Source organism: Populus nigra, chromosome 3, assembly GCF_951802175.1.
Source record: "Populus nigra chromosome 3, ddPopNigr1.1, whole genome shotgun sequence".
NCBI lineage: Eukaryota > Viridiplantae > Streptophyta > Magnoliopsida > Malpighiales > Salicaceae > Populus > Populus nigra.
Window position 1 is genome coordinate 16547100 of NC_084854.1, and position 71598 is coordinate 16618697.

The 71598-nt window shown below is 32.9% G+C and overlaps 6 protein-coding genes, 1 long non-coding RNA gene and 1 pseudogene across 10 annotated transcripts; 6 read left to right on the forward strand and 2 right to left on the reverse strand.

Annotated features, from left to right (window-relative positions):
* Positions 1 to 5367: 5367 nt before the first annotated feature.
* Positions 5368 to 7013, forward strand: LOC133687985 (monolignol oxidoreductase AtBBE-like 13). Its single transcript, XM_062107348.1, has one exon. The coding sequence runs from the start codon at positions 5368 to 5370 to the stop codon at positions 6985 to 6987; it is 1620 nt and encodes a 539-aa protein (XP_061963332.1). The 3' UTR covers positions 6988 to 7013.
* An 877-nt stretch (positions 7014 to 7890) lies between these two features.
* On the forward strand, positions 7891 to 10648 carry LOC133689380 (uncharacterized). The gene is made up of 2 exons (XR_009841307.1): positions 7891 to 8315; positions 10240 to 10648. It is a non-coding gene; the product is annotated as an uncharacterized LOC133689380 (long non-coding RNA).
* On the forward strand, positions 8313 to 10071 carry LOC133689378 (uncharacterized). The gene has a single exon (XM_062109220.1). The coding sequence runs from the start codon at positions 8486 to 8488 to the stop codon at positions 9863 to 9865; it is 1380 nt and encodes a 459-aa protein (XP_061965204.1). The 5' UTR covers positions 8313 to 8485; the 3' UTR covers positions 9866 to 10071.
* A 3530-nt stretch (positions 10649 to 14178) lies between the features above and the next one.
* LOC133689783 (probable E3 ubiquitin-protein ligase LOG2) lies at positions 14179 to 18249 on the reverse strand. The gene is made up of 3 exons (XM_062109820.1): positions 17381 to 18249; positions 15085 to 15580; positions 14179 to 14530 (listed from the first exon to the last, which is right to left on the reverse strand). The coding sequence occupies exons 1-3, from the start codon at positions 17839 to 17841 to the stop codon at positions 14414 to 14416; spliced, it is 1074 nt and encodes a 357-aa protein (XP_061965804.1). The 5' UTR covers positions 17842 to 18249; the 3' UTR covers positions 14179 to 14413.
* A 9589-nt stretch (positions 18250 to 27838) lies between these two features.
* On the forward strand, positions 27839 to 32548 carry LOC133690065 (T-complex protein 1 subunit beta-like). 4 transcript variants are annotated; one of them, XM_062110219.1, is made up of 12 exons: positions 27839 to 28100; positions 28232 to 28286; positions 28365 to 28421; positions 28671 to 28736; positions 28833 to 28944; positions 29198 to 29326; positions 29594 to 29665; positions 29794 to 29909; positions 30306 to 30382; positions 30752 to 31237; positions 31614 to 31929; positions 32088 to 32548. In XM_062110219.1, exons 2-12 carry the CDS (start codon positions 28281 to 28283, stop codon positions 32232 to 32234), a joined length of 1584 nt encoding a protein of 527 aa, XP_061966203.1. In that variant the 5' UTR covers positions 27839 to 28100; positions 28232 to 28280; the 3' UTR covers positions 32235 to 32548. The 4 variants fall into 4 exon arrangements, with proteins under 4 accessions (XP_061966203.1, XP_061966201.1, XP_061966204.1 ...); XM_062110217.1 differs by having other exon boundaries at positions 27839 to 28086; XM_062110220.1 differs by having other exon boundaries at positions 27839 to 28082.
* Positions 32549 to 35598: 3050 nt separating this feature from the next.
* Positions 35599 to 37687, forward strand: LOC133689017 (putative serine/threonine-protein kinase). Its single transcript, XM_062108718.1, has 6 exons — positions 35599 to 35854; positions 36028 to 36143; positions 36232 to 36448; positions 36558 to 36795; positions 36897 to 37047; positions 37143 to 37687. The coding sequence occupies exons 1-6, from the start codon at positions 35773 to 35775 to the stop codon at positions 37467 to 37469; spliced, it is 1131 nt and encodes a 376-aa protein (XP_061964702.1). The 5' UTR covers positions 35599 to 35772; the 3' UTR covers positions 37470 to 37687.
* A 3320-nt stretch (positions 37688 to 41007) lies between these two features.
* LOC133689427 (serine/threonine-protein kinase-like protein CCR1) lies at positions 41008 to 42966 on the reverse strand (annotated as a pseudogene).
* A 23843-nt stretch (positions 42967 to 66809) lies between these two features.
* Positions 66810 to 68368, forward strand: LOC133689910 (aquaporin PIP2-1-like). Its single transcript, XM_062110013.1, has 4 exons — positions 66810 to 67192; positions 67323 to 67618; positions 67736 to 67876; positions 67987 to 68368. The coding sequence occupies exons 1-4, from the start codon at positions 66892 to 66894 to the stop codon at positions 68104 to 68106; spliced, it is 858 nt and encodes a 285-aa protein (XP_061965997.1). The 5' UTR covers positions 66810 to 66891; the 3' UTR covers positions 68107 to 68368.
* Positions 68369 to 71598: the final 3230 nt, after the last annotated feature.

Consider the following 71598-nt stretch of genomic DNA (forward strand, 5'->3'; position numbering starts at 1 on the left):
GTGTTTATGGAGGATTTCTAGTTAGGTAGCAGTGAAGGTTTTTTTTTCTCTCTCTTTTCTCTTTCATTTCCTAGAAAACACGTGTTTGAACTTCCATATAAACATTGCGTTCTCTAATTTATAATCTTATTGATTTTGGTCCTTCTTTTAATTACTGTTTATTTGGCTTTTGATTCCTTTTAAGTTTGGATTTTTTTTTCAATTTTGTTCTTGGGCTTTTTATTCGATTTGATTTTATATCTGATTTGATCCCTCTACTTTTAATTGCTCTATTTCTATGCTTTATACCTTTATTTATTTTATTTTTTCAATTTCATCTCTTTTAATTTTATCACATTTGTTTTTTCAATTCAATTTTTATCTTCATTTTTTTTATTGCTATATTATTATTCTTTTCTTGATTTATCTTTTTTTCAAATTTATCTCTCAACATTTGATTTCATTTGATTTCTTTATCTAGTTTTAATTCTCATTCTTTCAATAACTTTTTTTTTTATTCTTTTCTTAGTTTTTTGTTTTTCAATTTAGCCCATAATTATTTTATTTCATTTTCTTATACCATGTTTGGTTTTTATCCAATATTGTCTAGTCCATTCAAGTTGTAGTTCTTGCACATAAAATTAATGTGATTCTATGCATCCACAACTATTATAGTTGTTGGATCAAATTCCTTATTTGATAGCTTTGATGTTTTTTCAGTCAAGAATTTTACCAAGTCTAAGGTAATCAGATAAAATAACATCTTTTTTTACTATCTCTTGAATTTCAATCAATTGAAGTTTTTAAGTTTCTCACTATGCACCATAAAAAGTGATGGTGAACCATAAAAAGTGATGGTGAAATTTTATATACCGAAGTAGTATTTGCCAAAGAAATAATAGTCATGGTAATCATTTCTTAAGTTGAAGTCGTGATATATTTATAAATAAACAACAACCAAAAGTTTATAATTACAATTTGGCGAATCAAATACAAGTATGAAACAAATATATACAACAACCACAAGATGCTAAACAAACTAACAAACAAGTGTCTTATCAATTAAAGATTATATAAATCACTATTTAACATTTTTAATTCAAAAGACAACCATACATCATATCAATATAATATGTCTATAGATTAATAAAATTGCTTGAACATACCAAACTAAATAAAAAGTTGAAGTTAACTTAAAATTAGAGATGAAAAAAAAACTAGTGGTAGATAACTAGATGTATAACTAAACAATTAATTAAGTAGTGAGTACCAAATTTTTTCTAACATAAAAAAGCATGCTTAAACAATGGTAATGTTCTAAAAGAAGCAAAAAACCCAAGACTAAGGTCATTAACTTGACTAAATCTAATAAATTCAATTAATTTAATAATATGATAAATAAAAAAAATATCAATAATTAACTATAAAAAATAAGCTGTCAATATCATAACTAATAAGAGAAAAAACAAAATATCATCGAAGAAAAAAAAACTAAATTTTACAAAGAATGGCAAATGAAAAAACCAGATATAACCCAAGTCATTTTCAAAATTAGTGAAAATCTTAAAGAAAGTAAATAAAAAATAAAGTCCAATCTCCAATTAAATAAATTATAAAAGATGAAATTGAAAAGGCTTGAGCTTAAAAAAGAAAAATAATCAAGCAAAATCAGATAGATCTCTCAAACTAAGGTTAATTTTCTAAACTCGAAACTGGTGAAATTCTAGACCTAGTTTCAATTAAGAAGCTCAATTCCTAACAAATTTAATATTGAGAGATGAAATTGAAAGAAAAAAAAAGAAGAAAAAAAAACAAAGTCAACTAGGATGAATTTCCTAAACTTAAGTTGATCCTCTAAACTCACAAGTCATGAAATCCTTTATCTGGGTTCAACTAAGAAACTCAATTTCCAACTAATTTAATGTTGAGTGATGAAATCAGAAAAAAAAAAGAGAAAAAAATCAAGCAAACTCAAATGAATCTTCTAAACTCAGGTTAATCTTCCAAACTAACAACCATGAAGTCTTAGACCCGAGTTCAATCAAGAAACTCAATTCTCATTAAACTTAATATTGAGAGATAAAATTAAAACAAAATATCAATTTAAAAAAAGTTATTGAAGTAAAAAACATAGTAATTAAAAGAATGATAATCAAATTTGATAAGAAAAAACTGAAGAGGGATGAAATCATTAAAAAAATTAAAATTTACAAGCTATCTAAAATAAAAAAAATAACAATTAAAAAAATGATGATCAAATCTGATAAATATAAAAAATTAAAGGAGGATAAAATTAAAAAAAAATTATAATTTTTTTTCAAATAAAACAATAACAACCAAATACAAAGGAAAAACAAATTGAGAGGCTACTTTGTAAATCTGGAGGGTTAAGCATGAAAATTGAGGAGGGAAGAGAAAATAAAAAAAATAAAAAAAAGATTATCAACTCCAAACCGAAGGTTAGGAAGTAACACGTGTCACCTAAGGTGGAAAGGGTAGTTGAGAAGATTCCACCTCATGCGCCGCCTAAAAACGATAGAGTGGTTGACGCATTATTGCTTGCAATGCACACAACAATCATTTTTTTATTTATTAAAACATCAAATTATCCTTCAGTCAAATTAATTATAATTAAAAAAATGATGATTAATACATAAAAAAAGCTCTTGAATGCCAATTAAATAATTTATGCTTTTAAGGGTAATTTTGTTATTTTATTATGTAAAAAAAAGCAAAAATACAAAAAAAATCCTAGGGCTCTTGTTAAATAAATTTTGTTTTAAAAGATAATTTAATCATTTTATTGTGCTATAAAAATGTGAAAAAATCAAGTTGTCCTTGATCAATATGATAATAACTAATGAACTTTGCAAAAAGATTGTATTACCCTTTTTACTGCGGTAATATGGTATTAACTACTATACTATAACAATTAGGATATTTCCCACCTCTTTCATTGTTCAAATGAACAATGAAAGTGGTGTATTTTTTTATTGAATTATTTTTTTCAATCATATAATTAAATATTTGCTTGATTTTGATATGATTTTTATAATTTATTTCAATTTACTTTTTATGAAGTTATCGTAATCTCAAACAAACATTTTGATTTTTGATTGATGCTAAATTTTATAAATATCTATTTTTGTTATCATATCATTAAATAAGAAATAGTTATAAAAAAGTTATTGAACCTAGTGAAGTTTAAGATCTGGATCGCAAGTTTAGTAAGTTAATTCGTGAAATTTTGATTGATCTAATTTTTTATCTTGAAATTATTTTTAAAACCAAACTATAATTTTTATTAGCCATTTAAATTGTTATCGAATTCATTAAACCAACTAAGCCATATCTAGGCAACTTCCATTCGTATTAATTTTAAACCTCAACTAGATAATAAATCTAATAAAAAAAATTAAAGGTTGATCTACATTATCTAGTTTAATAACAGTGCTAGTAATTAACTGTACCAGGTTTTCTATGTGCAATAATAATTTGCTTCTTCATGTTTTTTTTTTAATCCAATGGTTCAAATTAATGCTTGTTCAAGTCTGATAAACACTACGTCAAGATTAGAACGCTACACGTCACCGAGGGAGGAAAGTAGATCAAGGGTGGTGTGTTTTTGTGGCTGAATTCGTGTTTTGTAATTATTTTATTTTATTTTATTTAAATTTAATTTTTTATATATTTAAATTGTTTTATATATTAATGTTAAAAATAATTTTTTAAAAAAATTAAAAAAATATTATTTTTATATAATTTTTTTTAAAAACAATTATTTTACTCTCGATACTGCCTAACATTCGAAAGGTGTGATCATTTTTGATTGACAAATTTTAGGCGAGAAGTGGCCTTCGTCTTCTCTTTTAGCTTCTCTGTTACATTGTCTTCTGACACGTAGCCACTACTTCTAGAAACCCTCTCTGGCAATAATGTGATATTCTCAAAATGTAAGGATATTTAGCCAATACTTCTGACACGTAGGCACAAGAGAACTTTTTAGTTTTCGCCTCCCCTCCCCTCATTCCTCGCAGGCTTTGCCTTTTTCCCTTTTCATTATTATTATTATTATTATTATCATCATTATTATAATGAAATTTTTATTTTTTATTTTTTATTTTTATATATTCATTGGATTGACTTATAAGACTTTAAACTAGTGAGAATAAGCTCGAAATCAGGAGTTAAAAATTAAATAAGGTCAGAATAACTCTTTATTTTTGCAGCGATAGTCAATTTATCGACTTTTCTACTTTACTAACAACCTAGCCGTTAACATTATATATATAATATATGGATTTCTTTTACAGTCCACAACCAATAGGCAGACAGATAGAGAGATTTATTAAATATTATCTTATCACGTGGATGATTTTTAAATATACAAGATTTATTATGTTTTTATAATAATTCAAAATAAAATTATAAAGAGACATGAAAGGAAATGAGATAGGAGGCTCCCACGTGTCAAGCAAGATGGTTTTTTTTTTAATCAGATAATAATCATAATATTCTGTGTATCCAAATGAAGGATGTACATGAATAGAAGAAAAGAAAGAAACATTTTTGTTTTTATCATTAACTTTTATTTCGGCTCTTTGATAAAAAAACAAAAAAAACAAAAATCAATCCTTTAACCAAGAAAGTTTTGTTTGATTTTACGATCGGAAAGTGTTATTATTTTAAATTAATATTTTTAAATTATTTTAATATAATGATATTAAAAATAAAAAAATATTATTTTAATATATTTTTAAATAAAAATACTTTAAAAAATAACAATTACAGTAAATTTTGTAATATTATATATATAAAGAAGGACAGAGTCTCTGGGGCAACGATAGTGGATGTAGAGAATTTACAAGATGGCCATTGGCTTGAAAGACCTTGTCGAGAGTTTCAGAATTTGTAAAGATGTGCAAATGTTTGGAGAAAGAGAGAGTTTATTTTTGTGATTAAAAAATGTTTTTAATTTTTTAATTTTAAATTATTTTTTTATTTTTTTAAATATATTAATGTAAAAATTAATTTTTAAAAATAAAAATATTATTTTAATATATTTCTAAAAAATAAATTATAAAAAATAATTGCTACAAGATTCCTCCCTCCTGTTGTAAACGCATGAATGAAAGCAAGCAGAAGCGAAGGGAACTAGCATTTGTTAAGTTTCAATCACAATGAAATCTTGTATCACCAGTAATCATAAGCCAAAACAACTTGAAATTAACACCTTCGAATATTATTGATTCACGTCTCCATTTTATTTTATTTCTTTATATTTTGTAAAAAAACTCAGGATCGGCTCCCGATTTCAGGGTCAACTCCTCTATATAAAAACTCTATATACGTACGAGGCTTCAGTTCTTGAACAAGCAAGCAGACGAAATGGTGCATTCAGTTTCTTCCCTTCTTTCTATTATTGTTGTCCTACTCCTGTCTCCATATGTAATTTCAGTTTCAATCCCAATTCAGGATAGCTTCTTAAAATGTCTCGAGAGGAATTCTGAATCACCCTTTCCTTTTTCAACACTCTTGTATACCCCAAAAAACTCTACATTCACTACTATTTTACAATCTTCTGCTCAAAACCTCAGGTTCACGTTGCCTTCGTCACCGAAACCTGAGTTTATCTTCACTCCTCTGAAAGAATCTCACATCCAGGCTGTAGTTATTTGCTCTAAAGAGCTTGGGATTCACCTTAGAATCCGTAGTGGAGGCCATGACTACGAGGGACTCTCTTATGTTTCCGAAATTGAGAGGCCTTTCAGTGTTGTAGACCTAGCCAAGCTCCGTTCAATTAGAATTGACATCGAGGATAACAGCGCATGGGTTCAGGCTGGTGCCACAAATGGTGAGCTTTACTATAGAATATCGGAGAAAAGCGAAACTCATGGCTTCCCGGCTGGTACTTGCACAAGTTTAGGCATGGGTGGGCACGTTTCAGGAGGTGCATATGGTGCCATGTTGAGAAAATATGGCCTTGCAGCAGACAACGTCATCGATGCACGGATAATTGATGTTCGTGGAAGGCTTCTTGACCGAAAATCCATGGGGGAAGATCTTTTTTGGGCAATTAGAGGAGGTGCAGGGGGCAGCTTTGGAATCCTCACCGCGTGGAGGAAGGTAAAACTGGTTCCTGTACCATCCACCGTGACAGTATTTACAGTTGCTAAGACCTTAGAACAAGGTGCTAATAAGATCCTGTATAAGTGGCAACAAATTGCTGATAAACTAGACGAGGATCTTTTCATCAGAGTCTACGTTCAGACAGCTAACACTAGTAATGAACGTAAAAGAACTATTACCACATCTTATAATGCCTTGTTTCTTGGTGATGCCGACAGGCTTCTCCAGGTAACGGAACACAGCTTCCCTGAATTGGGTTTGGCACGACAGGATTGTATCGAAACAAACTGGATCAATTCTACTGTATATCTCGACGGCTTCCCGAATAACACTCTACCAGAAGTTTTTCTTGAAAGAAGGAACCTGCTCAAGACCTACTTCAAAGGCAAGTCGGACTACGCCAGAGAAGTCATACCCGAAACTGCACTTGAAGGGTTATGGGAAAAGTTGTTTGAAGTAGAGAGTCCTCTAGTAATATTGACACCTTATGGTGGAATGATGAGCAAAATACCAGAATCTCAGACTCCTTTCCCTCACCGGAAAGGTACCAAGTTCAAGATTCTGTACTGGTCAAGGTGGCAAGATGCCGAAGAAAATGTTGCAAACCATATAGATTTGACGAGGAAGGTTTACAAGTTCTTGGCGCCTTATGTCTCAAAGTCTCCAAGGGAAGCATATGTCAATTACAGGGATCTTGATCTGGGAATGAACAAGAACAGGAGCACAAGCGTTGAAGAGGCAAGTGCTTTTGGCACCAAGTTCTTCAAGGATAACTTCTACAGGTTGGTTCATGTGAAGACCGAAGTTGATCCTGACAATTTCTTCAGGCATGAACAAAGCATCCCACCTCTTCCACTTCACATGAGAGGAAGAAACTGAAGAGGAATTCATGGCCAGCGAAAGAATGGTTGGATCGCCTTGTTTATGTGGCTTGATTGGATCCTCAAGTATTGTATTAACTAGTATGTCTAAATAAAAACAGGTGATGTTGTCAGAGGTTGATTCTGTGTGTTAAAAATATCTTTTAAAAAATAGATTTTATTTATTTTTATTTTTAAATTATTTTTTAAATTATTTTAATATGCTAATATCAAAAATAAATTTAAAAAATTAAATAAATTATTATTTTTTATTTTTTATATTATTTTAATGTGTTTTAAAAATATCTTTTAAAAAATAGATTTTTTTATTTAATTTTTTAATTTTTATATTATTTTGATGCACTAATATAAAAATAAATTAAATAAATTATTATTTTAATATAATTCTAAAAAAAACTTATAAAAACCGAAATAATTATCCATGAAAAAGTTAACTAATGTTCACTTTTTTTTTAAATTGCATGTCTATTAAATTATATTATATTTATGCAAAATTAAAAGAACACTTGCAAAATAAAGTACTTTTGTTTTGTTATGTCTAAAATTAAAAAAAAAAAATACACTTGCAAAAGGTTCACTCTCTTTGGAAAGGTTTAGGCTTTTGTTTTTATATGTCTTCTAAAAATATTTTATTTTAAAATAATATTAAATTATTTTATATATTTTTTATACTTTTAATGTGTTAATATAAAAATAAAATATAGTTTAAAATTTTATATTTAAATATATATAAAAAAAACACTATTTTGAAAATTGCTGGCGTAAAAGGCATTTGTGATTGATTGGAAATAAACGGTCTGTGAGGCTGGATTGATACAATAAAGAACCGGGCCCCAAACCCACGCGCTTCTGTCAGTAATAATGCATCTCGTGTCATCACATCTCGACACGTGTACGATATTCTTTAAATCAGAAGCTTCCTCGTCCTCACATGTAACCTGATCATGGCTCATCTCCCACTGCACTTCGCACACTAATGTTAGATCTAACTCCCTTTCTATATCACTCCCTCGAGACTCCACTTTCTTCTTGTCTTCTTCACCTCACTTCTTTCTCAAACAAAAACTTAGCCCTAACCCTAGCTTTCGGTTCTCGTTTTTTTTTTTCTATCTTGTTTTTCATTTTTTGCGCACTGTAATAGAGATAGTCGTGATAGAGCTATGTAAAGAATGTAATATTGTACCATGTAGAGTTCTCAAAAGGAATGGTGTTTTTCAATCAAGCAAATATGGAATTTGAGGCGAAGCCAAGAGTTCATAAAAGGGTCTGGTTAATGTTTCAAAAATCAATGGGTATCCTCGTGGGTGGGAACCATACCTCCTCCAGGTTTTGCACTCGCTAAATCCTTGCTTTCTCTCAGCTTGACTTATCTCTCTTTTGATTGCTATTTTTTTATTAAAGACTCGATCTTTTTGAAAAAAACAAGTCTCTGAAATCTTTGGTTTGATTAAAAACTTGTCTTTGGTACCACTCTTGTGGTTGAAAGTGAAAGAAACATGAATTTGAAGGCCTTGAGATGCCAGATCCTTAGTGGATCCATAGCCAGGCGTGTGCTTCTACGAGCATTTATGCTTGCCACGGCTATTTCCATCATTCCTTTGTTGCAGATCTTGTCTGGGTCTGATCCTGGGTTGTTGCTTGATTCTGTGGGGTACAACGAATGTGATTTCCCCCTTATGTTTATGGGCTCAAATTTGTTAAAGAATCGATTTTTGAAGCCAATCTGGGGCACAATTGACTGCAAGGACGATATGAATGTGACAACTAATGTTGCTAGAGAGCTAATGGGTATGCAAATGATAGATTCTAGTGCGAAAGCTCTCTGTGTTGGTGAAGGATCGGCCCCTGCAGTTTATGCATTGCGAGATTTAGGATTTGTCAATGCTTTTGGGGTTCACAAACACCCCTTTTTCTCTCTTAAACATAAGAGGATGGTTTATGAGCTTGAATATGCAGAAAATTCCTTTGATTTTGTGTTCTCAGGAGACCTAGACAAGGTTTCAGTCCCAGCCATTGTTGTGCTCGAGATCGAGCGTGTTCTGAAGCCTGGTGGAATTGGGGCTATTCTTGTTGGCCTTAATAGTTTGAACGCCAATAGCCTGATTAGGTCTGCCATGCCTGTGTCTTCATTATTGAAGAATTCCAACATTGTACATGTTGGTTATGTCAATGAATATACGCTGGTTGTTTTCAAGAAAAGAATTTATAGTGTTGGCTACTTTCAGCAATACCAGCTGCCAGCTGATTGCCCATCTATCATGAATAATAGACCTCATTTGGAGAATTTAGAACCTCTAACGGAGATCAAGCAAGGGGAACATGAGAAAAGCATAGCTTATTTGCCCAAGTTCATTGATTTGCCAGCTAGGAAGCAGTTAGTGTATGTTGAGATTGGGGGAGGCGAGCATATGAATTCTAGTGTTTCGAGTTGGTTCTTGCCATCTTATCCCGCAGATCACAGCACCTTCAATGTATTTTTTGTCGACCATAACACCTCGGTCCTGCTTTCTTGTGTGAAAAAGCCTGGTGTTACCTTCATTTATTATCCAGGCCTTGCTGGAGACGAGGCTACTCTTGATCCTGATTTGGAAGAGTTCGATCCATCCATGGGAGATGAAGGGTTTGATTTCCTTGCTTGGTTTAGAGAAACAGTGCAGTATGCTGACTTTGTGGTTTTAAAGATGAAAGCAGGGGAGGTCGAACTGAAATTTCTGTCTGGTTTGTTCAAAAGCGGAGCTATATGCTTTATTGATGAGCTGTTTCTCAGTTGCTCAGATCAGGACGGTGAAAAAGGCCGGGTGAAGGGAGACTGCATGGATCTCTTCAAGAGCCTTAGAAACACTGGTGTGTATGTCCATCAGTGGTGGGGAGAGTAACCACCAATTGATGTTTGTTGAACCCTATGTGCGATGTAGTCTTGTTTGAACCGTGTGTGGTGCTTTTCCAACGTTATCGTGGTTGTGTCAAGTTTCTTTTAAGAATGCAGTGGAGGCATTCAAAGTTGCTTAATGGTTGGGCACTTTAGCTAAATAATCAACCATTGTCTTTCATGTTGTTGAATAAATTGTTGTGTGCTTTTTAAGATGCCGTCCGTGGTGATATTTCCTTTTTTATGCTTGAAGTCTTTTGGCTGCTTTCCCAGAATATGATACTCATGGAAGCTATTAATTAATTATTATATCATGTGATTGTGAGCCTCGCCACCTTGCTTTACAGCTCATTTTCCTCACATTAGGGCATCGCTTTGCAGGTCGTTTTCCTCGCATTTGGATTCTTGTAATCAGCATCAAAGACGTAATCTTTGCTAATAGTAATCAAAGACTGAATTATTTATTCAAGGGATTCCTGTTCAGCTACTGATAGATGAGTGAAAGCCGCTCATTCTCTGCTCTCCATGAATGTGCAGGAGAGAGGGATGGTACGCTTTATTTGCCCAGTGGTTGAAACGAGTCCCGTGTTCTTGCTATCTTCATAAATTAACTTTTCACCATTTTTATAGAACGAAACAAAAAACTCTTACCAATCACTCTGTTACCGTTTGATGCAAGTCATTTTATCCTTCCACAAGGAAATGCCTTGTGGTTAGGCAGGAGAATGAAGGGATGACCACAATCCAACACAATCCTTTCCTAAGAATTTATGAAGCCAAATTCATGTTCTGTGTCGTTTTCTTTTTTAGTATCTGTTATTCAAGTCGAGAATTGGGATTTGGGAGCATGCTTTTTGTCTGCCTATGAATTTTGAATTCTTACAGTCTAAAATCACATGCATTTATTAACATATACTAATAGAGCTGTTCTATTTCCTCTTTTTTTTTTTTCTTTTTTTGTCACTTTAGATCAATTATTGTATACTATCTCACATGTCACCTTGGAGCGGTGATTTTTGTTTTTATAATTTTTAATTTGATTCTTAAATTTTTATATTCATGATTTAGCTCTTTTAAGCTTGAAATAGCACTCAAGTGCATATTTGTTTTTGGAGGGAGGGTTAAACATAAAGAAATAACGAATGAAATGAAAAATACGGGTAAATTAGGATAGTAAATTTTAAATCAGTTTGAAAAGTTTATTTTTATCCCCTATCTTTTTTAGTTATTAGGTAACCGGTCTTTTAATTTTTAAAAATTTAATTTTAATACTAAACTTTATTTTTTTTATTTTTCAGTTATTTTTTGGTGAGAGGAGAGAGAGACTTATCTGATTCCAGTGTAAAGAGAGAGTTGTCATTAACGGTGATTCTGACCGTCAAAACTATCGATTTTTTTGTCAAATAGTTCCATATAATGAGGTGAGTTCAAATTAGGTATGTGTGTGTGTGTTTTTTTTTTTTACTTCAAAAATATCTAAAAAACATATCTGAGTTTGGAAAGATTTTTTGTTTTAGTTTGATTTTGGTTTTTGAGACAGTTTTGTTTTTGCGTTTTTATAGGTAATTGATTGGTTTAACAAAGTTTTTAGGGTGTTTTAGATTAAAAAAAAAGGATTGAAAATGAGTTTGTTGATGAAAAAAATTAGAAACCATATTTTTCCGTCCATCATGAGGATTCCAAGATGGCGTGTCATCCTTTTATTTTCAAATAATTAAAGGTATGCGCATGGGCTGTTGCTTGATTAGATCCTGTTTGGTAATGCGGCAGCGGTAGAAAGCAAACATTGAAAATCAGTGTTTGGTTATTGCCAACCACACTTTTTTTCACATGGGTCCCACCTAAAAACTGAGGTAGAAACTCAGTTTATGAGAAGTAAGTTTTATCTGCTTCTCCTGCGTTCTTCTCTTGCTCTTGCCTGCGTTCTTCTCATGTGGAGAATGAATTTAATTCACTCTCCACTGCTCACTTAAGTGAACAATGGAGAGTTTCTCCACTGTTCACGTAAACAGTGGAGACCGGACCTGGTTCAAAGCTATAAAAATACATTAAACCAGGTCTGATCTAGTAAAAAATATATATTTTTAATTGTGTTTTATTCAAAAAACTAGTGTTTCATATTATTCAATAACACTGTATAAATTAGAAGGAGATCGCTTGATGATGTAATATTTGTAGAATTTGATCGCAATCCTAATTTTATTTCTGATAATATTTTACCTGATGTTGTTGCGTACTTACGAAACCAATGCAACTGTAGTCCTTGTCGGATATATTTCATACGTGATAGAATTGTAGATAGTTTAATGGAACAATAAAAAATATTTTATATTAAGTATTATTCATTTCATAATATAATAGCAGTAATCTACAATATTTAAATTAAAAACCATTAATATATATATATATATATATATATATATAATTATTTTATAATCTCAATTTGAAAAACATTATTAACCAAACACATTAAATTACTTTTTGTTTGACCTCAATTTTAACCACAGTTTTAACCAAACATCTATTTTTTCAAACCAACCTCAACTAAAAGTATTTTTTATATAAAAAAAAAATTTCAAACCACAACCACAACAGCTACCGTAATACCAAACACACTCTTAAACGGGTGTTTAACCTGGTTTACCAGGCCAACAACACTTGGCCTCATTCTTCTTTCATGTTTGATCAAGTTACATCTTGGTTGCATCTTGGTTGGTTAATTCAATCAGATCATATAAAATTATATTCAATTTATTTTATTTAAAACCAGGACATAACCCAACAAGTCTTTGATTTTAATTGAAATAGATTAAATAATATCTATTTGAGATATTATTTTGTTGAATAGAAAAGTACATTAGAGATTTAAGATGAAGGGCTTTTAATCAAAGAGATACTTTTTTTTTTTTCGGATATCTAGAATTTTTTGGGTATTGTTTTTTTTAATTATTAAATAAAGTAAATAGAAAACAAATATATTTTTTCATGGAAAATAAAATTAACAAGAGAAGTAGAGGCTATACTAGCATATCATTTTGTTACAATAGGATATAAATTATTGGTTTTGAAGAGAAGTTATTGAAAAATAATTAAATGAGAAAAAATTAACGGTTTTTTGTAGTATGAGATTATATATCTTAATTTACAATTATATATTTCTTAATGTCTTACTTAACAAGGGTTCCTTAAAGTCAATATAACAACAACACGTCAACCTGAATTATGGTAATCATCTCTTAACAAAACTACACTTTCCTATCCCAAATTCTTTAAATAATAATAATTTTTTAAAGTATTTTTTATTTAAAATATATTAAAATAATATTTTTTTTTAAAAAATAATTTTTAAATCAACATTTCAAAATATCTAAAAATAAAAAAATTAATTTAAAAATTAAAAACACTTTTAGAAAGTAAAAATAAATATACCCTCATCTCACAGGAAGAACAAGTATGGCCGCAGATAAAATCGAGCAAGGAGCTTGGTAGGACAGCCTTTTATCATCAATTTAGTTTGTGGCAAGAAATATTTTAATTATAGACTCAATTCATAACTGCAGGAAGCAAGGGAAGATTCTTTAAAAAAGCGCTGACACCACAGTTTTTATATTTTTTTTAAATGACTGCTAATTTTTTAAAATTATTATAATCTCATAAAAATTAAATTAAATTTAATATTATATTAATTTTTATTTTTCAAATTATTTTTCACTAAAAAAAATATTAAATCCATATTTTTTTATATTTTTTTAAGATTTTAATATACCACGTAAATAATAAAAAATAAAAAAAAAATAATTTAATATATTTTTAATTACAAAATATTTTTTAAAAATAACCTAAACCACAATACTAAACACATTAAAAACCTAATTCTTTAAAAACACAATGTTCTTTAAAAACACAATGTTGAAAAGTAAGATTAAATTTTTTTTAAAAAAAATTAAATTACTATAGAAATCAATAATAATTTATCTCTCATCTAGAGTCCCAATAAGTTTTAATTTAAAAGATGTTCGGAATTATAATATAAAATACTTTTCAAAATAATTTTTTAAATTTATTTTTAATATAACAGATCAAAATTATAAAAAAAACATTAATTTAATAATTTTTTAAATCAAATCTTGCCGTGATTAACATCTCTAATTTTTTTTATGCTCCATCGTCGGATGACCATAATGACCTCATCTCAGCAACCCACTTGGTAGATACCATCTGTGAAAATCACCAAGCACGTCCTCCATCAACAATCATCTTTTTTTTTTTTTACCCCTTTCAAAAGTAGAGAATCATGAAGACATTCCAAACCCAGTAGTGTTGAGAAACAAAACATATTCTATATTTTGAATTCTTCATAGTTCAAAGAAATTGCCACCAAGGACTTGCAAATGCTGGCTGATGGCGTTGGCTTGCATATTTGGCACAATGCCAGTATTTTACCCTTGCCACTTGCATATTTTCCCGTTTGATTATTACAGAAGCAGGGGATTTGAAAGGAAAACAAGACCAGCAAACTACTATCCACATACAAGTGGCAGCAGCACCTGTTTAGTCATTCATCAGGCCCATTGTTGACCTTTATCAATAGAAGCCTGTCAACTGGTTGCCTGCAGATGGGGCATCTGTTCGTTTGGAACCCCAAAACCTTTGCACATCCACTGCACATACACTGCAACGTGGGAGAAGAGAGGGGTGAAAAAAAAACAAAGAAAGAAAGCAGAAGCAAAAAGACACTAGGCTAATGTGTCACCAACAAGATATCGACTGGATTTCTGAAATCAGATTACTTAAATAACTCATGTCGAAGCATTTTAGTCTATTAATTCACCATGGTTACATTGTTAATGCACTGGCAGTAGCACACAACATTCCAGACAGTTCAGCCTTGAGCCTTCACATGGAATTCACAACTCTTTTAATGCAGCATTTTTGCAATTGCACTGGATATAGACACAAAACAGCAGGAAAAGTGTCATGCTCATGCCCGTTGCTATATAATGTTCAAGGAAACCGTTTTCTGTAGCCTTCACAACCTAACAGAATGATTTTTCACCATGATAAATAGTCCTTGGTTGAAAAACAACTCCCTAAAATATGAACAGTGGGTAAAGAGCATCACTTCCTTGTTTCTTCCCCTTCATGATCTAAACTACCCCAGCCCAGTGAAAAAGTAAAAATGAGAGAGAAAGAGAGGCAAAAGAAAAATATAGAAAATAGGCTTACCATGTGTCGGCAAGGAAGAACGGTAGTGTCCCGTGGTTCTGACAGGCAAATGACACATTCTTTACCTGGGTCATTTGCATCAACATCACCATCAACAGAATTTCCAATCCCGTATATCTCCTGAAGCTCATATCTCGTCCCATTCACCCAGATGATCTGCTTCATCACCCTTACTTGGTACTCACCTTTCTCCTTCTCAAACACTGCATGTGTTATCTGAGAGTTCGTAGCTCCAGACATTTGGTTTCCTTCTGTTCCCTTTTGATTAGCAGGGGATGCCTCTGCTTTTACTGCTAGAGGATAGGCATCCATCTCACCCTCTTTTACCAACTCTTTCTCCTCAAACAAGGTGAAATCAATCCCTGTCCCAGAAGGCTGTCTGAACTTCTGGCCCAGACCTTGTTGGAAATTAACTGTTACTGGTGGAAGGAGGTCAGCCTTCATTGGTGTCAGGATACAATCCTCACCTTCTTTTGCAAAGAAAATAATAGTGATGCTGTTTGCAGATCAAAGAAATTCAATAACAAGAAATGCAAAAATAACAAGAAATGCAAAAGAGGAAAAAATAATTCAGACATTCAGCTGAAATGCATATAAACCGAGATTAAAACCGATTTCTATGACTGAACACAAAGCTTATATGAATTCAATAAACTCAGAGTGGATCAGAATTTATGCATGTCTTGCAAAAGAAAAGTACCAAGAAAGCATCCACAATACATCAAAAAGATCAATGATGATACCAACAGTAGCAATTAGGAAATGCCACTGAGCAAAGTCAAATGCATGGAAGTAAAAAAAAAAATCAGTTCATCATTCTGCAATCATTTACCATTCCCTTTGTTTACAAGTTACTAAGCTAGATGCTGAACAATGATTATGAGATTGTTAGCCAGACTTTTTCACAGAGTATTATTTTGTGATAGAAACTGACATGATTAGGACAAATGATCTACATTTACTATATCATTTCCTTTTATAGAGCACCATAGTTTCCAGCTAAGAAAGTGACATGTACTGAAAATGATAGTGTCTTTCACTTGATTCAAGCTATTGAAACTCTTATGAATGACATCCAATTGATAAAAATTGCATTTTTGGGCTCCAAGCTTGATTTTCCATAATGATTATGAGCACTTAAAGGGCGACAAATTTCTTTTTTATTTTTATTTTTTTATGAGGACACAACTCAAAGATAAAAGGTCCACTATCCAATTACAGCATACCACTGAAGAGGGCAAAATGAGGGAGTTTACAAGCTTCCCAGCCCTTGAACCTTATTGCATGAGATAGGAGTGGTGCTCTCAAGATTCAAACCCCAAACTTCACAGATGCGTATCTATTTTAACATTCCACCAAGAATGACCCCTGTGTAATTGGATTGGAAGAACAAAAAACCATTCCATTTATCAGTCATGATAAAATCCCATTAAGACCAGAATGCCATACAGTCTTTAAAACATAGCACAAGCTGAGAAACCTAACTAAACACCTGTTCCAATGGTCTCTTCACTGAAGAGTCATTCAGAAATAAGCCCAGATTCATCATCTCGTCAATTTTGTGAACAATCCCAATTTCTAAGACAAGATTAGATGTCTTAAGCAGGCCTAAGGATCTCTGATTAGGAAAATCCTCTGAAATACCCATGAATCCATAACTTGCCCAAAAATAAATATATTCTACCAAATCAATCTTCACTACACAAAAGGATAGGTTTCAACTTCGGGCAGTTAAACCATTTCCTTCAAGTTGTCAAATCACCATACAAAACTCCAGGTATGCTAAACACAAAATTCTCACTTGCAAGTAATGTAATCCCTTATAAGAACGTCAAGTTAGCTCTTGCTTTCAACCTTTCTATCCAAGGAGTAACTTTGACACTCGAACATCTATAAAAGTGGATTCACTCCGAGAACAATCCTCAACAATGATAGCTAAAAAATACAATTTTCGAATATTGGCAACATATCAAGATGATTATCACCAAGTAGTGATCAAACCATGTAAAATGAAATTATTTGTAAATCATCCACTGACCTTCTAGCAAGAAGTTAACCCAAGGAGTCAACAATCAAGAATTTATAAAAACTCTCATTCAAAATTCTCTCAAGTCAAAAACTTTCAATCAAATTACTTTACAAAGAACAAGCTCCTTCAACAATCAAAATCCAGTACTGCTATCGAACAATGACGGAAAAAACCTTCAAAAAAAAATCTTTCTACACATGCAATAACAAAAGCACAGCATCAAAATAAAAACAAAAACAATTTTTAAAACAAAGCTTTAACCTTTACCTTCCAGCAACAGTAGCATCAAACGTGAATGTAACAAGATAGCTCCCTGGATTCTCCTCGTCCGGTTCAATCCTCAAACTCTCCTTCTTCAAATTAACATCATTACTTATAGTAACCGCCTTCTGGTGCTCCACATAAGGCGCCGGTTGGGGCATCATTGGGCACCTCCCACTCACCCAATGAGCCGCCGGATGGTCCACCCGGTGGTGATGATCATACGGAGCTGGCAAAGGCACAGACATCGCTGTTGGCTGGGCTGGATAGTAGCCAGGGTGCTGGTAGTATCGTGGAGGGTTAGGGTTTGGATATTGCGAAGGGTAAGGTGTTGCAGCGGCGAAAACGTAACGGTTGGCCGTGATTTCAGGCTGTGGGGGTGCTGGCGGTGGAGGTGGAGGGTGGCTCCGCCGGCTGCCGAGGCTCCGCCTGCTGTTAACGTTGTTTCTGCTGCTGATGTTGCCCATTATGAAGTTTTGGGTTGGGTTGGACTGTTTCTGTTTTGTTTCTGTCTTTTTTAGGTTCACAGTTTGCTAAAAAAACAGGTGAGAGAATTATCCAGTAGCTTTGTTTAGCTGTACCTGACAGAAGCGGATCTGGAACCTTCAACGGTTCTGTTTTTTGTTTTATTTTTGTTTTAATGGCAATCGTAGAAAGGAAGGAAACGAAGGGAAAGTTTTCGGTGAGGAAGGAAATGGAGGGAAACAACAAGGAGATTTTTTATTTCTGCTTTTGTTTGCTGTTTATACAACAACAACAAGGAGAAGAGAGGGAGGAGGAGGAGGAATGATTTTGCGAAAAGAGAAGAACACCAGGGATGAACAGAGGAGGGGGGGAGGAGGAGGAGGAATCTGGGGGTGGGTGGTTGTAATGGGATTGCGTAAAGCTCCACCCAATAACACACTATCAGATCATGCCAAAGTTGGCTGCTTTTTTTTTCTTTTCTTTATTTTTTTCATTAATTTATTGATTAGTGGGAAAAAATTTCAACTTTTTTAGTTCGATTTGTTGTTATCTTAAAGAGGAAAACAAGTTGCTATTATTATTTATTATAGTTTGGGTGCGGTTGTTTATATTTTTAAGTGTATTTTAAAGAATATTTTATTTGAAAAAATATTAAATTAATATTATTTTTAGTGTTTTTTTAATAGTTTTAATGTGTTGATATTAAAATTAAAAAATATATTTTGATATAATTTCAAATGAAAAACAATTTTAAAAAGTACTTTATACTACAATATCAAACACTCAATCAATACTATTAATTTAAAGTATTGAGGTTATTATTATATTTGTATCATATCTTAGTAACTATTTGATTATTTTCTCTAGATAAAAATAATAAAAACTACATATATTTTCGTCTTTGTTTTTTATTTTATTTCAAGACAATAACTAAATATCACAACAACAAAAATTAGATATTCATCAAGTATTCATTACTAGAATACTATTTATTATTTAATAAAACAAACAAAATAAAAAGTAATATATACATTAAATGACAAGATGTATGTGTGTGTGTTATATTAATATTAGGGTATTGTTGATCGATTGATCATTAATTCTTTAATTAATATGCTATTTGTCTTTCGTTTTATCCTTCCAATAAGAAACAAATTACAATTAAAAACTAAATCTTAATTAAAAATATATAGCAGTCTCATAAATCAAAGTAAAGTGTGGAGTTCTAAACTTAACTTTCATAGGTTAAAAGTATAGGAGAAAGAAATATGTAATATGCATGAAAATCTTAGCCCAGCCTGCTATATCCAACATGCTCGGATCTAAAAAAATTGAATAGGTCAAGTATATATTTTTTTAAAATATCAAAAGTTGGGTTAGATATAATTATAGGTCAAAACGCAACCTACTATATCTATAAACACACATAATTAAAATCAAGTAAAAATAGTTGATTGATCATGTTTATAATGACAAAACTTACTCTAACACCGTCAAATATAATGATGGAAAGGTTATAGTACATGGTTTTTTTTTTAAATTAAAGTTAACTTATAAACTAAAGATGAGCCTAAAATAACCTATATATATGAGAGTTTATTCAAAGATTATTATAATAATATGGTATCGTTACTCCATACTTATAAGGATTGTTTTGCTTGGGATTATGATGAGATTTTTGGGCTACATATAAGTTTGATAAAAAAAATTCATTATCAATTAAGCTTAGGTTTAAGACATAAAACAACCTTTTTTGAGAATGACTTTATATGTGAATGATCATGTAAAAGAGAAAATACAATAAATGTTAGAGGATGGATTCATTAAGCCAACTAGATATGCTGAATAGATTACTACATTATGTTAATACTAAAAAAGAATGGAAAACTAAGAGTTTGTTTAGATTTCATAAATCTTAATTTTACAACATCAAATGATAAATATTCAATGTCAATGACTAATATATCAATCGATTTAATAGCAAAGGATGACATCCTTAGCTTTATGAATGGCTATTCAGGTTATAATAAGATTTTTATCATTGAAAAGATATTTCAAAGACCACTTTTAAATGTCCTGGCTCATTAAAAATGTATGAGTAGGTAGTGATGTCATTTATCCTTAATAATATTAGTGTGACTTATAAAAAGCTATGATTTTGATTTTTCATAACATAATTAATCATAACATAGAGGTCTATAGTAATGATATTATGATGAAATAAAAATAAAAATCCATTTATTTAGACAAGCTATATTATATCCTTGAGTGAATGTGAATGCATAATCTCAAGATAAATTCATTAAAATATGCTTTTTGCATGCATGTATAGGGGTAGACAAAAACAAAGTAAAGGGGATTATGAAAGCTTGACCTCCATAAATAAAAAAGAAATTGTATAGCTTTGTAGGCAAAATTAATTTTCTAAAGGGTTCATATCAAACTCTTTAAGAAAGATTATGTCATTTACTAAACTACAAAGGTGGAATAACATATATAAGTTTCAATGGATTAATATCAAATTGCATTTCAAGAAATAAAAACTTATCTAACCAAACCTTTAGCATTGACCATACCAAAGCCTTTGAGGCTATATATTTTCGTTGTACAAGGGTTGATTAGAAAAATGCTTGCATAGAAAAATGAAATTGGCTATGAACAAGCTATTAATTATCTCGATCATGTCTTTATAGAGGTTAAAGAATGAAATATTTTAATAGAAAAACTTTGTTTATCCTTATGTTTTAGTGGTGGAAAGTTATATTGGTACATACTAATAGTTGAACTATGTATACTATAAAATAAATTTGATAAAATACATATTATCCAAACATTTCTCTCACGATCAAATTGGTAATTGGATATTAACATTGTTTGAACTTGATTTACATTGTATTCCATAAAGAATAGTAAAAGTCAAGCTTTGATGAATTTATTAGTTGATCACCACTGCCTTGATATTAACCATGAACTGAAATAAGATATGAACGTTGTTATCGCAAGACTTGTTTCACAGATGTTATGGTATGATGGATTAAAAACAAAAAATAAAGCTTGTGCATAGGTGTTAATAATTTCTCTAGAAGGTCATAAAATGGTTTTATTATTTTAGCTTGATTTTTCTTGTACTAATAATCAAGTTGTATATGAGGTCTTAATCATAATTTTAAGGATATTTATAGATTTAAAAGCTTAATCAGCTAGAGTAACAAGATATTCATTACTTATTATAAAAAAGTTGGCTAGTAAGTATAAGTGTGAATATCTTACGCTAACTTTATATTATACAGTGAACAAACACCTTATTAATATATTTTCTAATTTAATTATTTTTTTGTAAGAGAAAATAGTATATAAACCTCTAACTTGGCTCAATATGGATCAAGATATAAAATGGTCATCGATCATTATGACATCATTTATATCAGAATTATTAATTGACCAACATAGATAATATCTAGTAAGGATGTAATGATGATAAGAAAAGGTTCATATTATATGTTAAGAAAAGCACAAAATAGTAAGATAAAACTATTGTAAAACTTTTCTACCAAGTAACAAGTAGAATGTCTCAATAAATCAAGTGGCATTGATCCATAAAATGATTAAGGAGAAGAAATCAAATCTTATGTGTAGGATCCTTCATAAAAAGTTTAAAGGTTATTTACTAAAAACATTCAATTATGTTTTCCTAGAAGATGAATTATGTAAGAGATATAAAACTAGAATTTTTCTAAGATATTTAAGACAAAAAAAACATTATTAGTCATGATTGATGTTTATAAAGGACTTTGTAGGGTTGTTGATCACTCAAATATTCTTTTGATAAATATGATACCAGTTTATCACTTCTATATTCTAATAAGGAGAAACTATACAATAGGAACTTAATCATAATAAGAGACATTTAAAAACCTCATAAAATCAAGAAAAATATAGGGATCTAAGAGTTCAAAGCTTTAAAAAAGGTAATTTCCTTCGTAACAACACCACACAAGGAAAATAAAATGTTTAAAATTAAAAAGATAAATAATTTGAATAAATCTATTTGTAGGAAAATAAAGGAAACCTGTAAAGAAAGTAATAAAAACCCTTTAGGGAAAAAAATAATATATATATATATATATATATATATTAAAATTATATATATGGTTCTAGTTATTGTTCAAAGTGACTATGTGACCTTTTATATATTGATACAAAGTTTAAATCTTGTTTAAACCTGTAAATCCTAATTTATATAAATGTATCAAGTAAAGAGACTTTATTGGATTCTAATGCAATCTAAAATCCTTATCTATTGATACCATTTGAATCATAAACTAATCTTATGGATTCTTACTAGTTATTCTATTGATGACTCTTACACTAAATAGTACTAGGCTTTTTAGTTCTTGTGCACCTTTAAACTTTTATGGTTGATCATTTTTCCTTAGTTGACTATGGATCTTAATCTCTTGGTTGACTAATTTCTCAAATCTCATATCTAATCAAAACTCTTCTAATATGGTCAATTTTATTATACTCGATCAATCGTAGCTCTCTTTTTTTGTATGTTATAAACAATCATTGTTATTATATGTTTGATATATAGATGTTTATTTTTAGTATAAGTAATTTCCCTTATATTCTTTTATTTTTCAAATAAAGGAATATTTCCCTGTAAAATCTAATCTTGAAATACATAGATTGAATTAATAAATTTTGACGTGGAAAATGTCATTGTTCATTAAAAATCATCAACCATTTTTAAAACATGTTTGACAAATAAAAAATTCCATCCAATCAATTTAGTTTAAAGATGAAATGTGGTATGGCTTTTAGGGGTCATGTTTAAGTTTCTAAACTACTTCAAATTATTTATTTTTCACTTGAAAAACCCCTAACCTCTATTTTACAGGCTTATAATTTTATTTTATTTTTTATAGATTCAACCAAGAATCCTAAACATTCTTTTTTATCTTTAAGATAAAAATGGAACCTTGTAGCTTTATTCCAACAAAACTTATGATCATCTTTCATTATCAAAACTTTGTAAACTAATTACCCAAATTAACTAGTCTATCATCAATGTTTACAAGAATTATTAGGGAACTTTTAGGACAATTATATAAAAAGGTACCTGAACATGAAGAAGACTAATATTTCACTCTAGACATCAAGAAAGAAAAAAATTCTCTTTATGATGATCACTTAAATCTAATACCTAGAAGAAAAAAATTCTTTAATAGCCCAATAGTGCTATCATTGAATATCTCAAATGGTTAGTGAGAAGCAACACCATTTTGATAACTAATCAAGACGTTGTTGATGCAATCCAACTATCTAAACTCTATTTCAAACCTAACAAAGACATGATAATTGTCCTTTTTCTATTATAGTCAAAGTCCAACAATACTTTTATATTCAGTTATGGACCACAAACCATTACATTATATGATTTAGCTATAAAAAATAGAGTTTACCTAATTGAAAATAAATTTTATGCCTTTTATATTGATTGATACCAATTCTTTCAAAGATTTGATAATGAGTGTACTTGAATTTAATGTGTTTATTAAAAAAAACACCAAATTTTTTATCTTTAAAGAACAAGTAACTTTTATGTTGTATTAGGTATGTATACACCTTATATGCTCTAAAATAAAAAAATCCTACCAAATCATACTTAAAAATGCAAATAACTTTGGTAGATGTTAGGATAACAGCTCTATACCCTTTTATTGCAAGCTATATTTGTATGGCTTTAGAAGAGTGTTAGGCCAAATGCAAAAAAACATCATTCATGATGAAAAGAAACATCTATAAAGTGTTATTGTAGGTGAGAAGCTATTTGTTTTTATAAGGTTTAGTGATATAAGGATGATCTTTGACCTAAACTTTACATTCATAAGGAAAAACCTATTATGATCTTCATTCTAAGATTTGTTATTTAAGGAATATATAAAGACTTTCCTCAATCTAGTAGATATAAGTGATATAACAATATCTCTTTTAGCATCAATAAGGTCAAAACCTCAATGAATCTTACTTCTCTAACTCTAGAAAATAGTAGTTGAAATAAAAAAGGATAATACTATAGTTTAGAGAAACATCATGACTTGTAAAGATCTACCATAGGGTTAGTGATAGATCTTATCTCAAGGAATAACTATTATTCTTGTAAACCCTTACTTAGTAGCTATATAATTAGGGTTCCTTCAATATACAACTTTCTCATGTTTTATGATGTGAATAAAGTTGGTCCAAATAGGATAATATTTATTAATCTAAAGTAGGTAAAAGAAGTATCTAAATTAAAAGATTAATTCTTTAAGAATTACCAAGTAAAGTACTTCTCGCTAGTAGTAAGTCATCTAATATGGTTCCTCTCTTTATGTTCTTTGTGTAGCAAAACTCAAGATCTTCTCTATAATGCTTATTCAAATGTCATGGCAACAAAGTTTCTTTTTATAATAAGCCAACAAGTAAGAAAAACAAAAGCAAAATTCTTGGGAGTTATCCCCCAATATTCAACAAAAGACATGCATTTGAAATTTTAAGTAAGAACATCCAAACTTAATAAATCTTGATTACATCTGTTTTCCTAATGTTTCAACAATGATTTTATATATAGCTTGCCAGCTTATAATTGATCCTTAAATTCAACTAATAATGGAACATTTATAGCCTTAAAATCCTTATAAATTTAAAGAAGAAAAGAATGAGGTTTTTATCATTAAGTTAAGGTTCACACTCAAGGTATTTTTTTTTTTATCAAGGTCTTCTAAACTTCAGTTTATTATTTAACACTTTGATTTACCCAATTTCTTAATTTTTTTTTATTAAAGCTAGTTTCTCTAGTTGCTCCTCTTTCTATTTCAATGCATATAATAATGGAGGTTATCTATGCTTGTTTTTAAATGAGTGACACCCCTCATTTAGAGACTACTTTTTTACTTGTTATTGCTACTGCAAAGGTCCTAGTTACTCAAGCTATTAAAACATCAAATTTTTCTATTATTAATGAATCTAAAATGACCTTGATATAATATCAACTTTCTTTAGTGATGTTGATCAAAATCTTTCACTACCAACTATTACCACTGATGCTAAAAGTACCAAACAAAATTTGAAAGTGTCTTTAGTCTTTACTACTACTTCCCAGTAAGATGCTCTTGTAGTAAAGGAAACTCCTTATGTTTCCAAGTACTACTTTATCCCTATAATAATAAAACCTTTTAGAGTTCTTGCCTTTAGTGCTAAGAATGTTTGTAAACCAGCTAAAACTATTCTTGCAAAGGCTAAAACATTGCTAAGAAAAATTCTTTTAATACTATATAAGAGTAGCATTAATAAAAGATATAAAGGAAACAAAACCACTAACACAACTGCTCCTAATATTATATACGTTTCAATTCTTCATGAAGAGACAATCTTTGTTTTTCATCTCCCACGGTATAAAGTATATATAGAGTGTAATCAAGTTACAATCACTCTATTAGAGAAGCTTATATCAATGATCGATACTCTTCTTGTTGATATAATAGTTGATGTCTTTAAGGAGTCTTCAAGCTGAAATCCCTTATCTTTCAATAATTGAAGAAAACAAAGGAACTAGTTCTTCTATACCTCTTAGTGAATATGAAGAAGTTATGTCATAAGGTTAACCAACCTTGGTGACTTTTTTTTTTCTATTATCTAAGTTTCTATAATTGGTTCAAATTTTATTTTTGTTATGGTTTTAATACTAACAAAAGCTCTTCTTTTTATCTTGTCAAGGAACTGTAAATGACCTTTGCTTTATGATTATCTACTTTTTCAACTTTAGAAGTCTTTTCATTGAAATTAGACCTTTATAAAGATAGTTAATCTAAAAAGCCCTTCCTATCCAAGATCAAAGAAGTCTTGATCATTCTTGCCTAATGAAATAACTTTTTAAGTAATTGAGCCACTATTGGTCATTTAGAGTAGACCCCTATGACATAAAAGACCAATACTTATAGGAAGCCTTACTTTACCTATAGACTAGCAATGAATTTCTTACCAACATTAAAAAGTCTACAATAGATATGTTTAGCTTTGGAAAACTATAAGTGGTCCGAGTATACTGAGTACTCTAAAGTTAAATAAATGAACCAATCCTTTAAAGATTTACCGACATAGGTTTAACCTTAAAAGGTTAAGCTGATCCACTTAAAAGATAAACCAGCCAAAGCTAAAGAGGAGTTTAATATGACCAAGACTAATTTGACTCTAAGAGAAACTAAGTTTAAAAATTATTTAAAAAATAATTTTTCTTTCCAAAAGTTAACTAACACCATGTTATAACTTGTTAAGGGAAAAAGGCAAGATAAAAAAGAAATCTATAAGTGACTTTTATAGTGTTAATATTACTTTGGAAACTATTAGAGCCATAATAGGTAGTAGTTTCCTTTAATGAACAATATTTATTGTATATATTGAAATTTTAGTTAAAATCCTTTCATAAAATTCAATTTTATACTTGTTCTTTAATTCTTTGAATAATGTTGTTCAATTCTATTAACTAACTATACTTTAACCAATAACTTAAATCATGTTGTAGTTAGAGAAATAAAAATTTTAATCCAAAATATGAAAGAAATCCTACCTAATCAGGCTTAGAGTACGATCAGCATAAATCTAAATCAATTTTATGATTGTGATCTCTATATTGATCCTTCAATTTCTTTTGGAGTATCATATTTCAATATTTTCTTGATGTAGAGATAATACTTCTTCAAATATTAACCATCATTTATAATGTATTTTCGTACATTGATTTGTTAGATGATATGCACCTCATTTGAGAACGTTGGCAACAATTTATGGACCCTTATAGTAAAAGGACCATTTGCCATATTTTGGATCCTTATGGATAATTTTTAATATGACTTTCTATATAAGATCACCTATTGAGAATGTTTTGATCGAACATGTTTATTTTATACCCTTTCAACCTTTCTTGTGTGATAGTAAATGATTTAATAAATGAAGTCTTATCTCATTCGAGTCCTTTTAACTTAGCTCATTGAGATATGAGTAATCCATATTATATTATATAGCCCTTCTAGGTAATTGTAATTTAAGCTTTATAGTACATGGCATCATAATCATATGTTAGGGTAAATGGTAAGGTTTATAAAGCAGACTTATGTGAAATCTTATATGCTTATAATATTTATTAAACAAAACACCATGCTAAGCTTTATGATTTTTTCTGACCAATTTTTTTAAATATTTAGGATCAAAGTTTTGTTGGATGTATCTACATGTCATTGGCTTGGGCATAACAAGAAGTATAATGGATTATTTTAAATTCATACTCAAATGCAAATTGTTGTACATCTTCCCTTGTAAATATTGATCCTTAGCTAGTATTAATTATTTTTTAGGCTCCAAACTTGTGGACAATACAAAGTTTTAGTCTTTTTTTTTTAATTTTTGGCAAAGTTGTAATTTTAGTTTGATGAAAAAGTTATAATATTAATATTACAAGGCCTTTAGTAATTAAATAAAAAATAATAATAATATTATAAATAATCAATTTTTTGTTGATTTTTTATGATGAAGATTTTAATTGTCAGTGCATATATAAAATCAAGAATATAAGTAATAATGTTTTTGGTAACTATGAATATCCAGACCAGTTTATGTGCACCTCGATTAATCTCTTGAGACCTTGAAGTTAACGACTAGATAAGTCTTTAATGATCTTGAGATTTATGGCACTCAAACTGGTAATTTATAGAGAACAAACCCAGAGCCTGATACCAGTAATAATTTTTTAAACTATAACATGTAAGTGTAATATAGACCAAGTGTTAAAAGAGTGATTTTCGATTGTATATATAATACAATATCGAGCGGTGAAGGGTAGATCAGTGATGGGCTTGTGTGGATGAGGACCGGGCCCATAAGAAAAGATACCTCGTCTCCCTTAATTTTATTTTTGAGCTTTGGGCTTTAATGTATATTTGTTTAGACTTCGACTACTGAAGTGGCCCTTCGAAGGAATTCGCGAGCCTTCACCGCACTTCCATTCCATACCTTCTTTCTTTTTTACTCTGCCTTCCAAAATTTGTCCCGCTTGAGCAAATCTTTCTTTCTATATGCTCAAGAAAGAAACAAGTCTGATATCTATATTTGCCCTAATTATATACTCTTCTTAAGTTCACTGATCCTCCACTACTTTATGAATTCCTTCGCCTGCTCTTAGGTCTTAACATTGCCTTGTGACATTGCAAGTTCGTTATGATTAGTAACACCTTTTTCTTTCATTCTTTTTGCTTTATTATGGAAAAATAGTGAAAATCACACGCTATTTATCTCGCTGCAACTCAGAGATTGTTTCATTTTAAGATCCGATTAATTTTTTTTTTCTTGTTTCAGATTTTAATTTGAGTCTCTATATTCAAGCTGCCCTCGTTTAAAATTTACAATGGCGGTATGCTAGTTGCTCACTAGTGATTCCATTTTTTTTTGTTTTATAATTTTAGTGTATTTTACTTAGCGAGTATTGTAGGTTGAGAAAATTTTCAAAAGTGAAGCTACTGAAGAAAAAGGAGAGCGTGCCAGATTGGTAACTCCTGTCTACTGGGTTTTTTTTTTAATGTTTTCTCTTGTGATATTGCTGCCATTGGAGAGCATTTGCATATAATGAATCTCGGGAGATTGCGAGGAAATTACCTCTCTGTGTGGTTGGCTTTGTGATTTTCATTGCTGCTTTGTTGTTGTTCTTATGTCATTTGGATGCCCTTGGTTAATTTTTGGATCGAAACAACTGCTAAAATGCCATTCTCTCTGTTGTTTTTTTGTTCTTTTTCCCCAGGCATCGCTTATTGGTGGTATGGCTGTTGCTGACTTGGTCAAGACAACTCTTGGGCCAAAAGGAATGGTAAGGTTTCTTCTTTACTGAGTTTGTTACCAGAAATTGTAAAGCATTGCTTGTTTTACATTAACAATCATCATCTTGTTACAATTTGTTTTTCAGGATAAAATCTTACAGTCGACAGGCAGAGGTCATGAAGTCACAGTAACAAACGATGGGGCCACCATCCTCAAGTCCCTTCACATTGACAACCCAGCTGCAAAAATCCTTGTTGGTATCCTTCCATTGGTAGTATGGATTGCTAATTTTCTTTTCAGGATTGTTAAAACTAAGGTTTTTGCAGAGAAAATTTTGCTATGGATAGAGAGCCTGTTATTTATTTTCAAACTTTCTGCTAGTAGGGGCAAAAACATCTCTCCTGAACTTTACAAGTTAGCCATACCAGCAAATTGCTGCACATGATCGGTAGAACTTTGGATAAGTAACTCTACTGCATTTGTTATGGAAACCCTTAATTCATGATTTAGATATCTCTAAAGTTCAAGATGATGAAGTTGGTGATGGAACAACTTCTGTTGTTGTTTTGGCGGGGGAACTCTTGAGGGAGGCAGAAAAGCTGTTGGCAGCAAAAATTCACCCGATGACAATAATAGCAGGTTTGTTCTAGGCTCCTGGCTTTGCAATGCTTCCTATTTCCCCCCGCCTTCTCGTTTTCATCTATTTGTTATTGTTAGTGCTTCTCGAGCACTTTTTTTTTCAGTTTTGCTGAAAATTTGAAAATCCTTCCCATGTTTTACTGCAAAGAATGCCATATTTTTTTTTTGTAAACATAGAGACCAGATCTTAAGTTGATCATGGTGAATTTGAAACTCTAACTCTTATAGCATGTGAAATTTGTTGATACTGTTTCTTTGATTGTTCAGGTTTCCGAATGGCAGCAGAATGTGCTCGCAATGCTTTGTTGCAAAAGGTTTTGGATAACAAAGACAATGAAGGTATTGATTGTTGTATCATTATGAATTGCAGAATTCATGTAGAACTTGTTTGTGTTAATTGGCTTTTGACAGTTTTTTTGCAGCATATATTTTCTGGCATTGATGTCTGTAATTATTGAATAATGCAGAAAAATTCATGGCTGACTTGATGAAGATTGCAAGGACTACTTTGAGTTCCAAAATACTATCACAGGATAAGGAATACTTTGCAAAACTGGCTGTTGATGCAGTTATGAGATTACAGGTGAACGTTGGTTTTTAATGATAGCTTACCAGCCGTTTTTTGGGGGTGGGGGTAGTTGGTTCGGTGTGAGGATGGCTAGGTTGAAATCTTTTGTTTTCTGGCTCCAACATCTGTACCATGCACTAGATCTTATTTCTTCTGTCATTCTGCATGGTGTGCCTGCCTATTTGTGTGTTTCAGACTGCTATTTCAGTATTCTGATACTTCCTCCTATGGTGGGTTTTTTTTTATTTTTTATTTTTTTTTTTATCTCACCCTGAACTTACATTCTTGATACGATGATTTGGTTTTGACTTGTTCAGACTATTTGTTTTATCAACGGGTTCTGACACTCATATTAAGTGTATTCTTTTTTCCTAATCAGTTTGGTCTTATGATTGCTAAATGAAATTGCAGGGTAGCACAAACTTAGAGGCTATTCAAATTATCAAGAAGCCTGGAGGTTCACTAAAGGATTCCTTCTTAGATGAAGGGTGGGTACATCTACTTATAAGAATCTTGTCATGTTATTGAAGTTCCACTGCATGGTGCATATTTTTTTTTGTCTATAATAAGAAAATGAATGGGCATTTCTAATGCCTTTGCACATGAATTTCCTGTCTTGAGTGCTAACATGAGCATTCTTTTACTGTAATATACTTTGGAAGTTCTTTGCAAGTTTTGTTAGTGCTGCATGCCCTTGCAGATGCTTCTATTTTTGTTTGCTAATGCCCTTCTAGCAGGGTTCTCAGTTAGCTAGAAAACATTGGCTGTAATGTCCTTGTGTCTATTAATAATGCATTGACATGTGATAAATATTTTTGCTTGTTTTAAATGATTAAATCGGTCTTGTGCTTGTTCAGATTTATTCTTGACAAGAAAATCGGTGTTGGACAACCAAAGCGAATAGAGAATGCAAAGATTTTGGTGGCCAATACTGCAATGGATACAGACAAGGTAAAAATCTATGGGGCCCGTGTTCGTGTCGATTCAATGTCCAGGGTTGCTGAAATTGAAGCAGCTGAGAAGCAAAAAATGAAAGAAAAGGTGGATAAGATAATAGCACATGGAATTAACTGCTTCATTAACAGACAACTGATTTACAATTTCCCTGAAGAACTCTTTGCAAATGGTGGAATTCTTGCAATTGAGCATGCTGATTTTGATGGAATTGAACGTCTTGCTTTAGTGACTGGTGGTGAAATTGCTTCAACATTTGATAATCCAGAGTCAGTTAAGCTTGGTCACTGCAAGCTTATTGAGGAAATTATGATTGGTGAGGACAAGTTGATTCACTTTTCAGGTGTTGAAATGGGTCAGGCATGTACTATAGTACTGAGAGGTGCAAGGTAATATTTCTTTCCAGCTTATAGAAAAGTATTATGCAGTTAATGCTGGAAAATATGTTAACTTTTGGGTCTTTGGGATTTTAGCCTAAGCTTTTGCACTTCGTATATTGATTGTGTTGTCCCATAGCTGCTATTTAGCAATTAGGACAAATGCAACTATCTTTTTGTGGAATTTGAGTTTGTTAATGATATAATAGAGTTTGATGGCATGGCTCATACTGACATGGCAACTCTGGTTGGTGTGGTTTTGTTTCCCTAGGCTTGAAATATAATCCCGATGTTTCACTTGTAGAGAGGGGGAAAAAACTCTGGAGTGGAAGTTTTGTGTCCTTACTTCACCTCAAATGCCTTTTGACGTGTTCATATGTTTTTGCAGCCGTCATGTGCTTGATGAGGCGGAAAGGTCCCTGCATGATGCCTTGTGTGTGCTGTCTCAGACAGTCAACGACAGCAGGGTTCTACTTGGAGGTGGATGGCCTGAGATGGTGATGGCAAAGGAAGTCGATGAATTAGCCCGAGTGACTCCTGGGAAGAAGTCCCATGCTATTGAAGCATTCTCAAGGGCTCTCATTGCAATTCCTACTATCATTGCAGAAAATGCTGGTTTGGACAGTGCAGAGTTGGTTGCACAGCTTCGGGCAGAGCACCACAAGGAGGGGTGCACATCAGGAATTGATGTGATATCTGGATCTGTAAGTGCTTCAATAAAAACTTCATTAAAAGCAAGTTTTAAGAGACATTATTATAAGCTGTGGTCAACTGGCTAGCTGAGTATTTAGTAATAGTTTGTAATCCAATCTACTCTGTTGGCCCAGTTTGTTGATTCCTGGCATCTTTTAAATCATTGCAGATAGGAGATATGGTAGAGCTAGGCATTTCTGAAGCATTCAAAGTTAAGCAGGCTGTACTGCTCTCTGCAACTGAAGCTGCTGAGATGATCCTTAGAGTGGATGAAATCATCACTTGTGCTCCACGCAGGAGAGAAGATAGAATGTGAAATTGGGTGGATCTTTGGCTGCACAAAGATATCTGCTGTGACGCATCCCATCCTGGTTTTGAATTTTCCATGCTCAAGTTTTACTTTGATATTATTAACTGTTGAACTGTTTTGGCTTTTATTGGTTATTGTGCTGTGAAGCTTTTGTTTTCGAAGTTAGTAGCAATGCAATTGGGGTGTTAGCATAAGCACTGAAGAAGATGATAATTCAATTATGATGATTATGTAGTTTTAGGAGTAAATAGCAGATTGTAGAATGCCCGACCATACTGTACCAAAACAATGTTTCTGAGAAAGAATATTTGGTTTTTCCTTGTTTGGTTTGATGAAATAAACCCTAGACCTAAGTAAAAAATTGTCGAGACTTGGGGTATCCCTTTGTGAAGACGGAATCTAAGTATCACAAAATAAGCTATGGTAATGGTGCTAAATACATGAATATTTCAAAATGCCAATAATCTCATCTTTTCTCCAAGGAATTCAAACTCGAAATGATTTAACTGCGGAACCAGTTAGTGCAAGAAAATAAAATAAAAATATCCCAAGAAATTCTCTATCAATTAAGTAAGTGCTTAACACGGTTTGTGCTTGATCGCTGTGGGATATTTACCAATGTAATCAACGAATGATTCACTTTCTCAAACAAAGCAATAAAACTAACGAGGAAGGATTGAAAGATTTTGGTCTGATTCTACGATCAGGTTTAAGGATTTTTTTTTTTAACTGTTTCCTATTTTCGGTATAGAATATAACACCTGCACTTCAACACGGCTAAATTGGATATGCAGGCTTCTATGTTTTTGTATATATATTTTTTTAATTGTAAATTAAAAAGTCTATGTATAATTAAATAAATCAAGAATTATGCATGTTATTAAATGAAAAAAGTTATTAACAATAAATAAAAATGAAAATTAAAAAGCATTTATAGATCAAAATTATTTTTTTTATTTAATTAAAAAATAATAGAGATAGACGTACATAAAATTATTTGAATAAAATAAAATAAAGAAAAATGTTATGTAAGGTTGTATATATTAGAAATATTATTCAAAAATATATATTCTCTATTTATACAACACATAAAAAGAAAAAAACATTTATAAATGAATTATAATAATCTCTTCAAAAACTAAATGTATACAAAAAAATTAAAAAATAACTGTTATTTAAAAGAGGCTATATAAACAAAATAAAAGAAAGAAGGGTTATTAATTTAAATCTAAATTTTAAAAATTATTTTGAAGAAAACATATAAAAAAAGCTTACAAAAAATATTTTAAAAAAGATCAGACACTGTTGGGCTTGGCAAGTCAGGCCAATGCACCTAGCCCATTTAGTAAGGGCTTGTGTGCTTGGGCCCTTATTTTTTTTATGGTAGATGGGGTGGGCGACAAAATAAGTCAGGCGATACTTTGTCTAGATTTTTGCCACGTGGTGGTTGGAAAATCAGGATTGAAGATTTTTTTTATTTAAAAACTTATTTTGGCTCAAAATATCTAGAAAACATTATAGGCACTTGATAAATTCATTAATGGCCTAAAAAAAGGTCAAAAAACTCGAAATCAATCTGAAATAAAAAAATCTTTTTGACTTTCGAGGTAAGAAAAACACTTAAGTTGAACTTTTTCTATCAAATGAAATCTTTTGACATAAAGATTGATCGTTTTGGTGGTCGGTATATGTGTTAACGACAATTCTCTCTCTCTAAAGCAGGAATCAAGCGATCTCTATCTCTTTTCTCTCTCAAACCATGAATTAAAAGGTAACAAAAATAAACTTATGTGTTAAAATTGAATTGAAAAAAAATTAAGGGACTAGATAGGTATACTATGTGAAGTTTGAGGATCAAAGTGAATTTTTTGTGAGAATTTTGAAACCATCATTTATTTATAATGTATTTTTTTATTTTGGTTCTTTATCTTTCAATTTTATTCTTAATTAACAAATTTGATTCAATTATCTTTTAATTTGAATTTAAAAAAATGTAATAACACTAAAAATATTTGAGGATAAAAAAATATCAGAATTACAGTTAAAAAAAAAACCTGTTTTCTATAAAGCATATTTAGTGAGATAAAAAAAAGAATTGATTTCTAGTACATTTATTTTTTACAGATTTGAAAAGCTTCGGGATTTTTGGCTTAGTCTTTCCAAGACTGTTCTCTATTTGGGCAGAAATTGCTTTCAAAAGAAAGGAATTGAAATGAACACAAATTGCTTTCAAAAGAAAGGAATTGAAATGAGCATTCTAATCTTTGTTCTCTCTTCGGGCACAACCAAGAAGCTTTGCAATATTTATGGAGAGTTTTACCAGGAAGAAAAATGGGAAGAGGCAGCAACGTTTGGAGACCTCAAATTTCTAGATCATCTCTTATCGATTCCTTCCTTCTTCGATTGTTTCAGTCGAGACTTCTGGGCGTCTTCGATTTTTCCTCGTGTCCGCATCAACGTGCACGGAGGACCATTACATGGACTCTGCTTTGACCAGGACCATTCAAAGATATCATCGATTGGCTGCTGACTCCGTTTTGGAGTGTAAAACAGTGTTCTTAGCAATTGAAACGCTTTCAAATTTGACACTTTCAACATATACTTTGATGGAAAGAGGGTGGGTGATTCTGCCATTAAAAAACATGCCATTTATTTCATTCAAATCTTCTGTATGCACTCATTCTAGATATATATTACTAGTAGATTATTTGTATGCGCTTACGCTACAACTTATATTATCATTATTTTTTTAATAGAAGTCTTTTTTTAATAAGTTTTATTTTAAACCAGATTGATGTGATATAATTCACCAAACTTTAAGGATACGAAGACAATTAAATAATAAATAAAAATTAAAATAATTTTTTCTTTAGGATGAATTATGCAAGAGATGAGACTAACAACATCTTTTTTTTGTTTTTCCTTTAGGATGAATACAGCCTTGGAGAATTTAGCGAAGATTTTAAAGAGTTAGATGCTCATTTACTATCATTTACATGAAAATTATGATAAGATCTAACTTAGGACCGAACTAAATAATGAACTAGGTTGATTGGCTGGTCACTAGATCACAAGGTTAATCATCTTAACCGGGTTTTATAGCACTGTTTACACATACGCGGGACAGACTGGTTTCTTTCCTCCCATGAAGAACAAATAGGAAATTTGGTTTTCTCAGCCGCCTTAGAGGATTTAAATGTCATGATAATGGTGGTATTGATTATTGCAGTGGGGTAAACCACACCAGACTCTTCAACTAAACCTATCATACTCATCTACTCATCTTGCATAAATTATTAAGCAAAACAATATAAAAAACGCAAATGGAGGCAAAAAAAGGATTAAATATACCACTGAAAATATTCAAGTTTCCATTGAAGTCAAAATCCACGGGTTTATGCCATTGCCGTGTTCCCATCAATTCCCTTCTCATGTTGCTTTGAAATATCTGATTTTTATTGTCATCAATTAGTACCGTACCAATATACCAGACTCCTTTATTAATCAGAACCACAAGTGTCAAAATCCCTTTCTAATTCCCAGCATGAAGTTCTTTTTTTGTGGCTCAAGTTGTTTTTCCTCTGGACCAAAAGCCACCATCATCAATAATAGAAGCAGCTTGCCAGGTACGACGAATTTTAGATGCTGGTGTTCTCCCTAGCTCGTAGTCATTTGGGTTTTGTTTTGACCGAGTCATATTGGTTTCTCGATATGGTTTGGTGTGCTCTTGATTCACTTTCTTTTTTCCTTGTCTTCCATTTTATTATCAGCTCTTGATTGCTTTCTCTACAAAAACCAGGTGAACAAAGTCATGGCAATTTGCGCTTATTCTCTTCTAATGAACTCGAAATTGCCACCCAAAACTTCTCTTCCTCTAACAAGATTGGAGAAGGTGGCTTCGGTTGTGTGTACAAGGTAAGAGATTCTTTCTTTTGCTTCCATATCAACCCCCCCCACCCTTTTCTGGGTAATGCTAATGTGGCATTTTTGTTCGACTTTGAAGGGTTGGTTGGAGGATGGTTCTGTAGTGGCTGTGAAGGTTCTTTCAGTTGAAGTTGAATCTATGCGTGGAGAGAGAGAATTCATATCTGAGATAGCTGCACTGTCTGATATCAAACATGAAAATCTGGTTACACTTCGAGGATGTTGTGTTGATGGGGCCAAAAGATATCTGGTCTATGATTACATGGAGAACAACAGCCTCGTACATACTTTGCTCGGTAATTAATAATCCATGTTTGCGTTTTCGTAGTTAGTTCTGTTCTTTGTTGTCTCTTTAAAAAGTAGAGAACTTGGGAAAATTCATTGGCTTTTATTCTTGATTAATAGGACAAGAGCACAACAGGGTCAAATTCAGTTGGGAAGCAAGGCGTGGTATTTCATTAGGAGTTGCTCGTGGGATTGCCTATCTTCATGATGTGGTCCAACCCCGTATTTTGCATCGAGATATCAAAGCTAGCAACATACTTCTTGATCAAAGCTTTACACCAAAAGTGTCAGATTTTGGTCTTTCAAGAGCACTCAGAGACAATACATCTCATGTCAGTACTCATGTTGCCGGGACATTGTAAGTGGAATCACTTAGTGCATTTGATTCTCTCTTTGATTGGATTATTTGGCAAATGCTAGTATAGCTAACGAGGTTTCTTGCGATTGGAAATGCAAAAGAGGATACCTTGCTCCAGAATACGCTGTTAGCGGACGTATGACACGGAAATCGGATGTTTACAGTTTCGGAGTATTACTTCTGGAAATTATCAGTGGGCGACCGGTAGTGGATTTTGACTTGGAACATGGTGAACACTACCTGGTTCAAAAGGTAAAAACGTCGGAGCAATCAATGAATCAATAATGCAAAGCAGCCTTCTTTATTTTGAAAGTAGAAGTGAAACTTTTTTGTGTGTGAATTTGCAGGCATGGGAAGCCTACAAGGGCAACAGTCTTCTGCAGATAGTAGACCCCGCTCTTCATATGGACTTCCCAGAAGAAGAAGCACTTCGATTCTTAATGGTTGGCCTGCTTTGCGTGCAAGAAACTGTCAAGCTCCGCCCAAGTATGTCTACCACAGTTAAAATGCTGACGAACGAAAATGACATCAAAGACGTTCAAATTTCACAACCAGGGCTTCTTTCTGATCTGATGGATATCAGATTGCGACAGAAGCATTCATCCCAGAGGACACAGACCACATTTTCCAGGGGCTCAACCACAACAAGCACGCATAGTACCAGCTATTTTTGATTCTGTAATTCTTGTTCTTTAACCCCTCAAAAAAAGGACAAGAAAATTTTCATTTCTAACCAAAGGAGTCTAGATAATAACTCTAGTGCATATATTGTTTGGATCATGCTGATTTTGTGTGGTCAAACCAAAGGTTTCTGTGATTCTACAGGAAAAATCCCTTTCACAAGCTGTTGAATTTACTGAAAAAATAATGCTATAGAAGTATAGAGTAGTCATGAGTGGTCTCAATTAATGACAACTTCCTTTATATATATATATATATATATATATATATATATATAGTGGAGTATAGATTGATTGATTAAATCCATCATAGAATCAATTTCACTTATTGGAGAAAAAGAGAATGGAATGGGCATGAATCAGCGGGAAACAAAGTGATGCAACCGCATAGCATGGATAAAAAGTATGGATAAAAACTAGAGTTTCCAGTAAGGTTACAATTCTAAACTATAAAGAAATAAGTAAAGAAAACTCCAATAATTTTTTAAAAAATATGTAATTTAATGATATAATGAAAAAAATAACACACTAACTTTTTATATAGAGAAAAAAGCCGATCTAACTCAAAAATTAATTAAAATATAAAATTAACTAGAAAAATAATTAAATCAACAAAAATATTTTTTAGACCTAATTTGAATGTCTTCTAGATCTAGATTGGTTACATTGAGTTGGCTTTATAGAACTGAATTTGTAGAATTATTTGATAAAATTTAAATTTATTTTAATAATTAAATCTAAAATTATAATTATTTTTGTCGAGTTACATGTATGTCATATCTTAGTTCTTCCGGGACTTCTTCCTCTATATGATTCTTAAATATACTTGCAATACGTTACATATTACACGTCACTACGATCACCAGGAGCTTCCTTTAACAATTTTACTGTATTTGCTTCATAATATGTGGAGTAAAGATGTCAAATAATACAGCTTTCTTCGATGTATGCCATTTGTTGTATCTTCATACTTCGGAGTAGAGACAAAATAACAAGGGTGTGGTCTCAGCCTCAAGATCTCCCCGAAAAACAAATACTAGATAGCAGACGGGAGCAAGCTCCACAGAAAGTCCAAAAAAAAAAAGTGTCTCGTCACCTAAACTGACCCAACGTGTGTCCTGAGATTCAAGTTAATGAAAGCATTTAATGTTTAAATTATGGATTGCCATTTTCGAATTTTTTAAACAGAGAAATTCATGCCACTGATTATGATGGTTTGTGTGTCAAAATCAAGCTGGTGGCCTGGAAATGTGACAGTGAAACCATTAGGTTTGACTCTTTTCCACCAAGAACATTAATTCTTGTTTCCTTCCGTAAAAATGGATGCCCACCATACCCAAAAGTCTGCAGCTTTCGAGTTTCCCTTAATGCACGACACAGTTTAACTTTCCAAGTATGACACGGCCCAGCTTAACTCATCATGATTTAGATTGACATGATCTGAAAGGGGCTTCAATCACACCACCTGATCCTGTGAAACTAAAACTTTCTTATGAGATTGGAGGAAACCCTTGTGGCATATGATCGATAATGAATGCGCATCTTACGAGACATGAACTCCTCTTTTGATCGATCAAAGTTCCCTTACCTGATAAATATCTTTGTTCAAATCAGAAAAGTGTTTGAATATGTCTATGCATTACATGCTGCAACTTAAAAAGTTCAAATCATAAAAGTGATTTTGCATGCCATAAAAATTGATCACCGCATGGAAATACCGAGACAGGAGAGGACCTACAGTTTGGAAGCACCATACCACAAGCTGCAAGGGCATTGCAAGAGGAAAGCATGGATAAATAATAGGCCCCTCCTTTCTGATATCAGACAATCAAGTTGGCTTCTTAGGGACTAATCCTCTGATTAAAGCAGAATGGTCTTCGAATAATTCAATGTCAAATTGATAGAAAGGCTGCTATGTTTCCGGAAAATGCTTTAAAGGAATGAAAGGACCCTAGAGCGGGGGTCCTTCCCTTCTGTCTGAAACCAGAGGTCAGTGCTCACAACAGTTGGAACCACCTTTGTGTTTGAACAGGTCTTGTGATTTTCTTGGCTCAGATTCTACTCTCTCTACCTTCTGCAGCAGGGGATCCACACCAGCATCCTCATCTCTTTTCTAAAATTCTAGCTTTTGCTACTATCTATAAGTTCTCACATATTAAGCTGTTCCATTATAATCGTAAGGGTTTGGATTCTTCTTTTCCTCCTTAACTCTTGCAGGTTTCCCAAATCCTTGATCATACGCTAAACAGATCGAGTCAAACTCCCGTTCTGAATATATGAAATTAACAACTTTTAGCTCAATATCATCAAGATAATTATAGAAACTTTTCTGCAAAAAAAAGAAAAAAGAAAAAAGAAAAAAGAAAGAGAGATGGTTCCACCCTGTCGAGGAAACAAATCAAGGTCGATCAGACCTTGATTTTGCTCTAAGTTGATTGTTTTCGCCGTACCAATCAAGCAACATTGTCAATAAAGGGGTTTTAATCGATCCCCTCCAATAAATTTTACCCCACAGAAAATATCCCCTGAGCACTAAGATCCAGTCATGCCAATGACAAAGTACGTCTGAAAAATTAATATATAGGATCCAACATCTGACAAGTTGCTCATACAATAGTTCATTTGCTAATCAACCTCATTTTGGATAGATGTGTTAATCACCTAATTATCAATGCATCCGTTAATAATGCTTTAGAGAAAACATTGAGACATCGTATGATAAAATTAGAGAGAGAGAATGAGAAGCTGTTTTCTGAAAGCTGTGGAGCTGCCTTGACCATATTTTATTTCTCTTCCTGTCAAGACTACCACAATCTGCAGTGGACTTTTGCATCAGGATGTTAAGTGTTTCAGAGCTTACCCAGTTTGCTCATATGCGGTTCAGTTGCACGTGCGTGTGAGCTAGGATAATTGATCATGGCCTAAAAACAACGAATTCCCATTGCTAGCAATTTAAATATTTCTTATAAAGTATTAACTGAAATTGGAAGGACCATATATCTAAATTTATATTCCCAGGCATTTGAGCACGAAGACCACCAATGGATTGTCAGACGTAGCGCAGTTGATTGGAACATTGACGAAGACTGAATTTGGGAAAAAACTATGTTATGGACCTCCCTTTTCAGTGGCGGAGAAAGGATTCCATTTTTTTTGGGTTTTTTATAATGTCACAATTCTGTTTGCAGAAACACAGAGAAGCAGATGAATTCTATACCAGATAAGTACCAATACACAATGAAAGGTTGGCTCCATTTTAGATGAGTGAATGCATACAGATTTGTTCATCAATATGCAATGGGAGGTTGACTCCATTTTAGATGAGCGAATGCATACAGAAATTTGTTCATATAATATTAGGCTTGGAATTTAAGTTTCAACTGATATATCAGAATTTTTCCTAGTCTGCAAGAAGGCAGTGCTGTCCTGTGGTCAGAAAGGGAGATTTATTGTTTTAACTTCAATGCAGATGAAAACATGTAGAATCGAGTAAAAATTGAATCCCCTGCTTATTTATAAATGAACAAAAAGCTAACAAAAATAAAATGGGAAGAGGAGTATTGAAGCAACATGATGTACAAAAATGCTCAAGACAAACATACAGTTGCCGCATAGCAGTTACTCAGTACTGAAGGTATATTAGTGTTACCTGTTTCAACATATCAATCTCAATCAACATGTCAGGATACTGTCTGAAGACTACAAGATCAATCCATTACAATTTGCTCTAACCATGTCGCCACATACCAACATTATTTGGTGAAGTGTAATCTCTATCATATCCTTTTCTTCCACTAAGAATCTCTAGCAGTACAGTTCCAAAATTGTATACATCTTTTCATGTCTCCACCAAGATCCTTTTCATTTGCTGAAAGAAGCCCAAAATCTGCTATTCGTGCTCCCCAGGCAGAATCCAAAAGAAAGTTTGAAGTCTTGACATTGTGATAGACAATTGGCTGTTCAGCTTCCTCGTGAAGGTACTCAAGTCCCTTTGCAGCCCGCATTAAAATCTTCAACCTAAGGCTCCAATTCAGAGAAGAAAGCCCACTATGGAGATGATCATGAAAGGTGACATAGGGCATATGCATAGACAAGCAGCCTTCATCCCATTTCTGAGACGTAATCTAACAAATTCACAATATTGCAATGTCAAACGTTACAGAGGATCTCCAATTCATGTCAAAATCTCTGCTGTTAGAATGAATTATAGTGGGCAGCATTTTCCCTCTTGATTGCAACCTGTCTCCCAACTGCTTTATAAACAAAGCCATAGCTTTAGGTTTGTTTAAAAGTGTGATAAAGGTTATTTTTTAAAATAATTTTTATAAATATATTAAAATAATTTTTTTTTTAAATTTATTTTTAATATTAACACATCAATTCAAATACATCAAAATAAAAAAAAAATTTGAAGCTAAAAAATTTCAAAAAGATGGTTGAACCACAATACCATATGCGGCCTAAGCTCATTGAACTCTTTGAATCCATTGGTGGCCTCTTTTAGCTCTGATAGTCAGAAAACTTGCGCCATCCCAGGACAAGGATGGATTGAGGATGGTATGACTCAGAAGTAGTGTCAGTTTCCAACTCTGGTTTGCCTATACAAGAACTAAACTGTTTTGTTGATCTTTCTTTATTTCAAGTGGCAAACAAACATGGAAGAATACACCCGCTAACTGATATCAACAGCAAAGCCAAAGCAGAAGACTCAGTTATGATTGCTAATCTGCGCGAGTTGTGCTGTTGCTTCCCAGAAGATGATTGCAACCCACAAACATCCCAACAAGAACTGTTCTGGCAAAGAGAACAAGCTGTGCATACTCTATCAGCATTCTTAGTACATGGACTAGACAAGAAAAAACCTTGAAACAATTTGACCCACATGCAGAACAAATATTTAAATCATTTCTAATACACATGCTTGTCAAATCCGGTTCATTTAAAATACTTGCATTGAAAACAAACTCCCCTTCACTCCAAGAACGATGACTGCATAGCCCTGGACTGCACAACTCCAAAGGAGGACTATAATCTGGTGGTAATCTCCCATTAGCAAACCAGCAATTAATAACCAAATCATCTGCCCGCTTGTCGTGAAATCAGACGAAGCAATCGCCATAAACCCAGAACCACCCTTTGGAATTGAAGATGAATTGAAACTTCCCCAACACTCGACTGTGTTATTATCCTTCCTAATCCCACAGAAATGGTAGTTCCAGCAGTTAACAATTCAAAACGGGTCCCAAGGCTGAAGATGAATCAGTAGTATTGCCCCAACATTTGACATCATTAGACCCTTGCAAGATCCACAAACAGAACCCTTCGCGGAACATAAAACCATGTAATTCTCCGATAAATACGAAACGCCCAACCTATTGACTTGTTGTCTGTCTAGACATATTGACCTTAGCTTTATGATGATCAAAGGTGGTTGAAATTTGAACAAGAAAATAACGTGTTGTCTGTCTAGACATATTGACTTGTCATCCATTTTATTTTAGAAAAACAATTAGGGTGGACATTGTATTTATTTTAACCAATCATTACCTTTCTTATAAATATCTATTTTAATTGACATTTAACTAAATAAAAATAGATTTTAAAAAAATACTCCATGGTAAGGATGAGGCATTACTAGTGTTTTATTACAAAGTGAAACACACCTTATCAAATCGACACCAATACCAATTAATTTGGTGTTTGAAATCAATATCAACCTCTATTTTTTCTATTTATAATCAAAAGCTAGTGTTTTCTCTTTTTTTTTTCTTAGGTCAGAGACTAAAAAACAATAAAAATGAATTTTAGTATCAAATTTGAATTGTAAAAAAATAAATGAACTGAATGGGTATAATTTGAAAAGTTTAAGGACTAAATTGAACTTTTCATGATAACTTTGAAACCACCATCTATTTTCAGCGCCTTCTCCACACAAATATTCCTTCTTTTATTTTTGTGTTTGGTCAACAAATTCGAATAAATTATTCTTTAATTTGGTTCTAAAAAGATGTATTCACGGAAAAAAAAAGTTTGAAAATTAAATAAAATTATTTTTTAACAATAAGTGAGAGACATGGAGAATGTTTTCTTACACGATGTTTTTGAACAATATTCTCTTACACAAAAAAATAAAAATTAATTTAAAATTAATCAAATATTGAAAAATAAAATAAAATAAACTCAATAAAAATTAATATTAAATAATAAAATTAAATAAAATAAAACAAATAAAAAAGGTCCAAGAGAATGAAGTTCTAGAGAATATTTTATGGAATTATAAACTTCTTTTGTTACTAAATTGTACGGTAACACAATATTCTAAACATAAAATTTACCAGCAACAAAAAAAAGGAATGAATTATAAAAAAATAAAAAATAAAGGACAAAATCATCTGGCAGCATTCGAACCCATGATCTTAGGCCTCACCAACTCGCCTACCAAGCAAAGGTATTGCCAAATGATTAGAATGTTAAATTAACGTAATGTTTATATAAGCTGACTCTAAACTTTTTTATTGTTAGTATAATTCCTTTAATAACCGTATTTTCAAAACAAATTTTCTAACAGCACTGACTCCATCAAATTGGTGGCAGGTTTGTTTTCTTTGAAGTGGGGTTACGTGGCGCATTCCCTCACTCCACAAATTCTGGAATGTTTGTTTGTGAGATGCGCTTATATTTCGCGAACTTCCCAGGTTTTTAGGCATTTATTTTGGACATTGTCCACATGGACTCGCACACCACCACCAACTGTTTGATTGTTTGCCACTTTATAAAAGGACCTCAGCAACTCAATTGAGGAAAAGCAAAAACCCTCTTGGTAAAAAGATTTTCTTTTTTAGCTCTAAGATTTGTCTCTCTTCCTCCGTTGATTGGTAAAGAGGGACAAATTTTGCCAGCAATTTTGCCTGAATACAAACGACTACTGCTACTGTGCTTCAAAATTCAATGGCTAAGGAGGTTAGCGGTTCACGTTCTTGGATTGAGGTTGCTCCAGCTCCAATCATTTATCCCCGGAAGCCTTCAAATGCTCCCAGTTTGGAGCCGATAGCCGAAGAGGGCCACGAGGAACATGATGAAGATTCACAAGCCTTCCAGTAATCCTCCCCATTTGGATCCTTATTTCTTTTTTGGTTCTTTGGGGATTCAACTGATCACTACCTCTGCATTGCCATGTTGAAGTTCCATTGCAGCACTACTCTGACTTTAGCTGAAAGGCCATGTTAATTAATCTAGCTGCTCAATGAGTTCATAAATGCACCAACGCCTAGATATGCAGCCAACATGGTGTAAATCTTGCAGATCAGTCTTTTCTATTTAATTTAGATTATTTAATTATATATTTTTCTTATTTAATAGCTATACGTTTATATTTTATTTGGTGTCTTGTTGGTGGATTGACATTAACGCATTTTTGCCGCGCATCTGGATCTAGTTAATTAAAACAAAAAAGGGAACCAGGGAGAAGAGGAGAGCAGAAATAAGTTACAAAAGAGTGGCGAGGATCTAAAACTACATTCTGCAATGTGTTATTTAATTTATATTGTAGACGATAGGTCGTCTATGTAGCCAATTAGAAGAACACCAACCCCAGTGCCCGAGCTTTCCTTCAAGGCCAGACTATCCAAAAACAAAATGACGCTCAAAAAAAGTTTTGAAAAAATATATATGAGATAGTTATAATTATTTTTATTTTAATTAAATAAAAAAATAATTATAAATAGATCCAATTTAAGAAAGAAAAAAATATTTTTTTTAAAAAAAAAACAAGCTATATATTTTAATTCATAGCCCATTATATACATAAGAATAAAATAGAGTAAAAAAACATAAAAAAAATTGATCTTTGTCAACTCGAGTTAACATGTTAAATATATAACCCCGGTAATCAATGTCGAGCCAACCCGGCTATCCTACTAACCCACGGCTTAGATAATAAGATTAGAATAACCTGATAAAAAAAATATTAAATAGCATTATAAGTCCTTCCTTTAAAAAACAACATCATTTTAACTTTTCAAACTTGTAACCAAGATCATTAGACCTAAAACACCCTATCTGAAAAGATTATAAAGTTTAATTTTTAAATAATCAAATATTGAAGGATGAAATTAAAAAAAAATTAAATTATACAAAAGGATTAAATTTTATATTTGATTGAATGGTGAAATTAAAAAGAAAAATCAATTTAGTAAAAGGACCAATAAAATAAAAAGAATGAGGATCAAAATTGGCATAAATAATAAAAATAAAATTTTGATTGAAGGGTGAAATTGAAAATAATAATAACTTTTACAAAATGAACAAGAAGAAAAAATTAGAAATCAAAATAATGAGGACCAAATCAAAAAATATAATATCACTAATTTGGATTGAAGGATTAAATTGAAAACTAATAAAACTTTTCCAAAAGCACATTGAAAAAAATTACGAAATTCAATTCCCAAACAACATAATATTGAAGGATTAAATTAAAAAAATAACTAAATAAAAAAAAATTAAGCTATTGAAGAGTGAAATTGAAAAAATAATAATTAGAAAAGGATAAAAAAAGAACCTAATCAACCTAGGTTAACTTATCAAACCTACGATCTGTATCATGAGATTGGGATGATATTATAAAAAGCAAAAAAACAAAATAAAGCCTAATTTTTTACCAATCTAGTGTTGAAAAATAAAATAAAAAAAAAGTAAGACAAAATGACCCGAGTCAATTCAAGTCTACTTGTTAAATTAATGACTTAAGTCATGCGATCAAAATAAATTAATAGAAAAAAATTTAAAAAAATTACAAAGCCCCACTTCCAACAAATCTAATGTTGAAAAATAAAATTAAGGGAAAAAAAAACTAAATCCATGAGATTGTTATATAACCCAACATAAAAAAAAATAAAAAATATTATGAAACACAATGTCCAAAATAACTTAATATTAAATGATAAAATTAAAAAAAAAAGATTAAACTGTTAAAGAATAAAATTTAAAAAAAAACACAACAATATCCCAGTGAAAAGTATTTTGTAGGTGTGGTTACAATAATTTAATCACACCTTTAATATTTTGTTCATCTATCCATTTACAATTATTTCTTTTCTCTTTTTGGTGATTTTCTTTTTTATCCTCAATACTCCATGGAATAATCTTCATATTTGTATCTCACGCCAAGATTTCATTTTTTTTCTTGAATTTTATTAAGAATGTTGCTTTGAGTTAAAATCTAACCCAAAATGGTTCAAGAGTTTGAAATCTAAACTATCTCAGAAAAGTAAAAAACAAACAAACTTAATCAATACAAGAATATTTATTAAAAAAAAACCATTAAGTGCTTAGCCCAAACATTATGAACTAATAGTAAATTTACTATACATTATAACAGTAAAGTGATGGTTTTGTCCTTCACTTCAATATTATCAAGCCTTTTCCAATTGATCAAAAAAATCTTTATGATTGGATAGGAGCAATAAAATTGTTATACATGTATTCAACAAAGTAAAATTACTAGATAGTTTTTTTAAAAAAACTTTCATAAATCTGAATCTAGGAGCTTTATCATGTTTTTATTTTTTTTAAAACAACTAAATTATGCATTCCCTTAAAGTCAAAATTTTTATAGCTTAGGTTTAAAAGCCTTTGCGTCTTTTCACATTGAGTTTTTTTTTTTTCCCGTGTGTGTGGTAATAATGTGGTTATTAAAGGAGTTGTTTGATAATTGACTTAGCATGGATATTATTAAAAAAAATACCTAGCATATGTGTGACGCGTAAACGCCAAAGTATGAAATGTCCTATCACCCTTTGAGCAAAACGTAGGACTCTATGTGGTGGTCATATGGTGGCTTTAGATTCATCTTGGCTTCCATTCCGTCTAGGTGTGATGCGTGTTATAAACAGATGTCTGATCTAGCACTTCCGATCCTTTATTTTTTTTCTTCTTTCCCTCTTTCTTTCTCGATTTCTGCATTGACCTTGCAATAAAAACAACCATTCACTTTGTTATTTCTTTATATTTATTTTATGTTCTTTTTATTACTATTTGATTTATTAGAGATGATTTATGAAATTGAATTTGTTTTCAATATCATCCTTCTTCAATTTTTTTTATCATTCAGATTTAATCCTTATTCTTTTAATAGATATTTATTTTATTTGAGATGATTTTTTAAAAAGTTTATTTTTTTACTATTTCATCCCTTTAAGTTTTTTTTCTACCAATTTGATCCTTATTATTTTAATTGTTATTTTCTTTCCTTGATAATTTTTCGAGATTGATCCTTTTTTTCGAGGTTTCATGCTCTAATATTTAATTTGTTGAAAATTGAGCTTTTTGATTGAATCCAAACCTAAGATTTTACGAGTTACGAGTTTAGAAGATTAACACAAGTTTTGAAAATTCACCCAAGGTTGTTTTCTCTCTATTTTTAAACTCATGGTTTTTTAGTTTCATCCCTTAACAATTATTTAATTAAAGATTGAACGCCGCTATTTTTTTATTTGCTTTCTACAAAGTTTTTCACTAATAATGATAATGACCTAAGTTATCTTAGATTTTTTTTATTTATTGTTCTTGGCTAACCTTAGTTTTTTTTTTATTTTTCAAAAATTAATTTAATTTAATTTATTAAATAATAAAGATGAGATACTCCACTCATGATATCTTTATTTGTTTTCTTTCTAACAACGCGTGCAACCTTTTTTAATATTGACATGAAGCTTTTCACACTTGTGTTTGAACCGTCTCGTTAAGCTATTTCTAGTGGTTGAGCAGTGTCCACGACAAAGCGACATGATGACTTAGATGGACTTTTCTTTATTTTTTTGCCGAGCATAATTAATTATTGCCTTTTTTTTGTTAATGTTATTTATGATGTCTTTTTTAAAATCATATTATTAAATTAATTAAGCTTATTGAATCCGATTAAATCAATAATTTGAATCTCATCTTTTTCTTACTTTTTTAAAAACACTGACATCAACTAATTTTTTTTTACATTAGAAAAAATTTTCTCCAGTCCATAGCAGTACATGCCACTTATCTAGTAAAAAACTAAAGTATTGGAAAAACACTTTTCCTCCACTCTCAAAATATTATAGATTGCAACAATGTTTGTCTCATTTTTCTAATAATAATTGAAAAAAAAGTACACTAATGGCAGAAATTACAGATAAATTGGGCAATTAGCATAGTAAATTAAAAAAAAAATTATTGAATTGATATATGTTAAAAAATATTTGATGAAATAACTCTCTTTGATCATGTTACACTTCAAAAATATAATTTTTACTAGATATTATTATTTTAAAGCACGACAAAATAATTGATATATTATAACTGATTTCACATAATTCTTATGGTAGTAAACTAATGATGAGCCTACTCATCCAATAATATCAAGTTTATTATAGCCCAGCCCTTGTTTTTTATGAAACAAATAATTTAGTGTCTCTAATTTAAAAAATATTTAATATTTTTGACCATTTTTTATAATTAAATTAGGAAAAAAATTAAAAAAAAAACTTGGTGTAACTCAACATTTCACCCACTGAAAAGAGACGATAGGAAAATATAAGAATTGATTAAATAGATTTTAAAGATAAAATATTAAATTATATTTTTCTTCCTAAGATTAAGTTATAATTAACTCAATTACTTTGTTTTTTTATTGAACTAAAATACTTATTTTATCGAGGATGTGGAGCCCAAAACATTTTTGTTTTATTTTTTTTTATCAATAGGCCTACAGTGATGCCACTCTTTCGTGGCCTTGGATTAAGGAGATCTTTTTTCCATTAAGCAAATCATTCCCAGCCACACCGGGCCCCACAACCAATGCTATGAGAAACGTTTTTTTTTTTTTTTGTTTCTACGTGGTTATTTTCCATTAAACAAATCATCATAGTAGCGATTTTTTTTTTTTATTCAAATTTCTCACATGTAGTTTAGTATCTGTGAGTGGTCGGAACTTCTTAAATAAACAATGTTTACGCGTTGCTCCTCTCTCTCTCTCTTTCTCTCTCTCTTTCTCACATATCCTATCGTAATATATTAGTATAATTTAACTAGTTAGATTTTAAATTTATTTTTTATAGCTACCAATTTGAGTCTTATAAATTTCAGGATAACTGAAAGCTTATATGATTATTAACTTCAGGGCCTGTAAGATTAATTGAGATGCATATAAGTTAACCCAAACACTCACGTTAATAATAATAAAAAAATATTACTCTACTCTCGAATGAATATCAATCATTGCACAAATATCATGTTTGCTTTTATATTTTTAAAAAATAATTTTTTATATATTTTTTTAAAATTAATATTTTTTTTTATTTTTTTAATCATTTTGATACACTGATATCAAAAATAATTTTAAAAAAATAAAAAAAATATTATTTTAATATATTTTTAAATGAAAAACACTTTAAAAAATAATTATAACCACACTCCTCAGACTTTAGTATTGACCTAACATAGTTTATAGTTAAAAAAAAAATATCATTGAGGAGCAGTGAGAGGTTTACAAAGGAAATAAAAAATAAAAAAATAAAAAATTATATATTTATGTAAATGACAATTGGTTCGATTTTAGGTAACCAAATCTAAAATTGTAATTAGGATTTGGTGTGGTTAAAGTAATATTTTAGTTTATTTAATTTAATTAATCTAGGTTACCGAAATAATCTAAAATCTAATATTTTAGGTGTAAAATGCTTTTGAAATACGAAAACAAAACATTTCTCGATGGACGCAGACAATTTTTGTCGCATGTGCTATATATTTTATATTTTCTCTTACATGTTTCTCACATGGAGGTAAGTAAGTGGCGAGTGAGTGCGTAATAGAACTTGTTGAATAAACAATGTTTACGCGTTACCTAACCTAGAATTCTTCTCATTTCAATGATAGTATAAAGTGGCAGCTCCTCCACCTCTAACTCCACCACTCAGCTCTCATTTCTCAAACCAATCTTATCCACCGCCCAAGTTCTTCCCTCAGCTAAAGCCCTCAGCAATCTCAAAGTAACAAAGCAAACCCTTCTTGCTGAGGCAAACAAGAAGTAGCATCTCCATTAAGATCTTAGCTTGAATTCCTACCTAATTCCATTTTAAAAGGTTTCTTGTTTGCAAGCGACCATCTACTACTTTAAGCCTTGCAGGAAGGACTTGTCTTCTACAATGGAAAAGGAGATCAAAGATTTGAGTTCTTGGATTGAGGTCACGCCAGCACTGTTCATTTCTCTGCGCAAGACTTCCAGTTCTCCTGCTCTGGAGACTATTACCGAGGAGGAGGCTGAGGCTGAGGCTGAGGGTGGGGAAGATGATGATTAATATAAGATTCAGTGTCTCTCTCTCAATTTCTGTAGTATAGTGTTGAATTGAGTCAGCCGATCATATCATATAACTTAATTTTGTTGGTGAACCTAACTAGTTGTCCGTATTTTTATTGAGACAAATCACATCGCGTTTAATTTTCTTTCGTGTTCTTTGTTTGCCCAATTTCCAGTCCCAATTTCTCCAATCACGAATAATGTTCATCTGCAATTTCCAAATCAAACCTGGAAGGTTTTCTTATCACGTAGAACTTCAGTTAAATGATTTTGGACTCTAAACTCTAAAGCAAACATGATTTCACAAAGGGATTAATGTACGTTTGTCCAACAAATTATTGTTACAAAAATAGATTATGTATGTTTATTTTGCTTTTAATAGCCAATATATATATATTGCCACTTTTTCCCTTGGATATTGAGGATGATCTTGATCTCCTTTTGAGCAACTTATTATCTTATTCTACCCTTAGTCGAGATTTTCAACTTTAATCTCATTTCATTTATGTTTAAAGTAATTCTTAAAGTCTTTAGTCTAAGAATGAGATTTTCAACTCTAATCTCATTTCATTTATATTTAAAGTAGTTCTTGAATATTTCTAATATAGTTATAACTTTTCAATAATAGCGGCCACTTGAAAATATTTATTTATAACAATCCTTTCAAAACGAATATCATGATGATATGAATCTTTTGAACTTGACTTATTATTATTTTTGAATTTATCATTCTAAAATGAAGAAATTTATTGATTAGTAATGTTTTTTCAAAATAGCATTTTTAGCCCTAGACTTTTGATCCAAGGATTCTTATTGATCTTTAGAAATATTTATATAGTTATATTAATATGAATCTTGTGGATATAAAGATCCAAAAACCCATAATTAAATCGACCTTTTTGAAAAAATCTAAATGCAAGCTTGCGGTTGAGTTTAACACAACGATAACCTATACAAAAAAATCAAGACTATAGTAATAGAATCCCCATTCAAAACCTAAAAAAAGAGATGTGAATAAGAAATATAGAAAATGTCACAAAACTTGGTTAATTATTCAATAAGTTAGAGTAGTTAAATAAAGAACCAAAATAAGAGAATCCTCTGATAACCGCACAATATATTATTCTAAAATCAAAGTCTATAGAAAAAAAAAAGAAGAAGAAGAGTAAATACAATCTAAACAACCCTAAACAAAGCTGAAAAAATAATAATAAAAACTTTTAAATAAAATAGGAAAAAGAATCACGAAGCAATTAAAAAATTAATGCAATTCCTGCACAACAACTTATGGCCTCACTTCAAACACATCATTATATTTTATCTAGATGAATTAATGAGCCTACCATATGTCCCGGGGGCCATATGTCCGCGGGGGGGGGGGGGGGGGGGGGGCGACGATGGAGGCTCTTTTTCGTGCCTCTTGGGTGAGGTGTGTGGTGTGCTAGAAAGGTTTTTTTGGATTTAATCATAAAATTATGATTAATGTTTAGGAGTCGCCACCTAGTATTATGGTCACTAGGAACCTATGGTCTGCGAGAGTCTGAGTAAGGGACTAGTTGTGCAAGGAGAAGACGCATCACCCCCAGTGCACCCTACCTAAGGTAAGCTGCATTGTTGTTTGATTGTTTTTCTAAGTCAGGTTTCTATTCGTTGGTCTTTTCTATGGTTCAAGACAAATCTTTCTTCATGAAAAAGTCTCTACCTTATTGGGTTAAATCTTAGCCGTTCTAAAGTCTGAATTTTAGCATCGCATTTCTACACCTTTTATCTTTAATACCTCAGGGTGTACTTTATCGTGTAATTTTACACCCCACAAATATTAAAGTCTACATCTGGATCCTAAAAAAGATTAGAAAAAGATTTTTGATATGTTGGCTAAATCCTAATGGATAATCATAAATTGGTTATGATATCCATTTTTGGATTTTTTTTGAAAAAAATGCAAATTTTGTTTTTTTTTGTTTTTTTGTGAAAAACATGCTTGAAAAATTTTAGGATTTGGCCGTATGCAATAAAATATTTTTTCTTTTTGAAAATGTTTTGAATTTTTTTTTGAAATATTTTGGAGAAAACTAGGTATTTTAATATCGGATTTGTATTTTAGAGTGTAAATATATAACCCGATATTATGCAAAATTGGTAAAAAAATATTTTTGAAAATCACAATTTTTAAAGGATTTTTTATTTTTTTATTTTGTTTTATAGTCCACTGTTCACGCGACTATATATTTTGTTCAAAACAGTGGAACGGGGAGACAAAGGCGAAGCAAGGGAGGCGGACCACCTGGCGTGGCAGTGATGGCTGGCTAGCAGGGAGGACGACCTGAAGCTGACGGTGCAAACGACGGTGGAGTTGGCTGCCTAAGTTGGCTGGAGCGGCTGCAGCTGGAAGAGGAAGAAAAAGAAGAAATCTGCAAAGGGGAGAAGGAGGAGAGGAGAGAGACGCAATGGCTTCTCTACCACTAGAGAACCGTCTATTGGTGGAGGAGAAAAGTTTCTGTGTGGTGTTCAACGGCTGAAGACACGGTGTTCAACAGCGAAGGAAGAGAGAAAAAGAAGAAGCAGAAGAAGAAAATTTGCAGGGGGGAGAAGAAGAACCTCGCAGTGACTGCCCCTATCGCCGGTGAGGATTTGGGCTCGTGGAGAGGTTGAGAAGCCTTCTGTTGGTAGAGGAGAAAGGTTTCTGTGGGGTCTTTAACGGTTGAAGACGCGGTGGAGAGAGAAAGAAAGATAGAAAAACACAGAGAAAGTGGCGGAAACCGGGAAGAGGCTAATTTTTTGGCTTATTTTGGAACCGATTTTCTCCTCCCTCAGGCCATCAAATCCACCTTTATTTATATGCGGTGAAAGAGAGGGCAATCTCGTCTATACAAGGGAAAAATTTCAGCCCTTGATTCTGTTGGGAAGGATCCCAACCATTTGCTCAAAGTAGGCATGGTGCACTGTCAAATCTGAAGAAAAAGCTGCATGAGTTGGCATGTTTAGGCCGACCCCGACACCGATTAATTGTCCTTCACACTGAACTATTGATATAGACCTGTAGAGGAACTTCAGAGAATCATTTTCGTGCATATTTAGTTAAATTTGATGGACGTTAGGTGCATTAAATGCACCTGCAAAGTAGTTAACCTAAACAGTCATTTCAGAGATTTAAAGAAGAAGATAAACAGTACCAAAGTTCTGATTTTGGCCAAAGTTCATTTCAATCCTCCCTCTTTAAATTGCTTTCAATTGAACATCTAATTGACCCTAAACTTTTGTAATTAAGCCCCTGATGAACTTCAATTGGAGCCCCAAAGTTACATGCTTATTGCGATATGGTCTTTGGTCTCGGATTTCTTCAATTTAGCCCCTAATTGACCCCAAAGCTTCAATTTTCTTGCAATTTGGCTCCTAATTTCAATCAATAAACTTGATAAAAATTAAATTTGGTCTCTTAAAATTCCAATCTTCTCAATTAAACCTAAATTAGGCTCCCAAACTTAATTTTTCACCAATTAAGTCCTAAATAAAATTAATTTGACCCATTTAAAGTATAATTAAGTCCTCGCACTTAATTAAATCTTTCAATTGGACACAAATTAGTTCTTAAACATAATTAAAATTTAATTTGGCCCATGATTAAATCAAATTGGCCTATTAAAAATTTAATTATGTCATTGGACTTAATTTTTATGCAAATTCGTCCAATAATAATTTAATTTAACCTTGAATTTGCATTTTTTTCTCTATTTTTGGGCACAATGGGGTACAATTAGGCCTTGAATTTTCTTCAAAAATTGCAGCTTGATTTCCCGGTCTGCTTTCTCTATGTTGCCAACCTTTATTTTATTTTTTGATTTTTATTTTGAAAAAAAAAATTGATTTTTGAGGAATAACCCAGAATTGGGTTATGACAGTTGCCCCCCTCTTTACAATGCTTACAATAGAAAGTCTTGTAAAAGACTTTAGATAGTAAGCATTGTAAAGAAGAAAAAGAAGAATGAGAGATGATGGACTCATCATATTGAGAAATGATGAATCCTTTTGAGGGCTAGAAAGTGCACTTAGATTAAAAACTGAAAGATTTTTTTAAAAAAAAATCAGAGAATTAAAAATGGTCAAATTGTCATGGGTGACCTACCTAGAAAAAATTAAATTTTTTTTGAGATGGTCTTATTGTAATGGGCGACCTACCCGGGTGAAAAACACAAAGATTTTTCAGAGATTTTTTCAAAATGGTGAAAAATTCAGATATTTTTCAAAGTAGTGAAAAATACGAAGATTTTTCAAAGTGGTCTTGTTGTAATAGGCGACCTGTCCAGGTGAAAAATACACAGATTTTTCAAAGTGATGAAAAATACAAAGATTTTTCAAAGTGATCTTGTTGTAATGGGCGACCTGCCCAGGTGGAAAATGAAAAGAGTTTTCAAAGTGGTGAAAAATACATAAATTTTTTAAAGTGGTGAAAAATGCAGAGATTTTTCAAAGTGGTCTTGTTATAATAGGCGACCTGCCCAAATAAAAAATACAAAGATTTTTCAAAGAGGTGAAAAATACGATGATTTCTCAAAATGGTTTCATTGTAATGGGCAACCAGCCCAGATGGAAGATTTTTAGAGGTGGTGAGAAATGCGAGGATTTCTCAAAATGGTTTCAATGTAATGGGCAACCAGCTCAAATGGAAGAAGAAAAGTGTTTTCAAAGAATTATGATGGGTGATCTACCCAGGTGAATGAAATTTCTTGAAGGGACGACATGTAGGCCTCGAAGGTGCAATATTCAAGAGATAGGAGCTCAAAGGAGCATTAAAAAAGAGATAGGACCTGAAGGGGAATGAGGGCTTAAAAGCGCATTTGAAAGGAAGTAGAATTAGAAAACGCACTACCTGAGAGGTGAGGGCTCAAAGGTGCACTTGAAAGGAGGCAGTGTTAGAAAACGCACTACCCATGCAGTAAGGGCTCGAAGGAGAACTCAAAAAGAGGTAAGGTTAGGAAACGAACTACCTAAGATGGTCGAGGGCTCTAAGGCGCACTCAAAACGAGGCAGGGTTAGAACACACACTACCCAAGGTGGTCGAGGGCTCTAAAGCGCACTCGAAAAGAGGCAGGGTTAGAAAACACACTACCCAAGGTAATCGAGGGCTCTAAGACGCACTCAAAAGGAGGCAGGGTTAGAAAACACACAACCCAAAAGGTGAGGGCTCGAAGGCACACTAAAAAAGAGGTAAGTTAGGAAACGCACCTAAGATGGTCGAGGGCTCAAAAGCGCAGTCAAAAGGAGATAAGGTTAGAAAACACACTACCCAAGAGGTGAGGGCTCGAAGGCGCACTAAAAAAGAGGTAAGGTTAGGAAACACACTACCTAAGATGGTCGAGAGCTCTAAGGTGCACACAAAAAGAGGTAGGGTTAGAAAACGCACTTTCTAAAGTGATTGAGGGCTCTAGGGCGCACTCAAAAGGATGTAGGGTTAGAAAACACATTACCCAAGAGGTGAGGCTAGAAGTTGCACTCGAAAGGAGGCAGGGTTAGAAAACACACTACCCAAGAGGTGAGGGCTCGAAGGCGCACTAAAAAAGAGGTAAGGTTAGGAAACGCACTACCTAAGATGGTCGAGAGCTCTAAAACGTACTCAAAAAGAGGCAGGGTTAGAAAACACACTTTCTAAAGTGGTTGAGGGCTCTAGGGCGCACTTATAATGAGGTAGATATGGCTAGAAGCACACTATCTACATGATAAAAACTCAACAGCCTTCTCAAAGAGAGGTGACAATGAGACACTCATTTGTCAGGGATGAAAGTAATGCATCATCATCAATATGCATGTATACTTACCTGAGAAATATAGGTCCCCTTTTCTTCATAGAGTTTTCCTTTTCTCAAAAGTTTGAATCTCTGATAGTAAGCTTTAATGGCTCTTTTCGCTCTTGCGATTTTGACCTCTGAGAGGAATATGACATCAGCATACTTCTTTGCCCACAAACCTTTATTTGAAGGACTGCTAACTCTGCACAACTTCTCATGTTTTCTTAGAAAGAGAATCATGGAGCCAGCCCTATGTGTTTCGGTGGATTGCCCCTCAATTTAATCATGTCTCCAAGTGTTCAATTTGGGTTTTCCTTGGGGATGAGGCTATATGGAAGAAGATTTGGTTATTCATAAAGAACTTTTGGAATTTCAAAGCTATTCCGAAAAATCATTTTGATGTTTGTTCAAAACAAACTGGTTCTGAAAAATTCAAGCATTTCTCATGGATAGGTTTGCATGAGTGTTGAAATTTTTTTATTTTTGGTGAAAATGTGAAGTGATGTTTGTTTGATCAAAGCGGTTCAAGCCTCAATTTGAGGGTTTCAAAGAACCAGTTTTCAAACCATTCATTTTGCTTGCATGAATAATGACTTGTTTCACATGGAAAAGCAAAGTCTACCGATCTAGATTGCCTGCCTTTGATCAGAAAGGACTTGATTGGGCACGTAACGTAGGTTTCAGCTCTTGGCTATGAAAAAAAGAATATTTATAGGCTTAAAAGGTGTTTAAGGGACTTTAAGACTAAAGATCACTAGTGCTTATATCCCAAACTCTTTTTTTTTTTATCTATGAATTTTTGAACCTTTAAATTGATTTGCAAAATGGTCCACGGTGCCTCCCAATGTTGGCTTTTTCATCTCTTGGTTTTGAGCATCATTATATTAGTGATTTTTATGGCACACTCAAATATTTTTGGAACTCTTTCATGCCCCCCAGCTTTGTTTGGGCACTTTTGATCATTGAGGATTTTCTTTCATGCCCCCCATTATTGTTTGGGCACTTTTATCGTTGAGAACTTCTTCATGCCCCCTAGGGTTGTTTGGACACTTTTAGTCATTAAGGTTTTTTTTTTGCACTTGCCCCCCAACTTTGTTTGGCACTTTTGATCATTCAGGATTTTCTTTCATGCCCCCCCAGTGTTGTTTGGGCACTTTTATCGTTGAGGACTTCTTCATGCCCCCCAGGGTTGTTTAGGCACTTTTAGTTATAAAAGTTTTTTTTTTTTGCACTTGCCCCCCAGTGTAGGGAGTGATCCTAGCCAAGGTTATTTTTTTGAGAAAAAGTTACTAGGCTAAAAAAGGGACTGCAAGGGATTTTTAGCATTTGTGAAAGGATGATCAAAGATGGCCTTTCTTCATTTCAAATGCATGCAGTTAAAATCGACAAGCTTTGTTTTCTCATATGCGAATATGCAAAATGGTTTCTCATTATTCATGCAATCGAAACTCAGCTTTGAAGTTATCTCATGGTGTTCGGGTTGTCTTTTAGGTTTTTGTAGGTGTTGGGATATCACTTGAATTTTCAGAACTTGTTTGTCAGAACAAACACCAATTTGATTTTTGTTTTTATATTAAAACTTTGATTTCCCAAAAATCCTTGTGAAAAACATGGGGTTATGCTTGTTTTTTTTTGGGAGAGAAGAAAAAGGAAAAACACCAAAGAATTCTTGGTGCAGTGGTTTTGTGAGTAAAAGGTGTGTTCAATATGTTATTTGCATGAAGGCACATCATGAACACAGGAATACACATCATTTTATTAACAGGAAATGCTCATTTGACAGAGAAAGTCTTGTGGCATTATGAGCTAAATTGCTAACAAGACTAAAATAGGTTGAAACAAACATGATCAAACAAAAGAAAATAATTAGGTAGGCTCCATCCTCCCATTCTATAGAAGAACTTTGTCCTCTATCCTCGAGAGTGCACACTGCCTTCTTCACACCTTGCTCTTGCCATTAGTGCTTTGAGGTTTTCGGAGCATTCCACCTCTAGTGCATTCACTGATCCAGTACCTGAAGCATGATTGGGTAAAGGGTTCGAACTCACGTTTGGAGTTCCTTCGAAGGTTATCTATCTAGCTTTAATCAAATGCATGAGCCTCTTCTTGAAGGCATTACAAGTATGAATGTTGTGTCCCGCAACACCAGCATGGTACTCGCAAGTGAGGTCGGGCTTATACTAGTTAAGCTAAGGTGGTTGTAGAGGTGTCAAGGGTTCTGGAGCTATATGCTTGATGCTCAGTAGCTTTTGGTACATCTCATTTAAGAGCAATGGTAATGGAGGTAGTTGTTCTTGGACTCTTTGGTGTTTAGTTTGAGCCTCAGGTTTTCTTGTGGGAAATGTAGGGTTGAGATTGATGTTAGAAATTTGGGGTGAAGGGGATGGAGTGTGGTATTTTTGGAATGGGTTTTTCCTACCCCTATAGTTATCCTCAACATGGTTAACCTCTTTTCTTTTACCTTCGAAGCCTTTTTTTTCCATAGGTGCAGAACTTCTACCACTTTTGACTCCTTGCTCTATGCACTCAGCTATTGCCACAACATCAGTAAATTGCTGGGCCGAACTACCCACCACATGCTAGTAGTATGGGTCCTTGAGCGTGTTGGCAAATAGAGTGACCATCTCTTTGTCCAAAAGTGGGGGATGTACTTGAGCAGCTAGGTCTCTTCACCTTTGAGCATATTCTCTTATGCTTTCCTTGTCCCTTTTTTTTAGGTTGGACAAACTGGTTCTATCAAGAGCAATGTCCATATTATACTTGTATTGCTTGACAAAAGCATCCACCAAGTCTTTCCATATTTGGATCTTGGTGTTGTCCAATCTCATGTACTAGCTTAATGCCGCACCACTTAAGCTATCTTGAAAAAAATACATCAGTAGTTTTCATCATGTATTACTTCTGTCATTTTGTTACAGTAGAATTTGAGATGAGTTATAGAGCATTGTGTTCCAGTATATTTAATGAATTCAGGAACACAAAACTTCTTTGGGGCAACCACATTTGGGACCAAACACATTTCTGCTGCCCGTACTGGATCGTACAAGTCTACCCCTTCAATGGCTCTGATTCGGGCTTCCAGCACTGCCATCTTATTTTGATCAATGCCATCGGATGACTTGGTCTTGTGGGACTCATTGACAAATGGATTTATGACCACAGGGGTTGGTGCCGGTGGCATTGAGTGCATAAAAGTTGGATTGTGTGGAGGTTCTTGACCATGTTTACTCATTGTTTCTTCGGGTTGAGCTGTTGTTGGAGGCTGAACAAAAATAGCAGGCCGGTTGAAAGGACCTTCACCAGAGGCATTTCTAAGTGTTTACTCGAGTAAGCTAGTGAGGCGAGCCATGCTTACTTTCAGAGACTCTAACTCTTCTTTAAAATAGGTGTTATGATGAACACGTTCTTCATCTTCCATGTTTCTTGCTCGAAGTCGAGTGTTGTAGGCTCTTTGGGGACCTATATTTCAACCTGATACAAGTATGTATGTTATTTACAATTGATGGATGTATGTGTGGATGCAAATGTATGTACATGCACATTGGGTATGAATGGCAAAAACCCATGCAGAATGAATATGTAGGGAGTTCATGCTCTAAAGGAAGGTTCTAGGTCATTACATGATGGGTAGGCTTTCTACCTGGTCTTAAAAGGGTCTATGAACTGCCCAATAACCACCTCACGTGAAGGCAGTATAGGGGTTTACAAGGAATGGTTGGGGCACAGTGTGACCGCCATTACCGAGTAAACACTCAGCTCATAGTTGGATGTTTCACGAATCTGAACCCCGACTGAAAGTCATGAGGCATACCGCTACTCCCTACCTAACCTAGAATTGGGTTTATTCACAAAATTAAAATGCATGCTAAAGCAATAAAAACACGAGCTAAAATAAAAGACCAGTAAAAAGGTAAACAATTAAACAAGTAAAGCTTAGTCCGACCAGACAAGGTGGTCCCCAGTGGAGTCGTCATCCTGTCGCGGGGGGCGACATCGTCTGGTGACGGCAGAGGCTCTCTGTCGTGCCTCTTGGGTGAGGTGTGTGGTGTGCTAAAAAGGTTTTTTGGATTTAATCATAAAATTATGATTAATGTTTAGGAGTCGCTACCTAGTATTATGGTCACTAGGAACCTATGGTCTGCAAGAGTCTGAGTAAGGGACTGGTTGTGCAAGGGGAAGATGCATCACCCCCAGTGCACCCTACCTAAGGTAAGCTGCATTGTTGTTTGATTGTTTTTCTACGTCGAGTTTCTATTCGTTGGTCTTTTCTAAGGTTTAATGTAGATCTTTCTTCACAAGAAAGTCTTTACCTTATTGGGTTAAATCTTAGTCATTCTAAAGTCTGAATTTTAGCATCGCATTTCTACACCTTATATCTTTAATACCTGAGGGTGTACTTTATCGTGTAATTTTACACCTCATAAATATTAAAGTCTACATCTGGATCCTAAAAAAGATAGGAAAAAGATTTTTGACATGTTGGCCAAATCCTAATGGAATCATAAACTGGTTATGATATTCATTTTTGGATTTCAACCGTCTACACAAGGGAAAAATTTCAGCCCTTGATTTTGTTAGGAAGGATCCCAATCGTTGGCTCAAAGTAGGCATGGTGCACTATCAAATCTGCAGAAAAAGCTGCCTGAGTTGGCATGTTTAGGTCGACGTCGGTGCCGATTAATTGTCATTCACACTGAAATATTGACATGGAGCTGTAGAGGAACTCTATAGGATCATTTTCGTGCATATTTAGTTAAATTTGGTGGACGTTAGGTGCATTAAATGCTCATGCAAAGTAGGTAATCTGAGCAGTCATTTCAGAGATTTAAAGAAGAAGATAAACAGTACCAAAGTTCTGATTTTGGCCAAAGTTCATTTCAGTTCTCCCTCTTTAAATTGCTTTCAATTGAACCTTTAATTGACCCTAAACTTTGGCAATTAAGCCCCTGATGAACTTCAATTGGAGCCCTGAAGTTTAACGCCTATTGCAATATGGTCCTTGGTCTCGGATTTCTTCAATTTAGCCCCTAATTAACCCCAAAACTTCAATTTTCTTGCAATTTGGCTCTTAATTTCAATCAATTAACTTGATAAAAATTAAATTTGGACTCTTAAAATTCCAATCTTCTCAATTAAACCTAAATTAGGCTCCCAAACTTAATTTTTCACCAATTAAGTCCCAAATAAAATTAATTTGACCCATTTAAAGTATAATTAAGTCCTTGCACTTAATTAAATCCTTCAATTGGACCCAAATTATTTCTTAAACATAATTAAAATTTAATTTGACTCATGATTAAATCAAATTGGCCTATTAAAAATTTAATTATGTCATTGGACTTAATTTTTATGCAAATTCGTCCAATAATCATTTAATTTAACCTTGAATTTGTATTTTTTCTCTCCATTTTTGGGCATAATGGGGTACAATTAGGCCTTGAATTTCCTTAAAAATTGCAGCTTGATTTCCCGGTTTGCTTTCTCTACGTTGCCAGCCTTTATTTTATTTTTTATTTTTTATTTTGAAAAAAAAATTGACTTTTGAGGAATAACCCAGAATTGGTTTATGACACCATATATGGATGACAAGCTTGAGAAGTCTAATTTCCTCCTAACTAGAATTATAGCAAAATGTTTCTTATAGTTTCAGATATGTCCCAAATAGTATAGAAAGGTCTAGTTTGATAAATTTGCGACTTGTTAACCTAAATATTCAAAATCAATATAATCAATTCCTCTTGGATCCTCTTAATCTCAAACCTTATAATAGTTCTAATTAGTGCCTCTAATGGATCTTTTGGTAATGTTCGTCGATTCACATCTTTCCTCTTCTCTTCAAAATAATTCGTCCTCGAATTATCACCGTACTTGGATATTGACTCGCTTTTGAAAGATATATTAACCTGATTTTATAATTTTGATCTTTTTCTTTTTAAAAAAATTTTGTAAACTACCAGAATGCAAATAATCTACCTTTTTTTATACTATGCTGTAAGTCTAGATGGAATTACAATAATGATGAAATAACATAGAAACTAAAAAGATAAAGAGATATAACCTGATCTAATACCAATCAATGCCAATCAATACAAACCTCGTGGATATAAATATCCATAAACCCACAATCAAATTGACCATTTCCAAAAAAGCTAAATTCAGGCTTATGAATGAACTCGACACAACGATAACCTGTATCGAGTTACCAAGACTATAGAAACCAAACTCCTACCAAACACCCATAAAAATAATGAATGAGAATTATAGAAGATGCTACGAAACTTGGTTAACTATTTGATAAGTCAGAGTATTTTAATGAAGAACCAAAATAAGAGAATCATTTCATAATCACACAATAGATTATTCTGAAATCAAAGTCTATCCTTAAAAAAAACTTAAATACAAGTTAAATAACCCTATTTATAACAGGTAAAAACTTCTCAAACAATGCTAGAAAAATAATAAAATAGTTCTAAATAAAAGAGGAAAAAAAATCTTAAATCAACTAGGAAACTAATGCAATTTATGCACAACTTCTATCCTGACTTCAAACACGTAGTTCTCTCTCGTCTGGATAAATTGCTAGGCCTGTCATATATGGATGAAAATCTTTAGATGTCTAGTTTTTAGCCCAACCAGAATTGTAACAAGAATTTTCTTATAACTTTAAATATGCTCCAAACAGTACATAAAAGGTGTAGCCTGGTAGATTTATAACCTGTTAACCCAAATATCCAGAATCAGTACATTCAATTCATCTTGGATTCTCTTAGTTTCAAATTCATTTCATCTTGGATTTTCTTAGTTTCAAATCTTGTAATAGGCATAATTAGTATCTCTAATAGATCATTTGGTGATTCTCGTTGTTTCAAGTCATATGCATGCCGTAGTATATTGTCCAACTCATTCAAGATTTAATTCTTGTACATGAAATTATTGTGCTTCCATGCATCAACAATTGCTACTATAGTGAGATGTGATTCTTTGTCTTACACCTATAATACATTTTATGTCAAGATTTTTTCCAAGTTCAAGGTGGTAAGACAAAACCTTCATATGCTTACATTGTTGAACTTTTCAAGTTTCTTATTATGTACCACAAAAAGTAATGGTGGAATCCTCCCTACATAAATAATGTTTGCAAAATTAGCATTCTCTTAAAAAGTGTTTTTTATTCTTTACCACAATACCCAGAAAAATGTAAAAAAAAAAGTTATATTAAAATATTATGTTAGCAATGATCTAGGAAATGAAATATATAATTAAACCAAAAACTAAGATTAAAAGATTCAATAATAAGATTGTTATTAATGTTTAGGTTTACCAATTAACACTATATATATATATATATATATATATATATATATATATATATATATATATATTATCATGGATTGTATCCTTTATCCTTAAAAATTGATGAAAATACATTGATTGTCAATTGGTACAAATAATTTTAATTAGTGTAAGAACTCCAACAATAACACCTTGAAATGATGCAATTCTAATCAAGACTTACCAACTAGAAAACTTTCTTAAAAATTTTTTCTCTACAAAGACAAAACTTCAAGGTAGAGAAGAGATAGCAAATGATTTATCTTATCTAAAGACAGGAGCCCCCACCCTTACTTACGCAAGAGGCTAGGGATAAAGAGGGTTGCAAAATTAATTTATAAGTTCAAAAAAAATTAAAACATAATTTAATTTTTAAAAAACAAAACTGTGTAGGAATTAATTAGAAGGAAACTAATTGGACAAGACATTAATATTTGATGAATCTAGAAAAATAAATAATATATGCTGGAAAAACAAATCATGTACGAAAAAATTAGTCTGTAATTAATTATCCAAACCAAATTCTGAGTCCGACTGTGTTCTTACACAACCTATATATTGCTTAGGTAATCTCTCTTCAAAAAAACTTTGGTACCCTATGACCTCCATGTTTATATAAAGTGTGGAGAGGAAGGCAAATCAACGGTTACCTTCCTGATGATTCACAGCCATTTTCGACCTCCCATCATCGATTTCGTTTTGCAATTTTCCTTGGTTGCGGTCCATAATTACTGAGATTTAGGTTATTTAATATTTTGATTGTTTTTTATATTAGGTCGAAAAAAGGTTTCAGGGAACATCAGTAGTGGCACGTTATCAATCATTTGTCGTGTTGTTCCTTAACTTCATGTTATATATATATATATATATATATATATATATATATATATATATATATATATATATATATATATATAATGCTGACACATTTCATTATAAAGATTCTCAGAACACATAGACTTGTGAGGTTCCATTTATTTAAGCTTCAACTTCTGTCTTTTGAGTTGAAAAACATGTGAAATGATTTTCTCAACTTGCTTTTCAACTCTAAAGGTGTCCGAATTAATTTAATTACACCTTAATTAATCTTATAAATTCTAAAATTATAATTATATAAGTTTCTAGTAGTTTTAAGGTTTGTGGGGTTTGAACTGGTAACCTATAAAAAATAAATTTAGAACTTAACCAGTTGAGTTACACTCCTCAGAATTTACTATATATATTTTTAGTTTAACGTGGGTGTCTGGGTCAGATTGCGGGCACCTCGACTAATCACACGGGCCCTAAAGTTAACGACCATGTAAGCCTCTAGTGGTCATCATATGAGCAATCACAGGGCTCGAACCTAAGATCACAGAAGAAACAAACCTTTTGGTCCCAAACTTTTACTACTATACCACCACCTAGATAGTTGAATTTACTATATATATTTATATAACCGGAAGTTGGTATTTCTATCCACATGAAACAACATGCAGAAATTTTGAAGAGAAATAAATGGTCTGGGGAACTGAGAGGAAGGTAGCATTGCTCTACCAAGAGACATATTCCATCCCCATAACCTTATCAAAATGTAGAAGAAGCTCACAAAGAATTAAGGATGTGCTCTCTACACTTGTGGACAACCGCCCAAAATATACAAGTCACCAATGGTTAAAGTGTGCCGCATAATATTTTTCCAATAATTTTTCTGCTGCTTCTTAATGTTGTTTTTTAATCGGGGAAGTGATCGTTTAGTGACGAACACGGATATTTTATTGGTGGCGGCTTCGTGGGGGTATTAACGTGGCATGAGCTGAGTGGTTAGGAGAATCAACAGTGATAAGCCTGCTTGGTTCGGCCTGAGTTTGATGGACGGTGGTGGTGAAAGGAACGATGGTATTTGGGCGGTTGGTCAATGCCTACCACCAACGTCACTATACACAATAGGATAGGCCTGTGATTTTGACCTGTTACGGCTTTTGCAAGTGATGTATGTAACCCCCCCACATAATTTAATTTTAATATTAAAATATTAAAAGGATTTAAAATTATATTAAAAATGAAATAATTTTAAAAAACACATTTTAAAGACAAAAATAAAAACACTGACGTAGTATTAATTTTAGCAGCCAATATTTCCACTCGACTACAACGACGCCGCACTATCTCAGTACACGGTCTAAAAGAAAGAAGACAGGTGTACGGGGTTGGTTGGGGAAAAGGCGAAGTGATGAGCTGCAATTACGTCGAAAGAGGTGGAAAAGATATCAATTAAAATCTGGACACCTGGATTGGATTGGATTGGAGGCTCAACCACTCATTATTGAAATTAAAAAATATGGTGATTGGTTGAAACAATATTTATTTACATTATCTCTCTCAATAATTAATCAATAATTATCGTTTGTTTTGGCCACAATTATTAAATCTATTATTTACTTTCCACGCTTATTCCTTATATTTACTATTCGGTCATTCCCGTGTACATAATAATAATAATAATAATAATAATAATAATAATAATAGTAGTAGTAGTAGTAGTAATCTTTATCATAAAAACAAAATTTTAGTCATTTTAATATTTTTATTTAGTATAACCAACATCTCATTTAAAAAGATAAATCAAGTTTTCTAGTTATTATAAAATTAAATGATAATTTTATATTTTTAATTTTACCCCTTAGACATTAAAAAAGAAAAGAAACAGATGGAGGATTTAGAACTTACTCGAAATATGTTTAAAGAATTCAAATTATAAAACGCAGAAAAGCACGAACATCAATCAATCATCACACATGAAGTGTAAGGTGGGGTCTGGAAGTTAAAGAAAGCAAAGTCATGAGTTGGGGCGGCAAAGCGAAGTTAATTTCAACCTCACTCTCCTCCCTCTGCTTCCCATAAATACCACCACATTTCTCCTCGCTTCCACCATAACACTCACCAACCAAAACTCTTTAGCTTTGTCTCTCCAAACTCTCATAAAGGAGCCGCAGCTATGGGCAAGGACATTGAAGTTGGAGGCGAATTCATTGCCAAGGACTATCATGACCCTCCACCAGCACCATTGATTGATGCCGAGGAGCTCACCCAGTGGTCTTTGTATAGGGCTATCATTGCCGAGTTCATTGCCACGCTCTTGTTTCTCTACATCACTGTGTTGACTGTGATAGGTTACAAGAGCCAGACCGACACGACCAAGAACAGTGATGGATGTGGTGGGGTTGGCATTCTTGGCATCGCTTGGGCCTTTGGTGGCATGATCTTTGTTCTTGTCTACTGCACTGCTGGTATCTCAGGTCAGTAAATCAAATAAAAATGATCGTATACATAACGGAGATCTTACAACCCCTTCTTCTTCTTCTTCTTCTTTTATGAATGTGGGACAAATAAGTAATTAATTAATTAATCTTTCTAAAAATTATGCAGGTGGACACATTAACCCGGCTGTGACTTTCGGTTTGTTCTTGGCTAGGAAGGTGTCCCTGGTGCGTGCCATTCTATACATGGTGGCTCAGTGCCTGGGGGCCATATGTGGATGTGGACTCGTGAAAGCTTTCCAAAAGTCGTATTACACAAACTACGGTGGTGGAGCCAATGAACTTGCTACTGGATTCAGCAAGGGCACTGGATTAGGTGCTGAGATCATCGGTACCTTTGTTCTCGTCTACACTGTCTTCTCTGCTACTGACCCAAAGAGGAACGCAAGGGACTCCCATGTTCCTGTATGTGCTCTGTCTGCACGATCCCTCTTCAATCCTCAATTAATTATCCTAACGAGTTATAATTTTCCACAATAAATCCAATATTAAAATTAACCGGTACTGATTCTGTGCGTATAGGTGTTGGCACCACTTCCCATCGGATTTGCTGTCTTCATGGTTCACCTGGCCACTATTCCAATCACTGGAACTGGTATCAACCCAGCTAGGAGCTTTGGAGCTGCAGTGATATACAACAAAGACAAGGCATGGGATGACCATGTATGTGCCTCTCAACTGCCCTTTAACATTCCTCCTTGTTAGCTTCACATCTGACCCTGTATGTTCATGCTCATGTAAATATTTTGATTTCCTTGCTTTTGTTTTCTCAGTGGATCTTCTGGGTCGGGCCTTTCATTGGGGCCGCAATTGCTGCATTGTATCACCAATACGTCCTGAGAGCAGCAGCTGTTAAAGCCCTTGGGTCCTTCAGGAGCTCTTCCAACATTTAATATTAAAGACCGTATAATATATGGTCACTGAAATACTTCCATCAAGTTATTGAATGGTGTAACGCAAAGATTTAAGTAGTCCAAAAGGGCTTGGAACTGGGGAATGTGTACATTATGCAGTCGTTGTCAAGATGTCTATATTGGGTCACGGTCGTGTGCGTATTGGGCACTTGTTTTGTTTGTGCTCGAACGTTTTCATCTTGTCTGTCTTTTAATTTCTCCCTATCTCATAATCAACTGGTGCTGCATCTTGCTTGTCTTAGCCAATCTCTTTACCTTCTCTTTGTTACTACGTCTTGTAAAATAAAAGGAAAATAGAGACGAGTGGGAACCTATCCTTAACACGAGTGATTTCGGGATAAAAAGATAACATGAGTGATACGACATATGTGCAAATTCACTTCCTTGCTGCTGTCGTCTTTCGAATACTAATTTCTATCAAATTCACGCCAACCCTTCTTAATCCCTGGTCGTTGAAGCCAAAAGTGTGAAGATATAGGGGCAGTTTGCAATCTTGAAATGATGAACACTCTTGTTGTGTCTCACAATAATCTCTCGTTTCTCAATTTTAGAGAGGATCTTGATGAGTGAAGGGTAATGATTTTCTAAAAACCTATCTTATTTAAATTTCATTATATAAAAATCATAATCCAAAATAGAATTATATCTTTTCAACGCTCAACTTCACATTGAGTCATGACATGCCTGCGCCCAGCTCTAAATTGAACAAAGGCGCATCTGCACCCAACCCTAAGTTGGATAAGGACGTGCCGAACCCTAATTCGGGTAAAGACGCGTCCTTGCTCAACTCCAAGCTAGGCTGCGATGCATCCGCGCCAAACCCCATGTTAGGTCAAGGACGTGTACATGCCTAACTCCATGTCGGGCTATGGCCTACCCGTCCCTAACCATTCTAAGATGCAGTGAAAAGCTTATCCAATTCTTTTTGGGTTCAGTGTATAAGTTAAACCAAACTTCTTTCAGGTTCAATGTGTAGCTAAAAGGTAACTCAATACTAATCCTCCCATACTTCGAGCCTAGGCTAGTAATTATGATACCCATCACATTCCATTAAATACGAACAAGTGGTCCATGCTTATATTAATTAGATGCGATAGCATGAACAATAGAATAATATTATTTTTTTTTATTACGAGATTACATCTCCACCCCTCCTACGTCGTTATATGAAACAAGTTAAGCCATGTAATATAAAGGAAGCATGGGTATACAGAAAAAGGTTTGACACCTTATACTATGAGATATAAACACAATCTTGTTTCTTCTTCTCTAACATCTACATCTTCTTCTTATTCCTTTCTATCTTCATAAAAGCTCATTAATACCTTCATTAATGTCTTTTGCCACATAAAAATACCTCGTATTGACTTCATCTTTGGAGGGTCCCCCATCAACATCCCAAGGGGTCTCTAAGAAACTTTGTGCAGGTATTTATTCAAGAAGAGATTCACATCCCTCTAAAGAAATCTATTACAAGAAAAGTCATTGCAGTCTTAAAATGAAGATCATAAAATACACTATAAATAATATACAAGGATCTCAAGAAATAATTCTTTCCAGAATATTTCCTTTGATTTTTGTATCCCCATCAATGAGATTATAACAGTCCCCACAAATCCTTAGATTTCTCACTATCCTTAATGTTGTCCCAGGAGGAGTATTAGCAAGCCCATTAACAATGGCTATCCTTTCACTATGGGAGAACAATGCCTTCTCCTTTGCCTCTTGGTCAAAATCATGAAGCACAAACCTTGTGTTCTGGCTTTCGAGTACTTCTTTAGAGTCTCCCAAACTCTGGTCTTTGGATCAATTGGCATATTTGCAACAAACTCCTTTGCCTCCGTTATCTTTCCTGATCTCTAAGAAGATCAACGTTAGCTTCATAATGCTCTACTGCGGGAGTGATCTCGTAATCCCTGCTCATTGACTCGAAATGTTTGTGTGCTACCTTCTCTGCCCCAAGGCAATTTAATGGCAGGAATGAGGAAAGAAAATATGTTAATGAGGATTGAAATGTTTACTGCCAAAGCTAAATTTCTTAGTTGGAGAGGCAATTTTGTAGCAAATTGTCAACATTTTTCTCAACCACCTTCAACTACCCTCTCCTTTTCAACCACCCTCTCCTTTGCACCCACTATATTTATGCTTTCCTTTTCTCATGTAAACAGAGAGAGAGACGAGAGAGTGTAAGTGAGTGTAGTGTAGTGAAGTGTAGAAAGAGTGCAGAGAGTGCAAGTATGCAGAGGAAGACAAAACAGATTTGAGAGAAAAGAGTGTAAGAGTGAAACACTGGGTTTTGTGGGATTGTATTGGGTTGAGTTGAATGTTTATATCATTCCTTCAATAATATACAATCTGCTGCCTCCATGGACGTACCCGGTTTTGGGAAACCACGTAAATCTGCTTATTTGTGTTTTATTTGTGTTTGCTTTCGGTCCAGTATGCACAAAAAATTAGTATCAGAGCATTAGGGAAGCTTAAACACAGAAAAACACGTTTTTCAGCTCTCTGTTCAAAGTTGCAGAATTTTCAAAGTTCTCAGATCTTGATTTTGACCAGCTGCGGAGATTCCTCTCGTCGATACGAGTCCGGCGATATAAAGATCATCGAAATCGGAGTTGAAACGAGCCCTGTAGAGCTCACTGAAGTTTCGCCGGAAAACTGCCGGAAAAACCAGTCAGTGCTGGAATTCTCGCCTGAGAAGACAGCCACGTCATCCGACACGTAGGCGCTGAGTCATCATCCACCTCATCAACAGAGGGTCCACATCATCTTGTCATCAGCCACGTCATCAGCCATGTCATCAGACACGTCATCCAACAGTGACTGAATATTCTCTTGACAGAATAAAAATATTCCATTACCAGTAAGAGAATATTCCCGTGATAGAATTTTCTTTATCAGAGACAGAATATTCCTTCTCTGAGTCAACTCGGTCAGATTGGTTTTTTGGCCAACTCAGTGATTTTTTGACCCGTTTTTGGCCGAGTCAAGTTGGTTCCTAGCATTTTCAACCATTCGGGATGCAATCGTGGTGTCCGTTTGGTTAAACAGCATACCGAAGTTACTGTTTTGGCACTTTTGAGCATAAAAGTGTGTGTTTTAACAAGTTCGGGATTCCATTTGTAATCCAAAGGCGTCCTAATAGCTGATATTCCAGAAGAAAAATCAGTGGGGAATGCTAGTATACCTTCACAATACATCCCGGTATCGAATACCAAATTTAAGGTGGAGAAGTTTGATGGGAAAGGTAATTTTGGCATGTGGAAATGTGAAGTCATGGATATGCTTGTCCAAATGAATTTAGATTTCACTCTAGAAGATAAACCAGAGGATCTGGATGATAAAAGCTGGGAAAGGATAAATCGGTTGGCTTGCAGTTCCATCCGAATTTGTCTTGTAAAGGATCAGAAGTACGTCTTTTCAGAACAAAACTCTACAAAGGAATTATGGCAAGCATTGGAGGACAAG

Coding starts and splice junctions, on each gene's coding strand:
- LOC133687985 (XM_062107348.1), top strand. CDS start 5,368: ATGGTGCATTCAGTTTCTTCCCTTCTTTCTATTATTGTTGTCCTACTC.
- LOC133689378 (XM_062109220.1), top strand. CDS start 8,486: ATGAATTTGAAGGCCTTGAGATGCCAGATCCTTAGTGGATCCATAGCC.
- LOC133689783 (XM_062109820.1), bottom strand. CDS start 17,841: ATGGGCAACATCAGCAGCAGAAACAACGTTAACAGCAGGCGGAGCCTC. Junction 15,581..17,380: donor GATGCTACTGTTGCTGGAAG/GTAAAGGTTAAA, acceptor ATCTGCAAACAG/CATCACTATTATTTTCTTTG. Junction 14,531..15,084: donor TTCTTCCTTGCCGACACATG/GTAAGCCTATTT, acceptor CCCACGTTGCAG/TGTATGTGCAGTGGATGTGC.
- LOC133690065 (XM_062110219.1), top strand. Junction 29,666..29,793: donor GGATAACAAAGACAATGAAG/GTATTGATTGTT, acceptor TGAATAATGCAG/AAAAATTCATGGCTGACTTG. Junction 30,383..30,751: donor GATTCCTTCTTAGATGAAGG/GTGGGTACATCT, acceptor GTGCTTGTTCAG/ATTTATTCTTGACAAGAAAA.
- LOC133689017 (XM_062108718.1), top strand. CDS start 35,773: ATGAAGTTCTTTTTTTGTGGCTCAAGTTGTTTTTCCTCTGGACCAAAA. Junction 36,449..36,557: donor CCTCGTACATACTTTGCTCG/GTAATTAATAAT, acceptor CTTGATTAATAG/GACAAGAGCACAACAGGGTC. Junction 37,048..37,142: donor AACACTACCTGGTTCAAAAG/GTAAAAACGTCG, acceptor GTGAATTTGCAG/GCATGGGAAGCCTACAAGGG.
- LOC133689910 (XM_062110013.1), top strand. CDS start 66,892: ATGGGCAAGGACATTGAAGTTGGAGGCGAATTCATTGCCAAGGACTAT. Junction 67,193..67,322: donor CTGCACTGCTGGTATCTCAG/GTCAGTAAATCA, acceptor AAAATTATGCAG/GTGGACACATTAACCCGGCT. Junction 67,619..67,735: donor CAAGGGACTCCCATGTTCCT/GTATGTGCTCTG, acceptor CTGTGCGTATAG/GTGTTGGCACCACTTCCCAT.